At 33.4% G+C, this 72,089-nt stretch overlaps 4 protein-coding genes, 2 long non-coding RNA genes, 1 other non-coding gene and 1 pseudogene across 13 annotated transcripts in view; 6 read left to right on the top strand and 2 right to left on the bottom strand.

Moving 5' to 3' along the window:
• Positions 1-2,488, top strand: part of LOC108831346 (serine/threonine-protein kinase GRIK2) — a 3,167-nt gene extending 679 nt beyond the window's left edge. Inside the window, exons 3-13 of the mRNA XM_018604894.2 lie at positions 1-349; positions 458-532; positions 610-654; positions 822-896; positions 974-1,061; positions 1,164-1,288; positions 1,372-1,467; positions 1,548-1,614; positions 1,718-1,839; positions 1,933-2,011; positions 2,104-2,488. The exon at positions 1-349 is cut by the window's left edge and continues 25 nt beyond it. Of these exons, the coding sequence (XP_018460396.1) occupies positions 41-349; positions 458-532; positions 610-654; positions 822-896; positions 974-1,061; positions 1,164-1,288; positions 1,372-1,467; positions 1,548-1,614; positions 1,718-1,839; positions 1,933-2,011; positions 2,104-2,261 (1,239 nt within the window). The 5' untranslated portion in view covers positions 1-40 and the 3' untranslated portion in view covers positions 2,262-2,488. The remainder of the gene's footprint in view (positions 350-457; positions 533-609; positions 655-821; positions 897-973; positions 1,062-1,163; positions 1,289-1,371; positions 1,468-1,547; positions 1,615-1,717; positions 1,840-1,932; positions 2,012-2,103) is intronic.
• Positions 2,489-9,153: 6,665 nt separating this feature from the next.
• Positions 9,154-12,180, top strand: LOC108831352 (uncharacterized). Of its 6 annotated transcripts, none has more exons than XM_018604903.2 (9): positions 9,154-9,576; positions 9,692-9,756; positions 10,036-10,518; positions 10,604-10,763; positions 10,840-11,122; positions 11,222-11,294; positions 11,400-11,490; positions 11,586-11,665; positions 11,751-12,180. In XM_018604903.2, the coding sequence occupies exons 2-9, from the start codon at positions 9,694-9,696 to the stop codon at positions 11,943-11,945; spliced, it is 1,428 nt and encodes a 475-aa protein (XP_018460405.1). In that variant the 5' UTR covers positions 9,154-9,576; positions 9,692-9,693; the 3' UTR covers positions 11,946-12,180. The 6 variants fall into 6 exon arrangements, with proteins under 6 accessions (XP_018460405.1, XP_018460404.1, XP_018460402.1 ...); XM_018604902.2 differs by having other exon boundaries at positions 10,033-10,518; XM_018604900.2 differs by having other exon boundaries at positions 9,158-9,576; positions 10,598-10,763.
• On the bottom strand, positions 12,153-15,170 carry LOC108831351 (protein disulfide isomerase-like 1-4). Its single transcript, XM_018604897.2, has 11 exons — positions 14,527-15,170; positions 13,983-14,278; positions 13,766-13,884; positions 13,612-13,692; positions 13,432-13,518; positions 13,269-13,343; positions 13,135-13,203; positions 12,978-13,058; positions 12,747-12,881; positions 12,604-12,660; positions 12,153-12,509 (listed from the first exon to the last, which is right to left on the bottom strand). Exons 1-11 carry the CDS (start codon positions 15,105-15,107, stop codon positions 12,330-12,332), a joined length of 1,761 nt encoding a protein of 586 aa, XP_018460399.1. The 5' UTR covers positions 15,108-15,170; the 3' UTR covers positions 12,153-12,329.
• Positions 15,171-18,898: 3,728 nt separating this feature from the next.
• On the top strand, positions 18,899-20,499 carry LOC130499835 (uncharacterized). 2 transcript variants are annotated; one of them, XR_008938699.1, is made up of 4 exons: positions 18,899-19,244; positions 19,549-19,616; positions 19,742-20,016; positions 20,103-20,499. It is a non-coding gene; the product is annotated as an uncharacterized LOC130499835 (long non-coding RNA). The 2 variants fall into 2 exon arrangements; XR_008938698.1 differs by having other exon boundaries at positions 18,909-19,244; positions 19,559-19,616.
• Positions 20,500-21,584: 1,085 nt separating this feature from the next.
• LOC130508750 (uncharacterized) lies at positions 21,585-22,715 on the top strand. The gene is made up of 2 exons (XR_008942921.1): positions 21,585-22,353; positions 22,448-22,715. It is a non-coding gene; the product is annotated as an uncharacterized LOC130508750 (long non-coding RNA).
• Positions 22,716-23,897: 1,182 nt separating this feature from the next.
• Positions 23,898-25,602, bottom strand: LOC108843011 (probable aquaporin PIP2-4; annotated as a pseudogene).
• A 15,019-nt stretch (positions 25,603-40,621) lies between these two features.
• On the top strand, positions 40,622-40,728 carry LOC130508946 (small nucleolar RNA R71). Its single transcript, XR_008943129.1, has one exon. It is a non-coding gene; the product is annotated as a small nucleolar RNA R71 (small nucleolar RNA).
• A 16,231-nt stretch (positions 40,729-56,959) lies between these two features.
• Positions 56,960-57,811, top strand: LOC108819181 (protein S40-4). The gene has a single exon (XM_018592179.2). It carries the CDS (start codon positions 57,061-57,063, stop codon positions 57,562-57,564), a length of 504 nt encoding a protein of 167 aa, XP_018447681.2. The 5' UTR covers positions 56,960-57,060; the 3' UTR covers positions 57,565-57,811.
• Positions 57,812-72,089: the final 14,278 nt, after the last annotated feature.

The raw sequence follows: 72,089 nt of genomic DNA, 5'->3' as shown, positions 1-72,089 counted from the left end.
ATTTTCAGTTAGTTTAATTGTTTTGTTTCTTTGGGGAGAAATGTTTCGTGATAGTCTTTGGTTTTCCCGTACCATTGGTTGCTTTGGATGCTTTGGTTCTACTTCGACTAGAACCCCACAATCCCCTGAGCGTCCTCCACTCAAACCTGATACACCTTCATCTACTACTGATGAGGCTACTAGCAGTTCCAGAAGCGATGATGATGATCAAGAAGAAGAAGAAGAAGAAGTGGTAGAGCAGAAGAGCCGCTCTAAACGATCTGACGAAATTTTGAAGTTTAGATTGGATCATGGATTGATCTGCAGGCAGGTTCCTGTGAAAGTAACTAATCAACTTATCCGTGGAGAGGTAATGATGTAATGTTTACTTGTTTTGCCTCCAATCTCCCTCTCGTTCTACTTACTGCTTTGGTGTGTCTCTATGTCGGAATTTATTTTTGTTGTTCTGATTTTTCAGGATGAAGATGGCAACAAGATGATCAATGAGTATGTTCGCGAGTGTAAAATTGGATCTGGTAGCTATGGCAAAGTGGTAAGTCAGTGTGAAACTCATTTACGATACTATCAATTAGCATCCCCATGACATTTGTTCATTGGCATTTATAACAGGTTTTATATCGAAGCTCTGTTGATGGCCAACCTTATGCTATCAAGGTAAGCTATTGTTTTCCTTCCCTCATTAATCCCTCTCTTTTTTGGTTTAGTTGATGTTATTCATTTGAAATATTATCCTAAAAATATATTGAAGATTATGTAAGTTAGTTTGTTTAATTGATTACTGAATAGGGCTTAAAGATCTCTGACATATTTTGAATATCTAGGCGTTTCACAAGTCGCAGTTATTAAGGCTAAGGGTTGCACCTTCAGAGACTGCTATGAATGATGTTCTTCGTGAGGTATGGTATCATCATCCCTCTTCTGCACTGGTTTCATTGTACAGAAGTTGTCAACTTATCTTCACCACTGTCATCAGGTCATGATTATGAAAATTTTGGAGCATCCTAACATTGTTAATCTCATTGAGGTGATAGACGATCCTGAAACTGATCACTTTTACATGGGTAACTCATTTTCCTCCTCTCTTTTCTGCTGTTTTGATACTTACTCTCTGTGGGAAAGAGCCTCTTGTTTCATAATGTTTTGTCTTTCTGGTTTTAACCTAGTTCTCGAATACATTGATGGAAAATGGGTTTATGACGGTTCTGGACCGCCCGGTGCTCTCGGGGAGAAAACCGCTAGAAAGTATCTGCGGGATATAGTTGCTGGCCTCATGTACCTTCATGCTCATGTATATGATCTTCTTTGTTATGTGTCTTTCTCTGACCTCATGGTTCATTACCTAATACTGTCTTGGTTTGTAAAAAAAAACAGAATGTGATTCACGGGGACATCAAACCTGACAATCTGATGGTTACTAGTAGCGGTACAGTGAAAATAGGAGACTTCAGTGTCAGCCAAGTGTTCAAGGTAATCATCACTTCTTCTTCTTGAATATGTATCTTATGACCACCTGAGCGTTGGCAACTCAATTGGTTGTGTTTTTACAGGATGATGATGATCAGCTGCGTCGATCTCCTGGGACTCCAGTGTTCACTGCTCCAGAATGTTGTTTAGGTCAGCTTCCTTCTCTACTATATTTAAAGCTTGGTCCTAGCTCATTAGCTGTATAGAAAATAAGGGAATATATTTTTGCTTTTTTTTTGGATTCTGGAAACAGTATCAGGTATAACCTATAGTGGCAGAGCTGCTGATACATGGGCAGTGGGAGTTACTTTGTATTATATGATACTGGGACAATATCCGTTTCTTGCTGATACTCTTCAGGACACCTACGACAAGGTAAGGGTTTTGGTTTTGAACAATGCGTTTTCCGTGGGGCTCAAGAAAGCTCTTTGAACAACCTTAAACCTCAGACTATTTATCTCTTAACAGATTGTTAACAACCCTTTGATACTTCCGGATGGATTGAATCCTCTTTTAAGAGACTTGATGGAAGGTCTCCTTTGCAAAAGTGAGTTGCATGTTTTTCATCATTTTGATGTTAGAGTAAACTCTCGTCTGAGTTGATGGACTAATGGTGGAATTCACCTGTTATTGTTGCAGATCCGAGCGAGAGAATGACACTGAAGAAGGTGTCGGAGCATCCTTGGTTCCTTGGAGAAGACGGGCATGTTGTTGAGTATTTTTGTTGCTGCAAACGCAAGTCTGCCTTAAAAGTTGAACATGAAGAAGTTAATGGGATGTTGAAGTCTCAGACCTAGCTAAAAACTCTGGAAGCTTTTTGATCGTTTTAAAAAATGTACAAGGTTGAAGAATATTAGAATATAGATGCAGGAAAACGTTAACATCAGGCTATATAGCATCTCCTTAACAGTACAAGTTTGCAAATTTTCTGTCATTGCTTATTCCTTTTCTTTGATAGTTGTCATGTTATTATCTGTTGTTTTGTAAGTTTTCGAATAAATATGACTGAAAATACTTTTTAATTTTTTATGGCTTTCTTTACTTTTTTTTTATGGCTCTCTTTACTTGTTCGTGGATGAGGTTAAAAACTTAAAATATAAGTTCAAAATACTTCTCAAGCTTCAACTCATAACAATCCTCAAGTAAAGTATCCTTGTTTAATCGGTGGAAGAACATTCAAATGGAGAAAAGAAGGATATACTGGTGATGGGTATCTATTACTTCACAAAGAATTCTATTGTTGTGAATAGTGAAATATATAGTTTGTGTTTCTGTAGTTATATGAATCATGATAATGAAAATATGTGATTTACGTTGCATGTTTATTTAGAAATAGTGTCAACCTATTTTCCGTATAAATATATAAAAATTGCTAACGACAAAAGAAAACATATGAACTACCTCTCAAATTCACAAATGTTGTAGCTTCGTGATGCATAGAACTTGGGAATTTTAATCAAAGCCCGCGGGTGATGCATAGAGCTTGATATTTTTTTTTTGTCAAATATCATAAATTTTAACTTGTTACAATTTTTTTTAAATAATCTAAAATAGTTTTTGATATTTTGTATGTCAAATAAAAAATAGAAACTAAAGTTATATATTTTCTAGATATTTTTTAACATAAAATATATACATATCAAAAATATTTATTTTTATGTTTTATAAAAATATTAAAAAATACTTAACTTTTAATTTTAGTTTCTATATATTTACTTTCATAGCTAATATATTAATTACTATATAATAAAATAATTTATTTATTAATCTGTGGTTCATCCGTAGTCGATCAGATGATCCGGTGATCCGAAAAGTCATCCGGTTCAGTGTTCGGATCAGGTTTAAAAATATTGATTTGCGAATTATACGGATCAAATTTCGGTCCGTGGGTCCGGGCAGATTGACCTGCAAACCCATCCTCAATCCGAACCCAGCCCTAGTGATGCATATGTTTAGGTTTAGCCCATAGAAAAGAAAATGGGCTTTTGCTTGGTTGTGTAGCCTGTGGACGTAGGATCTTGTATAATTTCAGTTTCATCGTCTCAAGTCTACACGAACGTTGTAGATATTTTAACCGGCAGTATAATTGTATAAATATAGTTTAGTATACATTTTGAGATTTTATACCATATATAGTTTTATACATCTAAAAACTAGTTACTCAGGTCAGTAGAAGTACAAGAGCCGAAAGTATGATGTAGATCCGCCTGTCCTCACCTATTATTTTCTATATATGTCCGAACTTCTTAGTAGCCCGGCCCAAAGATAAGATAACGACGTATTGGATCTAATGAATTTGATTTTCGTGTTTACATATATGCATGACTTGTATTTGCAATTTGGCTCCTTTTGCAAACGTCAGAAAGTTTATAAACGAGCTTGTACATGCTAGTAATTATAATACAGGACATGGGGTTTACGTATGCAGTGCCGTGCGAAGAGATATGGAGACCTAAGGCAAGTTTCCAAAATAAACTTATGTACAACTGGATCTACATGTTGAACAAAGTTTCTAGGAGGAGAACTTTTCTCTCTCTTCCCTAACTTTTCTCTCTCGAGCATTTAAAGGCGACTCTGCTATTTCCTCCGACCGACGGCGCGTGCGCGCGCGTTAGAGCGCTCCGTGACCGGACGGCTCGGCGGGACCCTCCTCTCCTTCCCTCTCGTCTTCTCTTTGCTTCTCTGCGTTTCTTCCCACTCTCTCTGCTTTGCTTCAACTTCTAGATCTGGTGGTGCGTCGGCTTCATTCTTCGCTGCAGAGAGGCTCTGTCTCCGGCGTAGATCAACCGGGTTCCGGAGGTTTGGCGCGAGTCGAGTGGTGGTTCTGTCGGAGAAGTCGGCTTTTAGGGTTTCACAAGTGGAGCTTTTTCCCTGTAGAGATGGTGGCGTGTGGAGGCGTTGTTTGGCTCACTCCTCCGACTTTCGTGTGTCTTTGGCTCCGTTTGGTTGGTGGGTGAGTGGTGTTGGAAGAAGACTGGTCTGTTTCATCCTTGGTGTCTCGGAGGAGCGCGGTCTTCTCTTCTCTCGCCGTGTATGCTCTGGAGATTGCTCTATCTCAGAGGCGAGTTAAAACCTCTTGCAGCTGGCGTGTGTTGGGGCTCGGGGTTGGCTCGTGGGGCGCTACTTGGCTGCGATGTCGGAGGTAGTCGTCTATGGCTTCTTCGAGGCGGCTCTGTCTCCCCCGTTCATCCTTTCTTCTCTTCCGGCTCTCTGATTTCAGTAGTGCGATTGGAGCTTTGTCGACTAGCTCAATCGTGCTGTGTTCTATGTTGAGAAGTCTTGCTGGTTCCGTACCACCGAGTTCAGCTTTTTTACGTCAAGGCTTTCCTCACTTCGGTTCTCGGAGAAGGCGTCTGGCGAAGAGTACTGAGCTCTCTCCGGTCTGAGAAAGTTAAGCTCTTCGGTGGTCCAGTCGACTCGGCGACACATCCCGATGCTGTGTGCTTTTGCACATAGTAGTGTTGTTTAGTATTGTCTTGCAGGTCTTGGAGCACTACTGGGTCATTAGCGGCGACCATCTTGTATCCGATTTCTTGCATTTTGGCTTCAGGCTGACGTTCTTTGTGACTGTTTCGCTTGGAGTCTATGGGAGGTGTAGGCGATTGTTCAGGTGGCATTGGAGCGATTTTCACAGGTTTTGTTCTAATCCCATCGTCTATAGTTCCCGCGCGTTTACCGGCAGAGTGGCGATTACAGGTTCTGAGGCGTTCACTAGATGCTAGCTACTCCGGAGATTACACGGATATTCCCGGCATCCTAGGAAACTAGGAGAACCTCACATAGATGTGGTTTAGTCAAAGGTTGAGAACGGCATCTGGTATCTTAGGAATTTCGAGAACGGGTTAGTGGAACGTGCCGGGTTAAGTGGGTGGGCGAAACGATCTTTGTAATTGAATGTTTCTGAGATGTTTTGTTCTAATCAGCCTTGTAATCACACTTTGAATTCCCGTTTAACGGGCAGATTAATATAATTTTCATTTAAAAAAAAAAAAAAAAAAAAAAAAAAAAAAAACTTATGTACAACTATATTTTCTAATACAATATATCATCTTAACAACTATATCTGTACGTATGGGTGAATATCAAATCTTACGTATTGTCATCATGGAATTTTTGCTAAATCAAAGTGAACCAAATCTTCTTTTTTTCTCTATAAATTAAGAAGCTTTAAATTAGTTGATAGAAGATCATTTTACCATTTTTCAAAAAAAAAAAAGATCATTTTACCAAATAAATTATAGGCGAAGGTCAGCAAAAATTTATTGATAATGTTAAACACTACTACTCATCTTATTCTTAGAACTCTAGCGAAGAACCAAAATACTAGAGCATAGTCTAGCAAAATTACTTTTGAATTTAATAAAATTTTGTCAAGAGATTTAATCTTTAAGAATGTATATTTAAGATTTCCTAAAGAAACGACAAAATAATCGTGTGGCTGCGTCAGAAAAACTTCCCACTAAGGTCATTGTAATACAGGTTTACTAAGTCTACTTATTCTAAACAATCTTCTAGTTGATTCTTTCTCCCCCCAACAATGTGGGTCTTCTAGCTTGTTGCTCACATTTATTTACATGGTCTATACACAGACACATGTACCCATAAACTTTGTATTATATATATGGTCAATTCATGATTACTAGCCTGCCATAAGAGCAAAACTCTAAACCCTATCTGTTCATAAACCGGAAATTTGGAAAAGCTTATCCAGATCAACAATTCTACGGAAGTATTAATAATAAAATTTGGATAATACTGTATTATCTGACCTTTTTATGAACTCACCTAACCTGCTCATATTAAAAAAAAAAATTGTATCAAAGGTTATGCTGGAATAACTTCCAATCTAGGGTTAAGATTTTTTTTTTTTTTTTAAGTTTCACTGACTGACAAATAGAACTTCAAATATATTTATACCAAATGTTAGATCAAATAAGTATCTGTGTGAACATTAGATCAACTAACTATAGAAAACGTATGGCTTTCGAATTAGTGGATGGTCAATACCTATAGATTCTAACTTCTAATACATGCTAAAAGAAGCTTATTATGATACATGTAAACATTCATATATACAATCATTACAAAAAGAAACATAATCTTGTAGTGCTATACATATAAATATGTAGAGAGAGCGAGAGAGTGCTTTCCTACGAATATGCTTTAGTCTTTCGTGTGTCGGCCAATTCTGGTATTTTGGATAACTTTATCTTTCAGGTAATAGGTAGGTAATTTGGCCATTCAAATATTAAAACATTTAAACCCAAATATATTCTTTGTTTTCTGAACTGTATGTTTTTAACACAATTTTCCGAATTGTATGTAAATGTTATTTCACCAAGTTAAAAGAAATAAAGATACTTGACATCTGCCAAACTACTCCACTTCTTATGAACAACTCACACACATGTATTGACACAATAACAATACTAATATAAACCATGTAACTAACTATATGCTCTAGCCCCTATTTTCGACTTTCATTTTTCTTTTTTCTGGTATGTCCTATCGCAAATTACTCATTCCGTTCCTAAAAGATAGTTTTTCTAATGTTTTCACACATATTAAGAAAACGCATTAAATCACTATAATAAACTTATTGTTTTCCGTGATTTTCAATTTTCAACAACTTTTGGCCAATAGTAATCAAATAAAATCAATTAATTTTCTTAAAGTTTACAATATTTTCATAGAAAACATAAAACAACCATTTTTTAGAATTAATTTTTTTTCCAGAACAACTATCTTTTAGGAACGGAGAGAGTATTATTTTGTTGATCGTAATTATTAGAGCAGCGAAAATTTGATTTACACACATAGGGAGACACAAATCTTCAATAAAGAACGTATAAAACTTCGGCTTAACATCTCCGATCAAGATTGGCTGTTTTGAAATCAAGTCAAAAAGTAGCTTTATTCATATAAGTGATTACTCCTACAATGTTTAGAAAAGCTGAGATTTCTTCTTCGTAAGAAGGAAAACATTTAAAATAAAGTCACTTTAATCTTGGGCGCTATTCCAACTCGAATTCAAATATAATATTATAAATAACTTTTTATCTTTCATATTAAAACCAGCATTTATAAAGATGTGTAGAAACACACAAATTAATTACATGACTAACTTTTTAAGATTCCGAATGTTTGTGGTTCTTAGCTCTTTTTAACTAATAATTAACATATAATATATGAATTCTTTAAAAAGAAACATATAGTATATGAATTTTAACTTATATATATGACGTGATGACACTGATAATGTTATCATATACTACTGATCTTCTTTTTAAAGTATGAGGGTTAGCTTATAAACAAATAAAACATAGAAAGTGGCAAATCACATCATATTACCATATTCATAGTTGTCGTATAGAATAATTTTTAATAAGATAATTACGCCACCTAAATAAGCACAAACTTCTTCACTAGTCATGATCGTGATATAGGAAACTTGGGTCACATCAAAAGCATAATCAAAATGATATAATTAAAATAAGAAAGAAAAAGCCACTACAACACTCCACATGCCATACTTCACACAAAATGTAACTAAGACAACGATTTTTAAAACTCTGGATTGGTAAAACATTGATTAATCGCGGAATCGTGGAAAAATAGTTAATTATAAAATAATTATTAAGCTGCAGAATTTTTTTTTTAGATTACAGAATGGTTGAATACATATTATATTAATTAAAATATTTTCACTTTTTAACAAAAACACAAATAATTAAAATAATTTTACCAAATGCAAAAATAACTAAAATTTATTAAGAATACTTTACTTTTTATCATAAATATTTAGTTTTATGTTAGTACATTTTTAATAATAAATTGTCATTTCATAATATCACAAAATAAAATATAGTATGATTTTATTTACAACATAACTTTTATCTTTGAAAAATTGTTGTTTTTTGTTTAAAGTTTTAAAATAATATTATCATATGATAATGTGAAAGTGCTGATTTTGTAAATCTAACAAAATTCATTTTTCCCTAAATAATTTTTTCTTTATATTTTTGTCATCAAAAATATAAATTTAGCGTTTTTTATTTCATTCGGTAAATTTTATTGATTGGTAAAAAATTTGCAGATCAGTTTACAATACCATTTTGCTATTCGAAAAATTACCAACCATAAACTAAATCTTATTGATGAGTCGTGTGGCACTGCAACAACACAGTAGCACACAATAGTTCTTTTTTGTGAGATAGGTACGCAACAACACAGTAGCACACAATAGTTCTTTTTTTTTGTGAGATAGGTAGACGATAAAGATTTTCTTTTTTCTTCCAAAAGATTTGTATATATTTGTAGATTTCTACCGGCTTCTTTAGTTAGGATTGTGTGGGTATCCTAAAAATTGTTGATGTAATAAATTAATATATGAGGATGATCATAGATTCATTTGACCCTGAATTATTATTAAATACTTATTTAAAAACCGGTTTTTAATCATTTTCTTTCTTAAAGTTAAGAACTGGTTTTTAAATTTAGCTAAGAATCTCCATTAATCATGCTCTAACGTAGCATCTAAACACTGGTAGTTGCATTTTTCATGCATAAATACACTGCTAAATATATTTGTTCTTTCTATATTATCACATACTAGATGGTAGGATCACATTTTATAACATTCATAAGCCCAACACTCGTGACTTACCCAGAAACCAATTTGAGAATTTACATCGAAATGGCAAAAACAAAACAGAACTTACCTTAGGAAGAAAAATGTATGAAAATGAAAAGTGGGCAAGAGAAACAGCGTTCTCTCTCTCTACATAACATGAGAATCATGCTTTTCTCTCTCTCCTTCCTCATTTCCCACTATCTCTAGTCTTGCCCATGATTATAAGCACCAATCTCGAGAAGATAAAAAAAAAACAGCTCCCTCTCTCTCTCTCTTTCTTGTTTCAAAGTCTCTTCCTTTTTGGGCGTGTCTTCAGGAAAATTTGGATTTTTCTGTTTTAGGGACGTTTCTTTGTTTCTTGTACTTGTGGGTTTTGTTTCTACTTGCTGCTGGTTGTCACGCTTTTTCTTCTAACTAACTGTGAAAGCTTGTGACGACCGTATTATTATTAAAGTCTCTGTTTTGTTCTATTGTTTAAGGTTTCTCTTCCTCTCTCTCTCACTTGTGCTTTTGTTTTGTTGGACAATTGTTTTTGAGTTCTGTAAGTATATTAAAAGGTCGTCTGAATTCAATCTCTCTGGTTGTTTGTTATAGTGATGGCTACTGAGGAGAAGCCTCTTGATTCAAGCCATGGTGATTCTGCCACTTCTTCAAATAAGGTACATATAGACAGACACACAACATATGTACGTATGCAAGTATGAAATCTTGGTTTCAGTGAGTTTATCTTTGAGTGAATTAGATATGTCTATAAGAGGAGAATTGTGGTTCTTGAATTGAAAAAGATGAGAGCATTATTTGTTCTAGTTGCTTGATATGTATAAAAATTAATACTCTTGGAGCATATCAAATTGTTATGGGAACCTTAGTGTCTGATTTGTTGTTTTATGTTCTCATAAAACTCTTTAGTTACTTTCATCTTTGTTCTTAATAAGAAGTCAGAAGGATCATCTGCTATAACAGAAGAGACTTCTACAAATGTTCAACAATGGAGGAGAAAGAACCTATCTTTGCAGATACCCACCAGAGCAACTGGTCTCTCCCCTGAAGACTCAGTTGTAATCAAAATGCCTCCAACTCCTAGTCCAACTCCAAGGAGAGTGAACTTCTCTTTGACTTCAACTTCTCCTGGTCCTGCTTCTGCTACTGCCCATCCACGAGGAAAATCTTCTCTGAAGAATCTGATCCCAAAAGTTGGGTTCAAACCAAAAACCTCTCATACCGATATCGAAAAGGGACAAGGGGATGTCTCTTCTCCTTCTGAATTGCAGGAGAAGGCTTCAATATCCAGGTCATTATCACTATCAAAGCTGTTTACGCCTAGGATCAAGAGAACTTCATCTCTTCCTGTGACTCCCATTGTTCTTTCAAAGTCAGAGTCAGCTCACGGAGGAAGCAGTGCTACTCCTCAAACTCCACGTGTAAGCAAGCTTTCTTTTGTATGGTGTCAGTCAGAGTTATCTTACAACCGCTTAGGTAACTTAGTACTTGGTGTTGCAGTTGCAGAGGCAAGGGAGGGTGCGGATAGCTAGATCTCTCTCTGTGCCTGTTAATGACAAGGAAGCAAGCTTAAAGAGAATGGATTCTTTCTTCAGAGTGATTCCTACTACTCCTCGCGTAAAAGAAGGAGACGTTTGCTCAAATGCATCAGGGGCTGGTAATACTGGTAAGTCAATGGTTCTATCAGTTTGATAATTATATGTTTAATTCACTGTAAATCAATCTTAATGTACACTGAACAGAAACATGTGATGCTGATGGTGAAGACATACCTGAGGATGAAGCAGTTTGTAGGATTTGTTTGGTAGAGCTTTGCGAAGGAGGAGAAACTTTGAAAATGGAGTGTAGTTGCAAAGGAGAACTTGCTCTTGCACACAAAGACTGTGCTCTTAAATGGTTCACCATAAAGGGTAACAAAACCTGTGAGGTGTGTAAACAAGAAGTCAAGAACTTACCTGTGACACTCTTACGGATCCAAAGCATTCGAAATTCTGGTGTTCATCAGCTTGATGTCAATGGGTACAGGTAAAAAGAAAATACTCTTATATCTATCCTTCTTGTACAAAAGTTTCTGCAAGAAGTTAGAACTTTAAACAATTCCAAACTTTCTTTATTTCTCTACAGAGTTTGGCAAGAGGTCCCTGTTCTAGTAATCATCAGCATGCTCGCTTACTTCTGCTTCCTCGAGCAGCTCCTGGTAATCCATCTCTACTATTCATGTAACCAACAGGAATCATCAGGATTTAGATACATATATATGTAGAGATATACTACAGACTGACAGTAAGTTTCATATTTGCAGGTTGAGAAAATGGGTACGAGTGCAATAGCGATATCACTGCCATTTTCTTGTATTCTTGGTCTTCTTGCATCCATGACCGCATCAACCATGGGTATGTACTCCTCTTTTTGAAAAATATTTTTTACTGTGCTTTCTCCTATTATCTGTTATGTGTTTTTTTGGTTATGGATTAAATTCTTTGTGCAGTGATGAGAAGATTTGTCTGGATTTACGCATCAGTCCAGTTTGCTTTGGTGGTTCTCTTCGCCCATATATTTTACTCCGTGGTTAGTACTCTCTTTCAACGCATCTCTTCTATAGACTCAAATTTGTTGCTGTTGTTGTTAAGATGTATCTCTTGGTTTGAAACAGGTGGAGTTGCAACCAGTTCTGTCGGTTCTTCTGTCAACATTTGCTGGATTTGGTGTCTGCATATGCGGAAGTTCAGTGATGGTTGAGTTTGCGAGATGGAAACGTAGATGGCAAGCCAGAATCCTAGAGCAGCAGCTGAACCATTCTCAAACGCTGGATTCAACAACCTCTCAGCATCATCCAAATGCCTCGTAGAGGCAAAAAGTGGAAAGATGAATCTTTATTTATACAGTAGTTGGGTTAATGCTGTGTATGGTTTGTATAAAAAAGAAAAGTGGAAAGACTGTTCTTGTCTTCCTTTCTTTACATACAACGATTGTATTATTGTATGTTTGCAACTTTCCCAATCACTACAAATGAAAGGTTTGCAGTAGTACTAGGTTTATAGTCTACACGACAAGATGTTTATTAAGTTGGTTCTGTTACCATACTTCAGTGTGTGACAGTTCTACAAGCTGGCCTTTGAAACCAGATTCAAGTGTTGAAATTGTCTTTAACTCGAACTAAATATAACTTGATCATACAATATAACTTAAGGAGATGTATTTCTATAACTTATACCCTTTTCTTAGCTTGGGATCACAATTCATCCTTGGAATCACTTTTGGTACTCTCTGTGGTGGTCTCAGTAGTTTCTACTTTTGGCGTGGACTCAGCAGCTTTAGTTGATTCAGGTTTCTCAAGTTTGAACGGAATCGTTGCGTGTTTCCTCATAAACTTGTAAAATGCAACCACAGTGCGGTCTGCATCTACCGTTATCTGCTCCACACACACAAACAAAAGGAAAACAAGTCTCTGTTTTAGAGAGAATTTAAGAAGACAAGACCGTTGCAAGCCAAGAAGCAGAACTTACCGGTTCCGAGGTCTTGTTTCCTGCAGGGAAGAAGAGAATTGTAGGGAATCCTTCAGCCTGCAAAGAGTTTTATGTCAAAACCCACAGAAAAAAACAATCAACTCTTCAAGGCTTTAATACATTCATTAAAGATGTTTTCTTACCTTTGCCTTGGGGTGTTCATTGGTTGTTCCATCCATCTTAGCTATAACAAGAGAATCAATGCTTCTTAAATGTTTGGCAAGCTTGTTATAGATTGGCTCAAGGGCTTCGCAATGCCCACACCATGGTGCATAGACCTTAGTTTTTTCATGTTAAACAACAAAGAATATGAGAAAACATGAATCTCACCATTCCATATCAGTTTATTAACGGAGTAAGGTACAGAATAGTACCTCGAGAAGAACATCCTTAGACTCGTCCAGGACAATTTCGTCAAAGTTATCTCCAACCACGATTTTCACATCTCCATCATTCTGTAGACACACCAAAAAAAGTTAAGTCCAGTGTTACATGAATGATAAAGAAAGACAGCCTTCTTTCTTTCTTTACATTTTCAGGAATGGGGTCTGACTTATAGAAAGGCTTTAGCTTGTCGCTCAAGAACTCTTCCCCAAATGTCTGCAAAAAAAAGTTGACATTTTAAACAAACAATCTAGCCAGTAAAGAAAACTCCAAAGAAGTACCTTAATTTCATCTGACTTGATTTCGCCATAAAAGTAGTGTTTTTTAGGATCTTCATTTCCTGTGAAGGCCACAAGCTATAGACACACCAACAAAAGGATGTATAAAATGTCAAATTTGCATCTCTTTCAAACCTATAAGAAACCGAAAAAAAAAAATACTTACTTTCGGACTATTGTTAGACGCACCAAAGTAGTCGGCAACTGGCTGCCCATACTCCTCGTTATCCACATCCACATATACAAAGATGAGCTGTTCCAAGAAACAAAGATCGTATATTTATACACTTGTCTTTGATGTGAAACAAAGCATAAAATATCGAAATAAATCGGAGTTACTATCTACCTTTCCTTTAAAGGCTTTTGCTGCTTCTGCAAACTCTAGAAGAACCTTTTCAGATTCATTTTTGGTTGCAAACAACAACAACTGCAAAGAGAAGAACATATACGTTCATGTTAGTAACTTCAATAAAGCCAAGACACTATAAAAGTAGACGCACCTGCTTCTTGATTGCACTCTCAAAAATCTCTTGGGCGCTCTCTGGGGTGAAGACAGTGACCAAAGGAAGCTTGTTGGCGGACACAAAACTAACTAGAGCAGACTTCACAAACTCCCCATCTGCAGATTCATAATTAAGACAAAAGAATAATAAGCAAAATCAAAACCAAAACAACACTGCTAAATCAAAATGGTAAAATAAAGATTAGAAAACCAACCAAAATGGCTAATCTTCTCCTCTTCTCTCTTAACTAAGACAAGAGCAGGCCGCTTAGACTCAGGATCAATATGAAACATCTTGGCCACATCAGGGTTAACCGTTTGATAGAAGTTCACATCGTCTTCAGCTTTGGAAGCAGCAGCAAGCTGATCGTGCTCAACGCCAACCAAAGAGTTCAAGTAACCCAAGACGACTTTGTTCCCAGAAGTCAACACTTTCTCCGCATCATCCAACGTCGTCAAGTTATACACGCTAGGACCTATCTTCTTCTTCACCCACGTCACTATTGTCTCTCTACATCACAAAAAGCAGTAAACTTTTTCAAAAACCCTAACTTCTAATACAAAAATCACACTAAAGATTTGAACTTTCAACACAAATCAAACTAAAGATTCAAACTTTCAAATCAAACCACACTAAAGATTCAAACTTTCAAATCAAATCACACAAAAGATTCAGACTTTCAACACAAATCACACTAAAGATTCGAACTTTCAGTAGAAACGACACGAAAGATTGAAACTTTTAGTGTTCACACTTACTTGGTTCTGCCTCCAGTGTAAGGCTTGTGCTCGCCATCTACAAAGAAGAGAATAGTGGGGAAGCCCTGAACGCTATACTGATGAGCGAGCTCGTTCTCCTCGGTGGCATCGATTTTAGCCAAAACGACGCCGTTCCCTTTAAGCTCCGTTGCTGCTGCGGCGTACTCGGGGGCAAGAGACTGGCAGTAACCACACCAGGGAGCGTAGAACTCGACCATGACGTACTCGTTGTTCTCGATCACGTCTGTGAAGTTACGCTCCTTGATCACCACCACGTCTTTCTCGTCGACTTCCGGCGCCGGGAGGGGGTCGGAGTCTGGGTTGTTTCCTAGATCGGAGAAGTCTTCTCCGTCTTCTTCCTCGTCGTCGTCGTAGGGCTCGGGATCTTCTTCTTCTCCGTTGAACTCGTCGGTGAGTGGCTTAGCGGGAGATTCGGCTCCTTCTTTGGGGTCTTCGAGGAAGCTGAGATCCTCCTCGTCGTCGTCTACGTCGGAGGAAGAGGCGGCGAGGGAAGGAGAGACGGCGGAGAAGATTAGAAGAGCGGTGAGAGAGAGGAGGAGGAGGAAAACGCGGGAGGCCATTTTTAGTCTGATCACACTGAGACAAAGGTTGAGATCTAACGACTTGACTTAACAAGACGAAGCTGGTTGGTTATAGTTACAGTACATGGAAACGTTGTCGTTTTTGCTTTGATTTTTTTTTTGAGTTTATTACGGCAAGTACTTATTTCGTTTGACTTGAAATACGACCACATTTAATGGGCTCTTACCAGAATTTAGTAACTGAATTCTAACTGAATCAAGTTTTTTCTTTTTCCTCACAAGCAACTAAATTTTTATTCAAGTGCATTGATTACATTTAGACATTTAGTTATGGATTGTTTATTTTTTGATTAATTTGAGTAAGCGGATCTATAGAAGGTCTAGATTAGTTTTTGAGTGGAGATGCATTTTAGAGATAAACTTTTTCTATTCAAATGAGATCGAAAACATGATTTTATATAGATTAATTTTTGGGTTCACCCCTTAGAATGAACATATAGGTTCACCAACCAATAAAAATTCGTTCTTTATATTCAGTATTTAGAAAAAAAATTGTCAAATTATATTGTTTTAAAAATAAAAAATAAATAAAAAATAATAGTATGTTGCAAAAAAACGAGTTTTTAAAAAAATACCATCAATAAAACACTAAATCCTAAATCATAAACCCTAAACCTTTGGTAAACTTTAAACCGTTGACTAAGTCCTAAAGCTTTGAATTTTTTAGAAAATATATTTTTAACACAGTCAGCAAAACACTAAATCCTAAACCCTAAATGCTTGAAGGTAAAACTCTAAACCCTTGGATAAATCCTAAATCTTATGATTTAAGATTTATCCAAAAGTTTGAGGTTTACCCAATTATTTAGAGTTTACGTATGGTTTAGGGTTTAGGATATATGATTTAGGGTTTATGACTTAATGTTTTACTGTCGGTATTAAAAAGGACCTTTTTAAAAAAAATTGTTTGCAACTACTATTACTTTTTGTTTGTTTTTGTCTTTTAGTTTTAAATATAATATAATTTGACAATATTGTATTTTTTTTAATTACTGGATTTGAAATAATGAATTCATATTGGCTGGTGAACTTACAGGTAGCTGAACCCAAGAATTTTTCTGAAAGATATACTTAGGGTCCGATTGGTTTAAACGCATGCGGTTGTGGTTGCAGATGCAGGAGTTTGCAAATGCGGATGGCTGCAGTTTCAACTGTTATTTAGCGATTTATATGCTGATACAATGTTTGAAAATTGTTGTATTTACGGGATATTTGTGACTGGTTGATTATAAGATGTTGCAAGTGCTTTAATATTAAATTACCAATATAAATATATTATATCATTATAAAAATATAAAAACATACTATTATGATAAAATATAATATGATTAATAATAATAATATTTTTATTTATTTAATTTTTTAGTTAGTTGAAAATTATAATTTTCATATTTTTTTGAAGATTTATATTAAAACTTTCAAAAGCATATTTTGTTTCGCTTTATATATGTATATCATTATATATGTATGTATATTACTTTTTTAAAGAATTCTAATGAATAGGTAGTTTAAAGTTCTTATGAAACAAATTATAACATTGTTTGTGAATTTTAATTAATATATAAAGTGTGTATATATTTTTTTATAATATTTCCATTTTAATTTGTAATTTTAAAATTTAATATATTTTTAAAAAATAATTATATATTTTTTATCCAACCGCAACCGTAAACGCTAGCTGAAGCCAGCTTTTGATTTTAAGATATTCGGAGCGGTTTGAAGTAATTTGTATTGGTTTGTAGCGATTTGTATGATTGTTTTGAAACGCTATTAATCGTTAATAATCACAAAAGCTTTGTTTGCGAATGGTAGCGGAGAAACAAGACAGACCCTTAGTCATATATGTTCCGTGTCGTTAGATTGCTTCGAATCCGTTACATTACACGCTTAGGTCGTTTAGCTTCTTTTAATCCGTCTATCACTAAACCACACGTAAAACTGTTTTTTCGTCTAAAGATTATTCTATTCAGTATTGTTTATCAAAGACAATAGCATAATAGATGATATTGTACATCGTATTCAGTGGTGGAGCCCCATACAACAAGATGGGGGAAATGAACCCAACAAGATTTAACTAATTAGTGTAACTTTTTAAAACCTAATCTATATGATGTCCTCATTTATATATTTTTGTTTAATGTATATGCCCCAAATAAAACTATTTTCTGCCTCCACCACAATTTGTATTATAAGAAAGCCAAAACAAGTTTTAGAGAAAATAATCTAATTCGACAAAAATTCTGATATGACATTATGATTACAAAAGAAATCAATGATGAAGTCCTGGCCGAATTTGGTTGGATGATGACAATATATTGATATTAAGCTGATCTTATTTTGTGTTTGTTAACAATCAAAGTGTTTTTCCACATCACAACATCACTTGTGTTCTCTACATGAGAAAAATTCTCTAAATAAAGATAAATCTTTTTTTGTTAAAACTATTTGGAAAGAAATTCCTTCTAAAATGTTTCTCTAAAAACCGTTGAACAAATGCAATAACTATTACCACGAAACAAAAAAAAATGAATATATTTATGATAACAAAAACCAGCAAAAAACGAAAAATATCTCCATAAATAAAAAATAAAAATTAGAATAATATAATAACAGAAAACAAAAAAAAAACACTATTAAAAAGAAATTTCAGCACTGGTGCTAAAAAAAGCACCAGCACAGGATCACAAAATTCTCTCTTTATCCTCATCCCTCGTATAAGATTTTATAATCAACATCATTCTCATTTATTGTGTTGGTTGATAAAACTTTACTTCCTTGTGTATGTGCTTCTACTTTAGAGGGTTTTGAAGGGTGAAGATGAAAACGACCGCCAAGATGATCTTGATGAAAGAAATTGTAAGCTTCTGGAGAGAGAGCATATATATGGGTTTGAATAAGGTGGACCATGAACAAGTTACAAGTCTGCTAGCTTCCTGCAATAGAAACAAATATAAGCAAAGAGTAAGGTATGTCATGTTTTTCTTCTCTGTGATATTTGTTATTGTTTTATTTTGTTTAGTTTGTGTGTGTGTTTGTGGGTTTTATACGATTGGTTTAATACAGTGCAGTCCCAAAATTTGACGTGGCCTAAAGCACAATGAAAATTATGTGACCTTTTATATAAATAGTACTAATGGATAATAATAATACAAATAATACAAAAGTGCTTTAAATCATTGAATATGGATGAATCTGTAATACAAATTTAAGTTACAAAAAAAGAAAAATCGGTAATACAAATATGACCCTAAAATTTGTTATATATATCTTGTGGTCTAAAGCATGTGCGTTACTTGTCGTATAACAAGGACGGGCCTGGACCGCCTGGTTTAATAGATAGAGATAGTTTATAGTTGTGCTTGAAGTGCAAACTAGATTAAGACCCGCCCTAAAGGGCGGAAATTGATTTGTCAAATTTCAATTAATAATATATGGTATATATAATATGTGTATATAATATTATATATATTTTGTGTAACATTTATATATATTTTATTAAATATATATAGAATTTAATAGTGTTATAATTTGTGTTGTATTTGTTATTAGTTTGTATTTAATATTCTTTCATTTTTACTATAATAATTTGCCTTATCACACTTTTTAACTTTTAACTCACTACAGGAAATATGGGTATTAATAGCATCGTATCATAGCGGTTTTGACATTTCTGCTATTGTATACCAAAACAGGCTTTTATAATAGCGTTTTTAAAATGTAAAGCTATGTTTGTAATCGCGGGAAAATAAAATAATTCAGGCGCGTTAATTTGGTAAGTGGAGGCGCTTTACCATTGCAAATTAAAAAAAATAAATGCTATCTTATCTGAAAAATATATTAAAAATAATTCAGCCACGTTTCTTTTATTTCTGTTTCTTCTCTGTAGTCTGCTTGACTTCCTCAAATTCTCAGATTCATCACCACTCCTTTTGTCACCATCGCTCGTTATCCCACCACCACCAGCTCGTCACCACCATCACCATATCTCTCATCCGCTTCGATGGTTCAGGTCGGCGGGGAAGATGCTTTGATGGTTCAGGTCGCTGGAGATGTCTCGTTCTCTGAGTATGAGCCTCCCTCTTGGCAGAGCCAAAGTTTCTCCGGACTGATTTCAGGGTAAAGATTGAATCTTTGAGTTGCTCTTTAATCTTTGATAGCAATCTCGTGCCGTATTGAACGCGGCGAGTGATGGGTTTATAGAATTATTATCATCGACTAAAGTTGGATCCTTTCATAGAGAGTCTGATTGACATTGGTGGATGCATTTTAATAGGTCGTTGATTGATGGATTATTGGAAACAACTAATCTGGTTTATCTAACAGTTTGATTGTCGAACATATTCTGTTTCTGATAATTCATTGGGCATTTGTAATGAATTTTTCTTGAATTTGTGAGCCTAATCGTGCGCTTCCCTTACAGGTTTCATAAGGGGTTGTTGGATCATGTAGCTTCTTAGTTATGACCTCTAGCACAACATGAGATCGAAGGTATCTGTTTTATTCTTTTTAGTTTGTCTTTGCTCTATTCTTGATACAAGACTGGCTTAGTTATTTTTTTTTGTTCTCCACTATCATTGAATGAAAACTCTCGCTTATCTTCTGTTCTGTCTCAGGGTATCACAGGACACAATTGTTGCTTGAGTAGAAGCCCGTGATTGTTAGTTACATTAACTGGAAAACAATGGAAACAGAGAATTAATTGACAAAGGCTATAGAGCCCAAAGTACCCACACATCAGTGCAACTCCAAGGAACAAGTCTGACCATTTTAAAATGTGCTTCCTGTTTAGCTCGTCACTTTCTTCTTTGTGCTTGCTTCTAGTGTTGCTGTATTGGCAGTGCGTTAGTCTCAAAGCAACTTTCCATTAGAGGAAGACCACAAAGACGTGGTTAGTTTTTCTACTCCTTTCTCCTTCCACCTGCACTCATGTCAACTGTTCTTACTGTTGTTAACTTTGTGGGAATATCTCTGTAGAGCCTCGGTTAAGATTTTCTAGACTGGTTGAATTTTGCGGTGTTTTGGAATGCTTGGAGCCTGAGTTCCCAAGAGCATTGGCACGTGTTGAACTTGCTATTTGAGAGGCTTATTCTGGACAAAATCAAATCAACAGGATCTTCAGACTTGAGTTCTTACTATTCTGTTGTCCAGGTATTGGTTCAAATGTATTGGCATGAAGACTGTCCTGAAAAAGAGCCTCCTTGCCATGGGTTCTATGCAGACTTCACTATGGCAACAAGAATAACAATACCAGATTTCATCACCAGTTTATCCGTTCTATTTTGCAATGAGTTCATGTGTTTCATGTATTGATTTTGTGTGTTTTGTATCTTTTTGGAAAAGCATATGTATATTATGATTTACTTGTATTTTATTTGAGTAAATTATATTTATTAATCTTATTGCAATATATACTATAATTTTTTATCATTTCTATTTATAAATTTATGGATATATAATTTTAACAAAGTGACTAGTTAAACTTATTTTTAACCCCTAATCCCTAAATATATTTTAACCCCTAAACCCTAAATATAATCCTAAAATCTAACTATTAAACTTTATACAAAAAAAATTCAATATAAATATACTAATGCAACCCGAATCCATCCAATACCCTAAATCTAATACCCTAAACCCTAAAATTCAAAATAAAATGATATTTAAATGCTAAATAAAATCTCTTAATAACTTTTTATTTAGATTTTAAAGCCAGAATTTAAAATTAAACTTTAAATCTAATTTTTTAAAAATCCATTCAAAATCTTAAATGTAAACCTTAGATCCTCCATCAAACTCTATACCCTAACTCCTATATTCAAACATAAACCATTGATCCACTAAATATAAATTTCCAATATAAATTTTAAAAATTTAACAAACATCAAATCTAAATCTTAATGACAAACTTTTATATACAATTCTAACTCTTATACTGTCAAAACTCTCGACCTCTAAATCATAATGAATTAAATATTAAATCTACACCTAATATCTAATACCTTATACTCCAAACCTAAATTCTACATACAAAATCATAAATCCAATCTTTACAAACTTATAATAAAAACTTCAGATTTAGATTCCATGTATATTCTGAAACTCAAATCACATATTTAATCCTAAATCAAAACCCTAATCCCTAAACCACACATCTCATCTTAATATACATCATAAAACATTAAATCTTAATTTTAAATAAATTATAATTACGTAAATAAATTAATATTTTGAATACAAAATTTAAATTTCAAATATTAAATTATGATATAAAAGTATTTAAATCTTAGATGATTTTTGACAGCTATAAATAAATAAAAAGACAGTTTGTATTATGTTTTTTTGGAACCATTGATTAATTTGAATCAAAGGCCCAAAATCACTCTTGTATCTATCCTCACCCTTTTTTTCTATTGGTTGTTGTTGTTTATGGCATGGATCACCATCTCCACGCTTGATTTGATGATATCGAATCAAACGCTCCAGATTAATTGTTCTTTTATTCTTTTTATTTTATTTTTCTCTGCGATCTACGGAGCCAGAGAAGAGAGAGAGGGAGAGAGAGAGAGAGAGAGAGAGAGATGGAGTTCGTAGAGAAAGGAGAAGAACCGGCGGCGCTCATCACCACCACCGCCATCGTTCGTTACAACCACCAGCATCGCCATCTCTCCCGTCCCCCATTGCTTGTAACCACCACCATCGCTTCTCAGATCCGTCTTCACCAGAGTCGCCACCACCACCGTCACGCTCATCATAACCACAACTGATCAGTTCTCTGTCTCTCATTCCCTCTGTGTTTATTTTATTTTGTTCTTGTTACAGGAAGCTTGTTCTAAGAAATTGCTCAATGATAGGCTGAAGTGAAGTTTATGCTTTATATGATTTGATTTGAAGTTTAAATTCGTTTTTTTTTTAATTATGTGTGTTGCAGAAGTCCAAGAGGGATGAGTATGCCAAAACTGTCTCCAAACGTTTGCAAGATATTGTTTAAGCTTGTCTGATTTGTTTGTTTAGAGTGTTTGCTCAAATTACTCAACTTTCTTATGGTTGTTGCTGGACTTGGCATGATCGTTTATGGTATCTACTTGTTTGTCAAGTACAAGAGAGCACCCGATGATAACTCTCTTAAATTCAACGGCGACGGCCAGAGTTACATCTCTTTCGGGAGGCCCATGCTTAGGGCAGTCTCTCTCTCTTCCAATGTCTTTGACAATCTCCCCAAAGTTTGGTATCTTTGTCCCTCCCTACCGAGTTTATTTTTTTTGTCACTTGTTTGTATCTGACTAATCTCTGGTTCTGTTTTTTATCACCTAATATTGCAGGTTTATCTACTTGTTCATTGGGTGGCTCTGTTTGTTATCTCTGGTGGAAGCTTGATGAAGGTGCTCAGACTTTGAGGAAGGTGGAAGCTTGATGGAGGTGCTCGATGCCATTCAAAGGAGATATCTTGCTTGTGTTTGAAGTGTCGATAGTGGATAATGTTGTATGCACTTGTGTGTGATGATTTGTATGAAAGTGATAATGTGGTGTTATGGGATTTAAATAATTATATTGCTTTTTTGAATTTTTATTTAAATTATTTTTATTTCATATTTTCGAATTAATTATTAAAAAAATCAATTCACTAATTATTATTAATTGATTTCGGATAATTAAAAAACTAATTAATAACACGAAATATTTGCTATCTTTGCTACTGAGAAAAATCAAATTATCAGGTTCTAATAACATTTGTTAAACGTTATTATAAATATTGACAATTGCGAACACAAAAACGCTATTGTTATAAACTTAATAATAGCACAACCGAAAACCGCTATTAAAAGGGTCGGACTTTTTATAACGGGTGATGTCAGAGCGTCCAAGGAAACGCTATTGAAAATTAATCATAGCGATTTTCGTCCGCTATTACTACCCACATTTCCTGTAGTGACTTATACACATAGTCTCGTAAAATGTAATATATAAAAAACATATTTAAAAAATCTACTGACCATATGCCACCATTATTTGGTTGTTTGAACAAAAAAAAATCATGTTCTTGCAGAACTGTGTATGTTGTGATATGACGTAGGTGAAGAGTAAATATATGGAAGTAAAGTTAGTGATACGAACATGAGCCTATGTTGGTCTATGCTACAATTATTTGGTTTTTGGAAGATCAATGAGCATAAGCATACACGGTCTTTGTATATTTACGTTGTAAATTATGTCTGGAATGATATGAAACTCGTTGATTTAAAAGTGGTTCAGTTTTATATAATCTAATTATATTAAGAAATTAACCAAAAATATTATAAAAGTGTTACTGGTTAGGTTTAACTAATCTATGTTGGTTAAGATTTGGTTTAATTTAAGTTGGTAGGTTGCATTGTATAGGAGGCATGATATATTCTAGCAACAACTATGAAAGAGTCCAAAATTTAAATGAGAACTTCAAATAGTAGATAATCCCTAAATTAATAGATTAGATTTGTATGGTTGTACAATGAATAACAAAAGAAAAAAGGTCTTTTCGAATGAGTGAAGAGAAGTCACGAAACCATTTTGGTTGATGCAGTTATTTTTATTTGTTTGTTGATTTTCACTCGTTTGGTGAATTACCCTCTTAATCATTTTGATTGACATTATTTATATTTGGTCTATAAATCAAATAAGTTATAAAGTTGTGACGCTCTTCTTGTGTTTGTATACTTTATTGTAAACATACGTCACATTTATTGATTCCCAAGAAACTAGAATCAAAATAAAATTAACGTTAACTCTACTCAAAGAAAAAGGGAAATTCAGTTTTATCTTTAAGTAACATTAATTAAAACCACGTTTGCAACCAATGGGAAAATTCCAAGAATTTTAAAAAACATAACATGGAAATAAAAAAAAAGATACAGGTAGCTTACGCTTAATACATATAATCATCATCATTTGATAGATAAATTTGTGGCTTAATTCAAACAATTAAAACTAAGCAGAGCTCCTAAAGGAGCCAAGAGATTTAATTCCAGCTGCTCTTAGAACAAACTGATGGTATAACGCAGCAGCAGCTGCTCCGATCATCGGCCCCACCCAAAATATCCACTGCTCAAATTATCAAAATAATTATATAGTTAAACATCGTTAGTTTCATTTCATATATATATATATATATATATATATATATATATATATATTAACTAATATAAAAATATGTGCATATAAAAATTAACGACGTACTTGGTCGTCCCAGGCCTTTTCTTTGTTGTAGATAACCGCGGCTCCGAAGCTACGGGCTGGGTTGATTCAGTTCCGGTGATGGGAATGGTGGCTAAGTGAACCATGAAGACGGCAAAACCAATGGGAAGTGGCGCCAAAACAGGAATGTGAGAGTCACGTGCACTTCTCTTGGGGTCGGTGGCCGAGAAGACGGTGTAGACAAGGACAAATGTCCCGATGATCTCGGCACCTAGTCCGGTACCTTTGTTGTAGCCATCAGCAAGCTGGTTGGCTCCACCTCCATATCTAATGTTATTAACAATTTTATAGTTAATAAAAATCGTAGCCATACATTATATCAAATTGATATCTAGACTGTTTGGTTCACTGATGCCTAGACTGCTAGACAACATAATGATTGATCACTCGAGTGATGAGACATGATGGTACCTGGTGTAGTAAGAACTTTGGAAGGCTTTGACCAGACCGCAACCGCAGATGGCCCCAAGACACTGAGCTACAATGTATAACACTGTCCTCACCAATGACACTTTTCTAGCTAAGAACAGTCCGAACGTCACAGCTGGATTTATATGACCACCTGTAAAATAACAACAACAACAACAAATTGATTAATTATCAACATAAATTGTAAGGTTGTATCTTAATTTAGATAAGCCGAACCAAAGTTATTAATACCGAACTTAGCTAAACTAAACTAATTCTAACTGAATATGAGAAATAAATGTGATATACGAAAGTTGATATTTATTCGACGAAGAGATCTATCTGTATAAAATTATATGTTACTATGATTTATTTGTTTTGATCTATTCGTCTTATAAACTATACTATATTATCTTTCTTGTTATGTGAAAGTCTATGTCCTGACTCGAACGTTAGTATACGTACCTGAGATACCGGCGGTACAGTAAACGAGAACAAAGATCATTCCACCGAACGCCCACGCAATCCCCAATATCCCAACGCCGCCACAGTCAACTCCTCCGGCGTTTGCGTCGGTCTGAGCTTTGTAGCCGATGACGGTGAGGATTGAGACGTAAAGGAAGAGAAGTGTTGCCACGAACTCAGCTATGACCGCTCTATAAAGCGACCACTTCCCAAGCTCCTCCATGTCAAACAATGGGGCCGGAGGTGGATCTTGGTAGTCCCTTGCCGCTCTGCCCTCTTGCACCTCCAAGTCCTTCGCCATGGCCAAAGATGATGATGAGAGGGAGAGAAAAAGATAAATGAGTTTTAGTGTTTGGTGTAGCACTTGGGTTTAATTGTGCGTATATATACACAGACTCTGCGAAGGTTCGGTTTAAGTATATTATAAGACATATCATTTCGTGGTTATTTAATCATGTGTACAGTTATATATATATAAGAAATATTTATGGAAGGAATCATATCAAATCCGTATATGCCTCAAATGAGCTGGTGATTTTGTGGGAAACATCTCAAATTTTGCTATTACGTTTGTAAATGTTATGAAGGAGTGATTTGCCTAACTTACAATCAGTATTGGCCCTGTTCTTTTATCAACCGGCAGTGCCGAGAAAAGTAATATTAACAGATAACAAAATAAACATGGAAAGAAATAAAAACTATCGATCGCCGGTGCTATCCAAGGCGTCTCTGATGGACGCCAGTATTTTCAGCGTCATCTTCTGTGTGTAATATATCTATCGCTTCTTAATCTAGCGGCACTTGATAAATCATTTCCGTTTTGCTCTACAATCAGTGTTGTTAATAAAAGAACAGGGTTAACTTCGTGAGTTTTGATATTGGTTTATCAACAGTCGTGGTAGCATTTCATGGCTCAATCTCCTATTTGAATATCATATAACAAAAACCAATGTTTTTAAAAACCATTTTAAAACTTGGATAATCTTATAACAGGACTTCAGTATCATTTTTATTAGCAATTGTTGAATTTAATTTTTTCCATTTGCAATCAACTTATCACCTCTTTGTATAATGAAATCTCCCTAGAGCATTGGTTCTTTAGTGGTTTCCATAGAGGTCTAGGTTTGACAGTAAATTATTATAATTTGTATAAAGCTATAATGATCCACTGATACAATCATAATGACCAACTAGATTTTGATCCGCGTTTCGAAAGCGCGGATATTATTTTTACTAATATAAAATATATTATTAGTTTGTAATCATTGAATGTATTTATCTTAATAAAACTTTCTTTATAATAAATTTAACACATATAGTGTCTTTTGGTAAACTATGTGTTACTCTCAATTTGTTTTATTCTCTCTCCAATCAACATATTTATTTGGCCTGTTGTTAAAATAAATGATTATAGACTTTGATCCGCGCGCCTGCGCAGATGTATATTTTGAAAAATATATTAATATTTGTTTTCATGTAATTATTAGAGTTTGGCAAAATGAATCTAAGAAACATGATCGATATTGATCCGAACATATAATACCAAACCCGAACATAAATTGATTAAATATTCAAAATTTTCAACGTTTTGTTATTTAGAGAACCGAATCTGATCTGAATCGAAGTATTCGGGTATCCCAATTTATCTAAAAATATATTTATATACTTAAATATATTAATTATTTTAGATTTAACGTATATAATACATCAAGAATGATACTCTTAAATTGGTTTAAATACATGAAAATATATATAGATAGTCAAAAGTAAATATATGAAATAGTTAAAGTATACTCAAATCATAAAAAATACTTCAAATAATTATTTATTCCGTATCCAAAATTTTAAATCAAGCCGATTAATATGTAAACTTAGTATTCTTACATATGTTATTCAAATTTATAGGTAATATATTATTTTATTTATAGATTTTGAGAAATTTAAAATATATCTATCTTATTTAAAAATAATTTAAATGGGTTATCCAAACTCGAACCAAACCCGCAAAGATCCAAATCGAACTCAAACCAAAATTTAGAAAAATCCTAATAGGGCTGAAATATTTGACCCCGAAAACTCGAAACACAAACCGATAGAACAAACCCGTATGGGTACCCAAAAATCCATCCTTAGTCATTATTATATATTGTATATTGTCATCATATAATTAATCCTATTTTATATGTACCATCATATAAGTAATCATATAATTAATAGTATTTTATACGTACCATCATATAAATAATTACATGTATTATATTTTTAAAACTTAATATGAAATATAAAAAACCATAATTTGAGTTGATATTTCAAATTGGGTTTTGAATTGTATTTTTCGTATATATATTGCCAATATTATTTTATAATGGGCTTAATAACACAAGTCCATTACTTTTTTTGCTTAATATTACTATCCTTGTTTTCAAACAAAATTAATTTTTCTCTTAAAAGACTACAATCCATGTTTCCAAACACTCCAAATTTTTTTAATAGTTATATTCAAATCTCCAAACACTTCGATTTTGTACTTGAGTTTTAATAAGATATATATAAAAAACCATAATTTGAGTTGGTATTTCAAATTGGGTTTTGAATTGTATTTTTCTTAAATTTGCAGAAAAGATGGATTTTTACCTATTTTGAATAGAATATTTAGAATATCATTAAATTTAAGTAGGTAAGAAAGCGTATGTTTTTATTTATTAATTTTTATTTTTAATAAAATAAAAAAGAATGCACATGTATATATATATATATATATATATATATATATGTCTCTTTTTCTTCTTTTATTGTGGTACAGTTCTATTTGGAACAGCACATGCTGTGATATATTGCCAATATTTTTTTATAATGGGCTTAATAACACAAGTCCATTACTTTTTTTGCTTAATATTACTATCCTTTTTTCAAAACAAAATTATTTTTTCTTTTAAAAGATTACAATCCATGTTTTCAAACAGTCCAAATTTTTTTAATAGTCATATTCAAATCTCTAAACATTTCGATTTTGTACTTGAGTTTTAATAAGATAGATATATAAAACCATAATTTGAGTTGGTATTTCAAATTGGGTTTTGAATTGTATTTTTCTTATATATATTGACAATATTTTATAATGGGCTTAATAACACAAGTCCATTACTTTTTTGCTTAGTATTACTATCCTTGTTTACAAACAAAATTAATTTTTCTTTTAAAAGACTATAATCCATGTTTGCGAACACTCCAAAATTTTTAATAGTCATATTCAAATCTCCAAACACTTCGATTTTGTACTTGAGTTTTAATAAGATAGATGTACTTCAGTTTTAATAATATACATTTTTTAATTTTTTTTAAAATGCTATCTATGTTTACAAACAATATAGAAGTATAGTGCTATTCTTGTTTCCAAACAAATCTAAAATGTACTTCAGTTTTAATAATATAGATACATCCTGATCGGCCACGAATAAAATGTTAAGGTAGAAACAATTTCATTCATATATTAGTGAAATTAAAATATATTAATCGTATTGTAACCGTACCCATGTTTTTTTTTTAAAACGGTGAGGTGTGGTTATATTTGAAGGTGAAAGATATAGTTATATACTTGACACTTGACAGTAGGGATGTTAAAATGGGTTCAAACCCGCGGGTTCTTAATGGGTTTTAGAAAAAATAAATGCCCATTTAGACCCATTTAGCTAGTCGGGTTTCAAATGGGTAACCCTTTTAAGACCCATTTATTAAATGGGTTTTCACTAAAATAAATGGAGACCCATTTAACCCGTTTATGTTCTTTTTTTGTAATTTAACATAAAATTAGATTTGTGGTTTATGCGGAAATTTTTTGATTTTGATGTTTTGACGTAAATTTTTTGATTCTACAGTTTTGGCAGAAAAATTCGATTTTGTGGTTTTGGCGAGAAAACTCGATTTGTGATTTTTGCGGGAAAACTCGATTTTACGATTTTGGCGGGAAAACTCGATTTTACGATTTTGGTGGGAAAACTCGATTTTTGTGGTTTTGCCGGAAAAACTCGATTTTGGCGGGAAAATTCGATTTTACAGTTTTGGCGGGAAAATTCGATTAGTGTTTCTGATACGAAAACTCGATTTGTGTTTTTGGCGGGAAAACTCTATTTTGTGGTTTTGGCGGGAAAACTCGATTTGTATTTCTGATAGTAAAACTCGATTTTACGGTTTTTAGCGGGAAAAATCGGTTTTACGGTTTTGGTGGAAAAACTCGATTTGTGGTTTTTGTGGGAAAACTCGATTTTACGATTTTGGTGGGAAAACTCAATTTTACGATTTTGACGGGAAAACTTAATTTTGTGGTTTTGGCGAGAACTCGATTTAACAGTTTTGGCGGGAAAACTCGATTTATGTTTTTTGATAGGAAAACTCGATTTGTATTTCTGATCTAAATGGGTCTAAATGAGTTTAAATGGGTACATGTAAATTTCGTGGGTTCTAAATGGGTAACCCTAATAGGTCTAAACCTATATGGGTCTAAACTTATATGGGTTCTAAATGGGGTTGGTGTTAAATGGGGCGGGTCTAAACGGGTTGGGTTTACCCATATTAACATCTCTACTTGACAGCCACGATTTTTTGACATATAATTAAGGATAGTTTTAACATATTGTTTTGCAGTTTAATGGGCCACGATTTTTTGATTAATAACTTATACTTGCTTCCAAACAAATTTCATTAAAAATCCTATCCTTGTATCCAAACATCTCCATTTTGTACTACAACTTTAATAATATAGATGCACACTATACCAAAACTAACCATAGAAGTTAGAATAACAAAAAACTGGCTAAGAATATCAGACAACCAGCATTTGCTGGAAACATTTTGATGAAACCAACAATACATCCGAAAGTTACTTAAGTAGCCACTGAACAGAAGCAGACAAAGTTTGAAAAAACAAAGAATAATGACGTTGAATTACATAAACGCTGGATTACCACGAGGACACCATTGCCGAAGAAAGAATACCTTTGATAATGACAAGTTGTTACATAAACATTGTGGTGTTAGAAAAAAAAAGTTATATAACCATTGTTATTATTATTACTAACTCGAAAATTGCAGTTGATAGTAGCTGCAATGTTTTACAATATTATCTCAAATTAGTTTTAGTGAAACTTATTGAATAATCTTGAACTGCAAAACATAAAGCAGATAGACAGCCAAAACTAACTATAAAATTAAACATCTAAACAGATTTTTATCTTGCATAAGATAAAGAAACCTCTACTGAAAACTTCAAAGCAAGTAACATTTTGTATATTATGCGTACATTTTCCTAATAACATACGGGTGAGAGACTCAGCGATGTCTTAAAAAAAATTGATTAGTGGAAGTTAAAATTGTTTTAAGCCGTCCTAACTAACCTTCGATTAGACATATTCTTGTGTTTACACCAACTAAGACCTTTAAAAAAAAACTAAGACCTTTATTTTTTTTTTTTCAATTGTTGTTGCAATGTCAAATTTCATTCCTTATTTATTTTTTATTTATCCATATATTCTGTTAAACTAGTCTAACATGTTTACTCAATGAATATTATCTAGAAATAATTGAATTAACATCTACCAAGATCATCAAACTATATATTATGGCTAGTGTCATTAATTAATTACGTGGCCAACTACGATGACTTGGATGTATGGATATTAAACTCAAACATAATTTAAGATCTATTTATATATGCACGTTTTTGTGCTTACATAGAAATCATTCGGGAAATGTCAACGTCCTCACAGCTTAAATTTACAAGTTATACTAATCTTGTATTCCTATAGGCTATATTACACTAATTTGGAAAGAGCTATCTTAGCATATATTTACTATATACTGTAAAGGATATATAAATAGGAATCTTGTATTTCGTATACATGTATATTCTCACATAAAAATATGAGGATATGGGCTCATTGCTTTCGGCTCATTTGAATGCCCAGGAGAGGGTCTATCCGTGGGCTGTACCTCCACCCGGGGGTTAGGCTTGTGTCATCATTGATCCGGGTTTAACCTCTTGTTTACAAAAAAAAAATATGAGGAAATAGGGAAAAAATGAATATTGTAAAGGTTATGTAATAAGCAAATGAAAAGATGCCCTATTTCGGGAATTGCACTTGTAGCGTACAAGCATTTTCTGCATTTAACGTTTTGTTCGGTGAACAAACAAAAGTCTCATCCGATCCACGCTGGCACGTTTAAAAGTTGATGCCGAAATATAAAGGTTTCGTGTTTAAAATGTTAAGAAAAACAAAACAAAACAAAAAACAATTATGGACGCTCCCACGTGTTGTTGAGAGATTCGTAGTATTATAATTTGTCACTTGTTTGCAAAAGCTTTCTATTTCATTATTGAATAATGGTTTTCGATTCAGATTTTGAATAAATATAAAAGAAGTTAGTACTTTAAGTTTTTTTCTTTCCTTAGTTTTCTAGTTTCAGATCAAGGGAAATTTAAAAACCTTGGACTATTTTTCCTAGTTTGGTTTTAGTCGGCCGTTTCACTTAAATAGAGCTGATTTCCTCAATCATTTTCTTTCCTGATTTGGTTTAAAAATGCCCTAAGCAAACTTAACATGTATGCGCTTTTATAAAAATGTATTTAAATTTCTGATAATTTTAGCTTACTCAAAACTTATTTTCCAAGATTTGGTTATTTAAAAAAAATTGAAATTTTTTAAAAATAACCAAAATATTTTTAGTTGGTGAATTAATACAAAATTGATATTAATCGATATATTTTTCTAATATTAAAAGTCTGAAAATATCATATTAATTAATTAAACTTAAAAATTTAATCATAAATAGATTTTTTTTTTGTAACTATCATAAAATAGATTTCAGATGTCAAAATGATCAAAATTAATTTCATTAAAGTAGTAAATTAAAATTCTACCTTTGCCTACATATATATTAAAAATTTAAAAACAATTAAAAATTGCATATTTATTAAATATGTATAATATCTTTGGAATGACCGATGGAATGAAACTATCATAACATGTCGTAATTTTGGTTTTAGGTTAATTACGAGTCGGTTCTAAACTTTTTAGTATTAAAAGAAATCGTCAACTATAATAGAAACTAATGTAAATTTTAAATGTAAATTAATAAATAAAACCTCAATTTAACACACCAATTTTTTCTGAAATTTAACACACCAATTGTCAAAGCTGGATTTAAAATTGAGGAAAACGTAAAACAAAATAATAAGAATGAGATCCCGTAGTTTCAGAGAAAAAAAAGAATGAGATCCCGTGACAATTATGCGGACAACGTTGAACCCTTTTTTTATAATGACAACGTTGAACCTGTTATTATATGGTTTTCAAATGAATATTAAATTTATTTCATTCAAAAACCCTGTTACATCTAGTGCATCACTGTTTAAAGAATTAAATTAGAGTTACCTCTGCCAGACAATTTCTTCTGTACATCGGAACATCCGAACATTATCTCCCATTGATTTTCTCCTAATAATCAATTAGTGTTGGACTTACATGCTTGATGCATGCACATATTATATATTTAACTATATATATATATATATATATATATATATATATATATGTTCTATTATTTAAATCCAACTGTACCAAAATAAAATACCAAGGGTAGAGTATGTCAACGTTAGTAAGCTTGATACCAACATCCAATAAATTATACTTTTTTGGATGCAAATATTTGATATTTTGTCTATTTCACACATATTAAAAACAATAAACATATTATTATGTTTATGAATTTTTGGTTTTACAAATAAAGTTTCATCACTTATATATATTTTTACATGTATTTATTGTTTTAGTTTTAAACACAAATGCATTTACTATATAATTAAGCATAAAATTTTGAATAAAATTACAAAATCTAAAACATCAATATTTCGTATCCAGAATGAGTATAAGAACGATCAGAACCACACTTAAAATTTAATAGGAACCTATATAGGTGATGATTGATTGGGATGTACTTTTAAAACCGTAAATAGTCTATATAATTTTTGGGAAAAATTAGCTTTAGAATTGGGCGAATTTGCAAAATAATTAAATTTGAGAAATAAATTAAATGTAAAATATTGATTTTGACATAATGTATTATCTAATAATTTTGCTTCATCTAGACTGATTTTATCTCTAGTTTATACAAATTGCCGGTAACTTCAAGATGTAGAGATGAGGTCGAGGAAATCAAGTATGGCAATAATACCGCAAAATGTTACCATCTGAGGAAGATAACAGAGTAACCACGAAAATTTCACTGGTTCTATTTCATACCACCAAAATAGTATATAATATCAACTCTATCTCAACTCTCAAATCTAGATACTAAAATTTATCCCAACATCATTCTAACTCGTAAATATTAAACTTTAAACCTTAATCAGTAAACCTAAACCTAAATAGAATGTACCAAAATAAATATCATAATATTAGTGAACATTTTAATGGTTCTATTATGTATCCCAAGAATAGTATAGGATACCAAGTTTATCTCAACCCTTAAATATTGATACTAAACATTTTTTCAATCCCGTTTTAACCATTAAATATTAAACCCTAAATCTTAATAGCATAAAACAAATAAATAGCATAATATATATTGGTGAAATTATGAAATGTCTATAATTACATAAAAGAAGGTTAATGTTGATCACAACCATATAGTGGAGGACCCACATGAAAGGTGTGAGTTCAATTGACACCATAAAAACTAATAAAATTTGTGATTTGTAAGCTAAAACATTAATGAATCACAACCCACAAACCCCAGTTCGATCCCCCCTAATGCACCTTTGACCCCAATGAAAACTTTTGCTGGGACCGACACTGCAACCATATCTACTCACTTTCTAAATACTAAATCTTAAATCCTAATCACAAACCCTAAACTAAAATATCAAAATCTAAAAAAGTACATAATACTACCATATGCTTATTCATATAGTATGCAATTTATGTTAGTATAAGATAATACGGAAACTATATTAGTATTAGAGTAAACATATATTATACAAAATCGATGAATTAGAACATTGTATACAAATTAAAACACAAATGAACTAAAACATAATATATAGAATAGTACAAGTTGATCAAATAATCAAAAAATTATGAACCTAACATAAATTCTAAATCCAAATATAAACCTTAAACTCAAATATAATGGAAAAAATTAAATAGTATAACATATATTGGTAAAATTATGAAATGTTTATGATTGAATGGAATAAGTTAATGATGATTGCAATCTCAACTCCCACAATCCAAATACTAAACCTAAACCTTAATCACTAATCCCTAAGCACTAAACTCTAAACCAAAATATAAAGCATAAACCTAAATATCAAAATCTAAAAATAGTACATAATATTAAGTAATATTAAACTATACAATATAGATCATTCACTGCAATAATCTACTTTTAAAAGTAAAATATACTCATATAAATAAAATTATATAATTTTTTTGTGAAGTTTATATTTATATGTGTGGAGTTAATTAAATATGTGACATGCAATTTTTAATAATATTTTTATTCTACATTTGTCAAAGAGAATAGAACAAAACAAATAGTATAATCAAATTATTGAAATGGTGTAGAAATATTATACTACATATATCTCAAATTATCAAATAATATATTGCTTAAACTTTATAGTTAAAAAGATCGTCGACAACAACCAACATTTGGTTCTTCTCAGGACTCAATGGTTTAAATCCCAGCTCATGTAAGTGAACCCCTCTATCTTGAAAATTTTACCTGAAAAGTAAGAAAACAATGAGATGGTTAGACAGTCTCACATGTATAGTTCAGAAGAGCCGAAATAACACTAGATTTCCATATGAATAAAACATATTATTCTATGCACGCCAGATTACTACACTATAAATATATATATGTGTGTGTATGTGTGCTTGTGATGCTAGGAGTTTTCAAGGCTCCCTAACCAAATGTTGTAGTGTAAAAGATTGTCGAACCAATTCTAAGTGATTCTAATGCAAAGGGAATGCAAGTTTATACTTAATCTAAGCGCAACCAATTGAGTGAAGTGAAGTGAACTAAGAACTAGAGTAGAAATGCAATAACAAAATGATCTTTGTTTCTCAATATGAAGCAAGAAGACTCATGGGATTAGGGAATTGACATTGGGTGATCAAGTTTCAATCTAAAGGTGGCAGCTTTTCAATCAATCTATCAACCTTAAGCCTAGACACAATTCTAAACAAACTCTATCTCTAAATGAATGTTCATTTGCTAAGGCAACTCAAGCATCAAATCTCTTTGGTTGAATGTTACAAAAACAATCATGGAGAACAAGTCTACTAGCCATCTTAACACCTTTAACAACAAATCTCTTTGGCAAAGTATGTTAAAAGCTTATGAGAGTTGGTTCAGGCATTTCATCAAACACCTTGTGGGTGGGAAATGCCTAAAGCTCAACTTTTGAGAGGCTAACTCAAAAGATGCATTGAGAACACTCTACTAGCAAGGAACAAGAGAGATCTATACTAAAACACCTTAGATCTAGCTTAATCACCCTTGGTCTCCCTAATCCATGAATCCAAAAGGAGTCTACTCACTAATCTTCATGATTAACCTTAAACCCATGGTTGATTTAAGAGAAATCATGTTGAGAAGCAAGTTTAATCCAACAATTACAAAGAAATAAGAAGAAAAGAGACTAAAGATTCAATCTTTCTTCAAGGTTTCAATGTGTTCTTAAGAGAAAACAAGATAATCCCATCATTAGGGTCTAAAGAGTATTTATAGTAGCCTAAAAACGAGCTGGGTCGACCCAACAAACCTGGGTTGACCCAAAATAATTTGGGTAAAAGTTGGTAAAAACAGATGTGAATATTTTTTCTAAGTGTCACAGCTGGTTTTTTGACGCGTCCAATAAGCCGCTGGAGGTGCAAAAAGCCGCTGTGACATCACAGCTGGTTTTTGACGCGTCGTCACTTGGCCACTGCGAGAAGTTGAAGTTGGGCAGGGAGGTGTGTTTTTCTCCAGCGGTTTGGTGAAACCGCTGCACCAAAAGCCGCTCCAACACTTAGAATTTTCAGCAGAACTTCTGCACCGGCTTCTCGTCATGACGCCAGGCCGCTGGGTGACGCTAGGCCGCTGGGTGCTGTGCATCGGCTTCTTGGCAAGGTCGTAAGGCCGCTGTGTGGTCACTTATGCCGCTGGGACGCTTGGTGATCTTGAAAATCACTAATCTTGCTCCCATTCTACCTCCAAATGCTCCAAAGTTACCATTTGATATCTTCATCACCTGATATAGACAAATACAATGCAATGCAACCTAAACAAGTCTAAATGCTATTCTAAATTATCAAAATGCAAGATAAAAGAATGACAAAATCTATTAAAAACACAAGATATCAACTCCCCCAAACTTGTCCTTTACTTGTCCACAAGTAAACTTTCAAGAACTTATTTGGAGAAGAGGTTTGAAGGTGGGAGCTCATAGCCAAAAGACACCAAAAACACTCAACTTGACATCCTAAAGAAATATAGCAAATAGCATGAGCAACTCTCTTATTACACTCTAGCTTCTCTAGGCCTATCAAGATACTCTTATGCCTTTACACAAGATGCAATACTCATCAACCAAAAAGTCTTCCTACCAGCTCTCACATTGATTCACACACATATACACAAGGTGGATTCTCACAAATGAGCACATGATCTCAATCATTTGGCTAGGTAAACAAATGGTCTAAAGTGAATGAAGAGAAGAGTTCAAATGCATCATTCTAAAGTGGTTATCACTCAAGAACAAGGAGCTTGATCATTATGCAAAATTTATCTAAGATTAGAAGCAACTCATGCATACATGGATCCATTCTCATCATTCTACCCTTTTCCTAAGTGATTACAAGTTCTACCCCCATTCACTTCATTCCACAACCCAAATAGCAACTCATTTTCATGTCTAACCCAATGAACAAATTTCTCTTTTTCTTTTCTTTTTACTTAGCCAACAAGGGACAATCTTTGCTCAATGCTTAGCTCTTACTTCTCTTTTCCCTTCCCCACTATCTTATTGATTCTTCTTATCATTTTTTTTTCTTTTCTTTTCTTTTCTTTCCTTTTTTTTTTTTAGGGGAAAGGAGTCAAAGACCACAATCTAGAGCTTTCTTTTCTTTTTATTCTAAGGTCCCTAAGGCTTTTCTTATCAATCTACACTCTTTTGTTCATCTTTCTCAACTTTCTCACTATCCAAACCCAAGATACAAGCTTATAAAGGACATAAACCCAACCATCATCCTAGAAGCTAGCTCAAATCATGATCCTATGCTAGCAAGCGATGAGAACAAATCCATGTCGCCTCCAATACTCTCAAGATTTTGCACATGACAAGCTATCAGAAAAGGCCTCACTCATGCAAATCAATGTTGGCTTCAAAGAAAGGTAAGGATTCAAGGGTGAGGGAGTACCATTTGGGTTAACAAAGAGTGGTACAATGGAAAAAGATAACCCAAATGTGTATGAGAACCATGATCAAGTATGCTAATGCCCATAAGTGAGAGAAATTAAGTTCACTCAAGCTTAAGTTCAGTTCGGAGCTGGTTTTCAGAACAATGTCAATGGCAAGCAAGCATACAAGTTTCAAGAAGAGTTTTCAAGGCTCGAAGCGTGCAAGGTTTTAAAGAGATGCTTAAGCTACTTGATATGCTTAACTAGGGTGTCAAATTCAGTGCAAACAAGTGTTCTTTACAAGGTATCAATAGCTTCTCCATATGCAAGTGAATGCAACCTATATGATCTAGACTCAATCCTAAGAATGCAAGTGATGCAACTACATGATTTTATATGCACTTTTCAAAATTTTTAATTTTTATGGTTTTTCTATGCATATATGAATGCACAATGCAATGCATGAGACTCACAATCAACAAATCAAACACCTCCCCCAAACTTAAATCACACAGTCTCTGTGTGAGTAAGAGAGAAGGAGATACCGAAAATATGATAAAGGCAATGGTATGTACAAAGAAGGGTCGGAGTGATACCTCAAGTGGAGAGTGAAGTGTGGTAATGGGTGTCTAGAGCTTGAGCTTTGAGCTGGCCTTAAACTTCTGCCACACTTATTGAAAACATAAAGAAATGAAATTTCAAATTTATATACAAGGATAACCATGGGACTTCCTCCCAAGTGAGCTTGTTTTGAGTCACTAGCTTGACTACCTTTTCTCTTGTACTAGTGAGAAGGAGGATCCTTCCCACCTTCAAGAGTGATGGTGAGGACGTGGGAAAGGAGTTCTTGAAGCTTGGTTGGATCATCTTGGAGTTGAGGTGTGATGATGGCCTTTGCACTTGAGAATGGCTTAGACCTTCCCTTGCACTTGATCTTGTACTCAATGGCTCCATCCTTGAGCTTCATTGGCTGGAGAGTGAGAGTGTGAGGAATCTTATCAAGAGCTGGAGGATGAGGTTCTTTCACTATCTTCTTCTTGTCATGAGCAGCCTTTGTGGCACTACTCACCTCCTCCTTTTTAGCACTTTCCAAGTGCTCATCACACAGCTTTTTAGAGGACTCTCCAACAAGATCTTCTTGCTCAGGTACAACCACTTTAGTTTGGGTCTTCTCAATGGATGGTTCTTCACAAGTGATTGTTCCACAATACCCAACATCCATTGGAGATTGGATTGGGTAAGAGACAGCCTTGTTCACATTGAGGAGTGTGACCTTCTTGTTTGGGAAATCAATACATGCTCCAACTGTTGTGAGAAATGGAGTGCCAAGGATCAAAGGAACTCTCTTCTCAGTTGCCATCTTCAGAACAGTGAGGTCTATATGAATTGTGCATGCTCCAATCTTCAAAGGGAAATCCTTGATGAGGCCAATGGGGGTTGTAGAAGATGAATCCCCAAACATAAGAGAAGATGTGTTTGGCTCCATGCTCTCAATACCAAGACTTTTCACCATTTCCAATGAGATCACATTCACACTTGCACCAGAATCAACCAAAGCATCATTCATAGTGATCTTACCAAGGGAGCAAGACAATGTGAACTTCCCTTGAGACTCTAGCTTAGGGAGAGAATTTGGAGGGACTGGTGGATCAATCTTCAAAATGGAGATGTTTAAAAGCTCGGCCACTTCTGCTTGGTGTTCTAGAATGTCCTTGATGAGCATCATTTGGACATGATCTTCACGCATACCAGAGATTTCTGGGAGCCTGACCCCAACATCACTAAGATCTTTCCTGAACTTGGAGATAACCTTCTTCTGAGCTTTGGTGAGGACCCTTTGTGGAAATGGGAGTGGGACCTCATATGGTGGTAGCTTAACCTCAGGAGCTTCTTCCAGCTTGGCATCTTTCAACTTGTGGTCAGCTCTCCTCTCAACCGGTTTCTCAGCTCTAGGCTCAGCTCTCTGCAGATTCTTTGCTTCAACCTTCCTTTCAGCTTGTACCTGAACCCTTTCCATAACTTTATCCACCATCTGTGCGTCAGCTGTTGCTACAACCAATTTTTCAACTTTCCCAAACACTAGCTTCTCAATCTCATCTACCTCTTTCTCATAATCACTCAGCTCAATCTCTGAAGAAGTAGTAGAGATGATAACATTGCAAGACTCCTTGGGATTCTTTTCTGGTTTTCCTGGTAGAGATCCCATTGAGCTCTTGGAAGATGATGGCATAGAGGCGACCTGACTCTCCAAAGTTTTGAAGCGAGATGCAAGTTGTAAGAACTTGTTGTTGAGGTCAGAGTAGTTCCCATCAATCTTTGTGTGTATGTTCTTGAACTCATAAACCATTGTCTTCTCATTTCTGGCTTGAAATTCCAAGAGTTTCTTGAACATAGAATCCACACTTGAATCTGAAGCTGGAGCTTGAGAAGAACTGCCTTGAGCTTGAGTAGACTGATTACTTTGGTTGCTGAAACCAGGAGGGTAGCTTTGCGTGGCCTAGTATCCTCCTTGCTGATTGTTGTAGTGAGGTCTTTGCTGGTAGTTGTTTTGCTGAAAGTTGGGCTCCTTTCTGTACCATGTACCATTGTTGTTGATGAAGCAAAGCTCTTCTTGCCCTTCCAAACCATCAACTTCATTCACCTTAGGAGGAACCTCTTGACTAGGATCACCAACAAAGCTAACCTGCTCCTTCTTGAATTGGTTTGAAAGAACCAAGTCCAACTTGTCTTGCAAAGACTTGATATCTTTCCTTGTCTGCTGGTCATCCCCTCTGTTGGCTCTATCATACTCCTCATTGTAGACTGAGTCACTCTTTGCCATGTTCTCCACCAGCTCCTCTGCATCCTGCTCAGTTCTGCCCAAGAAAAAACCATTACTAGCAGTGTCAAGCCTGTTTCTGCAAGATGGGAGAACTCCTCTGTAGAAAGTGCTAAGCAAGCTCTCCTTGCTGAAACCATGATGAGGACACTGAGCTTGGTAGTCCTTGAATCTATCCCATGCCTCATTGAAGCTCTCTAGATTCTTCTGCTGGAAACCAGAGATCTCATTCCTTATCTTAGCTGTCCTTGAGGTAGAGAAGAATTTCTCCAAGAAGGCTTTCTTACATCCCTCCCAAGTGGTGATAGTGTCACTTGGGACAGACCTCTCCCACTGATGTGCCTTGTCTCCCAAAGAGAAGGGAAACAGCTTCAGCTTGAATGCATCTTCAGAGACACCATTTGTCTTGGACAAACTACAATACTGATCAAACTTGTACAAGTGATCAATAGGATCTTCAGCTGCCAGGCCATGAAACTTGTTGTGCTCAATGGTGTTGAGTAGCCCTGACTTGATCTCGAAGTTGTTGTTCTCCACAGGTGGTGCTCTGATTCCCAACCTATGACCATGAATGTGAGGGCGATCATAGGTTCCAATGGCGCGAGCTTGGCGTTGTGGGTGTTGTGGTCGAAGGTTGGCAGCTCCTTGACCATTTCCCTCTTGGGCAGCTCCCAAAGGGATATCTCTATCTTGATTCTGGTTCTGATGGTGAGCCATATCAAAACCCAATCTATTGAAATGAGCCTGTTGCTCCTCTTCTCTCCTTCTTCTTGTATTCTCTCTTTCCAAAGCCCGGATGTCTGGTACTAGAGGAGTGAGGTTTGTAGTCCTTCTACTTCTCAAGTTCATACACCTGAAATGCAAAAAGAGGAAGAAGCAGAGCTAATATCACAATAACAATAAAAATGACTTAGTCTCAAGCAAATGACTAAATCCCAATGTCAAAATCACAATAGAACTTGGCAACGGCGCCAATTTGATGCTAGGAGTTTTCAAGGCTCCCTAACCAAATGTTGTAGTGTAAAAGATTGTCGAACCAATTCTAAGTGATTCTAATGCAAAGGGAATGCAAGTCTATACTTAATCTAAGCGCAACCAATTGAGTGAAGTGAAGTGAACTAAGAACTAGAGTAGAAATGCAATAACGAAATGATCTTTGTTTCTCAATATGAAGCAAGAGGACTCATGGGATTAGGGAATTGACATTGGGTGATCAAGTTTCAATCTAAAGGTGGCAGCTTTTCAATCAATCTATCAACCTTAAGCCTAGACACAATTCTAAACAAACTCTATCTCTAAATGAATGTTCATTTGCTAAGGCAACTCAAGCATCAAATCTCTTTGGTTGAATGTTACAAAAGCAATCATGGAGAACAAGTCTACTAGCCATCTTAACACCTTTAACAACAAATCTCTTTGGCAAAGTATGTTAAAAGCTTATGAGAGTTGGTTCAGGCATTTCATCAAACACCTTGTGGGTGGGAAATGCCTAAAGCTCAACTTTTGAGAGGCTAACTCAAAAGATGCATTGAGAACACTCTACTAGCAAGGAACAAGAGAGATCTATACTAAAACACCTTAGATTTAGCTTAATCACCCTTGGTCTCCCTAATCCATGAATCCAAAAGGAGTATACTCACTAATCTTCATGATTAACCTTAAACCCATGGTTGATTTAAGAGAAATCATGTTGAGAAGCAAGTTTAATCCAACAATTACAAAGAAATAAGAAGAAAAGAGACTAAAGATTCAATCTTTCTTCAAGGTTTCAATGTGTTCTTAAGAGAAAACAAGATAATCCCATCATTAGGGTCTAAAGAGTATTTATAGTAGCCTAAAAACGAGCTGGGTCGACCCAACAAACCTGGGTTGACCCAAGATAATTTGGATAAAAGTTGGTAAAAACATATGTGAATATTTTTTCTAAGTGTCACAGCTGGTTTTTGACGCGTCCAATAAGCCGCTGGAGGTGCAAAAAGCCGCTGTGACATCACAGCTGGTTTTTGACGCGTCGTCACTTGGCCACTGCGAGAAGTTGAAGTTGGGCAGGGAGGTGTGTTTTTCTCCAGCGGTTTGGTGAAACCGCTGCACCAAAAGCCGCTCCAACACTTAGAATTTTCAGCAGAACTTCTGCACCGGCTTCTCGTCATGACGCCAGGCCGCTGGGTGACGCTAGGCCGCTGGGTGCTGTGCATCGGCTTCTTGGAAAGGTCGTAAGGCCGCTGTGTGGTCACTTATGCCGCTGGGACGCTTGGTGATCTTGAAAATCACTAATCTTGCTCCCATTCTACCTCCAAATGCTCCAAAGTTACCATTTGATATCTTCATCACCTGATATAGACAAATACAATGCAATGCAACCTAAACAAGTCTAAATGTTATTCTAAATGATCAAAATGCAAGATAAAAGAATGACAAAATCTATTAAAAACACAAGATATCAGCTTGACAAACAACAATTTATCCCTTCCAAGTGGAGTCACTACAAGAAAACACAATTCTAATGAGGAAAAGTAACGAGGAAAAATATTATTCGTCGCCTGTACGAGTAATTTACGAGGAAACAAATATTAAACGTAATTTCATCGTAAAAATAATGATGATAAAGTTTTGTCGTAAAAATACGTAATCTAACGTAGTCGTTACAAGGAAATCAGGCTACAATATGTCACTTTTAAATTTCATTATTATGTTCCTTATTGTATTACTCATCTTCTACATGAAGACATTACACTAGCATACCATTAATGAAAGTTGCAGTTATAAAAAAAAAGATTTCGTCGTAAAGAAGACGTAAAATTAGCATGTTTACGACTAAATATTTTACGTCTTTTTAGCGACGAAATAACGAGTATACCATACATATGAGTATAGTAGAAAGCAGGCGACAAGTAATTATAGAATATGTGTAAAAGCCAAAACAGATTTCTAAAGAATCTTACAGGAGATTATTGAAGTGGAACACTCAAGGTTATTGAAGCTGAAATGCCTCCTCTTCAAATGTGACTGGTTCGACTCCGTTGTCAACAGAGGTGTTCGGTTTAACAAATTTGGGTAGACGAATGTTCAACAAATTCGAGTCTTTCATATTAGCTTCACAAACAGACCAAGGTAACTTACTTCCATATCCTCGGATGAGAGAATCAGGAATAAATTGGTTAGTTATTATCAAAGTCCTACCTCGTGGACGAATAATAGGTTTAGTAGAACCACCTTTGCAAGAAGAACACATCAATGAAATCGAGGAACCTGAACAACAAAATAATGACATCCTTCCCATTGATCCGCACAATCGTGAGTACGAAGATCTTTCTGACGATGCCTCAGACAAAACTGTTGAAGAAAAGTTTAATGAAAATGATGACGTTTCCAGTGATGACGAGAATGCCAGTGATGAAGAGAATGCCAATGATATATCCAAATAATTATGTAATTTTTTAAAATATGATTTACATTCAGACTTAATGCATGTGTTTCGTTTGTTTAATTATAAAAATTAAATTAATAATTTGATTTTAGGTAAGGCAATTGGAGGTTTGGAAAGAAGAGATTGAGATTATAATTTAAGGAACTTGGAATTTGGGGTTTTGGGTTTTGGGGATTTAGATATTATCCTCGTGAAAAATACGGAACTAAGATTCCGTCGTAAATTCTTCGTGGGCCAAAAAATGCGCCCGGTTAATTCTTCGTAAACTATTTCGCCGTAAATTTCTAGTGGGCTAAAAACACGGGCCTGGTTAATTCCTCGTAAAATATTTTGTCGTAATCTCCTCGTGGGACAAAAATACGGGTCTGGTTAATTCCTCATAAACTATTTCATCGTAAATTCCTCGTGGGCCAAAAAAGTGGGCCTGGTTAATTCCTCGTAAAGTAAAAGACAAGGGCTTTGTTAATTCCTCGTTAAGCTACGAGTACTTTACGACAAAAAGTGGAAATGAAAACACAGCTCTTGTTAATTCCTCGTAACTTTATGAGGTGTCTACGACGAAATCTAATTCCTAATATACACCTGAACCATTTCACTTCTTCATTTCGTAGTCACTTCCTCTCTTCCTCTAAGCAAGGTACTCCTCTCTACTTCCTCTCTAGTTTAGCTTAGGTGGTTAGTTTAGGGTAATTAAGGTTGATTAGGTGGTTAGTTTAGAGAATTTTTAGATAGGTTATGGAATTAGTTGATAATATAGGATGATGATTTTAAAATGTTAATTAGTAATATATTTATATGTTTTCTTTTATACTGGTTAATAATATAATTAAAAAAAAATTTCAGTTAAACACGACATCTTCTGATTTAGGCGCGACGCGTTCTAATATAGGCGTGATGCAAGCTCGTATGGATTCACTCCAGGGTTTTGTGGACGTTCTAGCGGCTGAAAATCCGAAATTGGAGAGCATTTTGGAGGAGGGACGAACACATTTTAGCGTTCCACAACCACAACGCACACAGAAGGACGAGGAAGAATTAGAGAGAAGGAGTCAAGACTTCTTTCAGGAGGCGTTCCGGAACAACAATCCATAGCTACTTTTTCTTTCTTTTCGTTGTATTATAAATTTGAAACTTAAGTCTTTATAAAATATTTTCGTATTGATCCATCTATTATTTAAAATTTTGATAATTTTTAAATTAATTTTGAAAATATATTTGATTATAATTTTTAATGTACAAAATAATGAATTAAAGTAAATTTGTAGCTAAGTTACGTGGACAGCGACGTAAATTCCTTATTAAGTTTTACTAGGAATTTACTTTGAAAGCCACGCAGATTCGTCGTGAAGTTTACGTGTCTTTCACGACAAAATTTAGCGTCTATTTTATGAGGAAATGTTTGCGTGGATTACACGACGAAAGTCAGCGCCTACTTTACGAAGATATCTTATGTGGCTTTTACGACGAAATCTTAAACTCTATTTTACGACAAAAAAATTCCTCATAACTTTACGACGAATTAGCGAACGTTTAACGACGAATTGTCATTCGTGGTTATTTCGTCATAAAAGCTATGTCGCGACGAACTAACCACGAAAACTGTGGTCGTTATGTTTGCGCTTTCTTGTAGTGAGTGCATTATATGTACAAATATATCCATGAACGATTTCTACACTATTCATAGTTAAAGTTGTAATATTATGATATTGTATGTGTAGACTATTTTATTTACAAATAGATCCACACAAATATACATCAGTATGCATTTACAAATCTATTCTATTTATGTACAAACTCATATAGACTAACATAAAAATGGAAAAGATACAACATTTTCATATAAACATAAACTCACAAACTTGTGGTTACCTTAATATTCTAAAACCTATTGCGACATGCAATGACATATGGATGCATATTCAGAAAATCCAAGCAAACAAACCAACTAACCTCTGTGAAGTTTCATCGGATACTACATGTTGTCGAAATCAAATAAGAACTAGTACCTTCCACACGCCGTCAAAAATTGTACAGTCTTCTTTGTAATGTTTTTCATAGTTCTTAATAGCATAATAAACTCGACAAAAAATGATTAAATGGGTTTACGGTAAACAATTCCCATTAACTAAATTTGGGTTCATAATAAGTTTAAGCTCAATTTAAATATAACAGTAATCACTAACTTTTGTTAGTTAATTAAAAAATTAAGTAGTTTACTTTTATTTTAGAAAACAAAAAGTTTAGAATACCACTTTAAATTATGTCTTTGTCTCTTCAATTTTAAGTTAATTTTGTATTCTTTTAAATCTTCTATATTTTATGACATTTATATTTAATGAAATTTAAAAATTACCTAAATTTTAAGATTGTTTTTAAATATAGAATTTGAATATTTTTAAATTAAAATTTTATAAAATATAAAATTATTTATTTTAATTTATCAAATAAATAATATACTCGTTTGGAATTTCTTATTTACTAAGTGATGATATTGATTAAGTTAATTTATCGCATGATTTTGATTAAAAATTATTACAATATAGTTTTAATATTCGAAAATGAGATAAAACAAAAAATCTTACTAAATTTTTTTACCTTTGCAATTTTGAATGTGGATTTATAGAGAATCATAATTCTAATATGAAAAATACATTTGTAATTTTTATACTTTATATATATTTGATATTTTTTTGACCCCGGTAAAAATAAGTTTTGGCTCTGCCACTGCATTCATGTCCAGCAAGTTTACAAAGAACATCTGCAAATGAGCATTGCCCATGATATCATATCAAACTACCAACCACATTCTCACTACAGTCTATACTGTTCTAAATTTTATGACGAATTCAACAATATCGTTACTTGAATGATCTATCATTACTCAAGGAGAAGGTAAAATGAAACAATCTGATCTTCACTATATACAACACTTTCGACAAAGACATCAAACCTTAGTTATAACTTCTATTCAATTCACTATAAGATACATGCCAAACTCAAAAAGATTATTAGTCACCTCATATTCAACCATGCTAACAAAAACCTCATGATGTATTCAATAACTAACACAAATCTTTATCATCCCAAACCTTCAGAAATTTAAAACCAAAGTTGATGATAGATTAAAGATTCTAAACTTTATCCCAAGAGGAGATTCAAATTCAAAAACGTATCCTCTTTCGAATCTTAATACAACGATTAAGATAACTCAAAATAAACTTTTGTCACGCGTGTGTAACATCAATGTGACCATAGACAATCTCCTCCTGAAGCTCCTTAGGATCTCTACCATCAACCGTACACCCAACAGAGACACAAGTAACCAAAATCTCCTCACCGTCCCGCTCAACTCCTTAACAATAGATTTCGGCCTCATTCACAATCTTGGCTGTCTCGATGACGTCATCAAACGAAATGTTCCCGTTATGTTTAATGTTCTTCACCTTCTTACGGTCTCTCTCGGGCTCTTTTAGCGCCTAGATCACGAGAGCAGCAGCTGAAGGAACGACGGTGACTTTAATTAAAACAACTAATTTACATACCGGTTTGATTTCTAAACCGAAATCAAAACTAGAACGTCCCTGGTTATATCAAAACAAAAGTTCAAGCGAACTCATGAGATTGGTTCATTTCGTATTTTCTGTTTCAGTTGGGTTGGGTTCTCGGTATGTTTGTGACATTTGCATTTGGGAGAAGAGTTTATTAAACGCACAACTTTAATGGGCCTGGTTTTTCAAAAAAAAAAAAGTTGATGGATTCTTGTATATGATTGAAAACGGCCTCAGTAGGTATGATAACAACCTTTGTGGCTGGTAGAGTTGGGGATAGACCACTCATTAGTCCAGGAACATACGCTAACAACCTATGAAACGTCTAGACTACAGGTGAGAAGACATAATACGTGGGACTGTTGCTAGAGAAGTTGTTGCACTCATGGAGTATAAAGGCTTGTCTTGGCCCAAAGCGATGGCTTACGTAGTTGACCAATCCGAACCCATAGTAACCTATAGACTCGTTGTTGTCTCCGCCAATGGGAAAGTAACTATGCCGTTTAACTCCTCCGGAATATTCATGGTCTGGATCATTCAAGATGATTACTCTGCGCTTGGAATTTGGCATAACAACTAAAATCACTAGACGGGCAAGTGGCTCTCTGTTTTTTTTTTCTCTTTTTGTTTGTGTTTATAGCTTTGAATGTCACATTCCCGTGATTTGCATTGAGTCTTAAATATTGTGTTCTTATAGTATTTCATTTAGTATTGTTCATCTAGTTTGAAAGGAAAATTAATCAGGTGAATGTAAATCTGGTCTGAGATGAGTTTTTTCATTCTTATAAAAAGAATAATTATAGTAATTCATTAAGTACAGCTTTATTAATAACCTACTATAATTTTAATCTCAGCTAACTTACTTTCCAAAATAATATAATAGATCGGATGATTAAGAGAGAGGAAATATAACTAAATGTTTACTACTAATTTTATCATGTTCTTTGAGATTGGTTTCGGTTGGCCTTTAGTGCATTTAGTATCTTGTTAAATTTCATTCCAATGGATAACCTGAATGTGTCTTTTTTTCATATGCATTATATTATGCTATATATACTATGGAAATGCAAATGCATACCTAAGTGAAAACTAAAAATGAAAACCTTATTAAGAACCACGTATACACTGAGAAATGGGAAGCTGAAAGCCTGATGCAGCCAACGATACAGCCATAGTGTTCACGATATCTATAATAATTGTATACATATTTATGTACGATCTATTTGCATTATATCAGCTAAATGTAATCTTGATCATCTTTAATGGAAAACTCAATGCAATAAGAATACACAAAGTTTAAGCAAAAAAAAAAGAATATTGAATACATAAAAGAATACATTAACTCTACCTAAAAAAAGCAAAACGATCTTATATGTTATTGGTCAATTTAATAACATGTCCCGATTTATATGTAAGCGATTAGACTGGATGTTCTTATCAGTATTACGATAAGGAATATGCTATATGATATGCTTCCGGTACTTTGCACTGTGTTGAATTTTTCAAAGAGAAATGGGTCTATATACATAAATTTATACCAGTATTGAAAGCTGGGAAAATTGATCAAAGTTCAAAAGATGTGAGTAAGACAACGCCAAAGACGTATATGTATACCCATACAAGAGATAAAGCATTTTCTGAACAATATTTTTTGGGATACATTAATGAGTTTCGCTGATGTATTCATCTCAAATACAATTACATAATAATCCATAATCTTCAGACCGCCTCTTAAACTTAGACTCAGTATAATATATTTACTCATAAACCGGCGTACAAATTATTGTATTAAAACAACATGACCTATATCTAACTATATATTTCATTTATTTAAATAACTATTTTATCAAATTAAATTAATACTAAACACTAATATGATTATAAAAAATTAGGATAAAAATATTTTTTAAAAAATAAAACAAAAATATATTCGCCCTTTGAAAAGTCGGATTAAAATCTAGTATTTTTTAAAAACTTAAACTTTACATGATCATAAAATGTTCAAATTTATTATTATCAAATCGTAGGTTATTAGATATGTTTCTGTTTCTTTTTTTATAATTAATTTCTGTTTTATTCTTAGCCTAAAACATCATAAATACCATTTTTTTTTTTTGTAGAAATCATAAATACCATTTTCATTAATAGTTTCTTTAACACAATGGTACTCTGATAGTATCCTAAAGAGATTCATTATGTTATTAGCTAAAATTGCAACAAATATGTTGCAAATTTCTTTGCACATTTCTTACAAATTTCTTTGCATAATCTTATGTGTGACATCGATGATCTTTCATAGACCAACTGAGTATATAAAACGGTATCTAACAACTGAGCACTTAAAAAGACTACACTAAACAAAATATAAAATAGGCCAATGATTCACCACTAACTTATAAACTTGTATAAACCATATTCTCACTTTTCCCTGAGCCTTGTGACTGGCTGCATCTTGTTTAAAAACGATTTCGAGTAATAATTCATTTATTATCTTATAGTTTCACATCGTAACTTTATTAAAAGGATAACATGATTGTACGAAGCATTTATTTTATTATTTCTCGAAATAAAGTTACTTTATCATCATCATCATCATCATCATCATCACCATCACCATCACCATCACAGTCACAGAGCAGAGCAGTATGTTAACTTTACCTTTTTCTAATCATTATTATAATTAGGCTAATAATTTAAAGATGTACCCACAATGTCGACACCCAAATTTTATAGATAATGCATTTATCCGCTTCTTTAGTGATTAAACAACATTTCGAGTTGATTGAAATCGTCTCTAATCTGAATTACTGTCTCCAGTTAACTTCAAAGGACAAATAAAACAATCCCCATCCATCAAAACATCCTCAAATATTCATTATACGTTGTAGAAAAAACAAACCTCATTATCTAAGACACATCAAATATGAACCATTTGAGAATTACGTTTTAGAATTACGACTTCATCAGTTTTGTTCTAACCATCTTTTGAGTTCAATTGTTTCATACATGGAAAGTGTTAACATTTTGCTCAAAAATATATACATTGAAATTGACACCTCAAATAATGTCGACCATATGATTTTTAAGTTAACACTAATCTATAGCTTTCTTTAATGTGGCAGATGTGGATAGACACAGAAACCTAAAGAGGAAACATAAAATAAAAAGTTTTATTCGAAAAACGACTTAAATAAGCAAAGTGGGACCTACAAAAGTTCAACGTTCAACGAATATTGTGAAACTAATCCCCTTATTATTAATCCAGAAGCATTTTAACAATTTAACCTTTAAAAAGTAAATTAATTTCGATGTTGCCATTATGCCTATGTGTCATCTTCACAATCCTCCTCAGCCATCATTTAAAATTATCCTTAATTTACTAGAGTAATTACATATAATGCCATTGGTCCTATTATGTTTGTTATATTCTCATTTCCAACATATTATTTGGCTCTTTCTTTATATTATTTGACACATATGCATTGCAAACAGGTTATAAAAATGAGTTGTCGAGTCCAAAGACACATATGCATTTCGAGTTTTTTATTACATTTTTCCTTTGCATCTGTACGGATCATATTTTTTTGTATGCTAATTATCACATGCTTTGCTGATTTTGCTATCATATATGTGTAAATAACTTATACATTCTTTTATATATTCTTGAACTTATACATTCTTTTATATATATTTTTTATTCTTACTGACATTCTTTTATATATTCTTGAACTTATACATTCTTTATATATTCTTAAACTTATACATTCTTATATATATTTTTTTTTATCCTTACTAACATTCTTTTATATATTCTTGAACTTATACATTATTTTATATATTCTTGAACTTATACATTCTTTTATATATTCTTGAACTTATACATTCTTTTATATATATTTTTTATCTTTACTGATATTCTTTTATATATTCTTGAACTTATATATTAATTTTTTTTATATATTCTTGAACTTATACATTTTTTTATATATTCTTGAACTTATACATTCTTTTGTATATATATATATATATATATATGTATGCTTACTTGCAATATGAAATATGTAAAAAATGCATATATGTATACATATACTTATACATTCTTTTATATATTCTTTTAATTATACATTCTTTTATATATGTGTGCTCTTTTTTTCAACATTTCGAAAATAGAAACCACATATTCTTGGAATATGGGAAGCATACAAAATTAGGAACCAAATTTATAGTGATTTGGGGGTGATTGATATTATTTGAGCAAAATATCTATAATTTCGAGGATAATTTTATCAATCTTGACCTTGATATTTATGCATTTCCTAAATTATGAAAAGATGATCTACAATAAATATAAACTTGCTAAAATTTTGGTCAAGATATGAAATATGAAATATCTAAAAATGCATATATGTATACATCTACTTATACATTCTTTTATATATTCTTTTAATTATACATTTTTTATATATGTGTGCTCTTTTTTCAACATTTCGCATTTCGAAAATAGGAATCACATACAACATTATTGCATGTTTTGAAACATGGGAAGCATATAAAATTAGGAACCAAATTTATAGTGATTTGGGGGTGATTGATATTATTTGAGCCAAATATCTATAATTTCGAGGATAATTTTATCAATCTTGACCATGATATTTATGCATTTCCTAAATTATGAAAAGATGATCTATAATAAATATAAACTTGCTAAAATTTTGGTCGTTAATAATGGAAATTGGTCAAATATATTAATTAGAATTTGTTGGATAGCTGTGTTGCTCACCAAAATTATGACTGTGTATGACACGTGTATTTATGTTTATAATCGCATACACTCATTGCTATTTGGTATGGCTTCGGTATATAAGTGGACCATTATTTTTTCAAAGAGATGTAGTGACAACTAACTATTTTAGCACAAGACCGGAAGATATACTTTAAAGTCTAATGTATATTATTTTACTAATAATGTTAACCCCTATATATTATTACTCATACCATTTTGACAATTTTCACATATAGAATATGTAATGTTCCCTAATTTTTTTTTCTTTTTTTTATAAAAAATGTTCTTTAATTTTTTTTTTGAACATTTTCACCCTGCGCAAGGCGCAGGTCATATCCTAGTCTATCTTATTAAAACATAAACATTGTGTTGGACCTAACATTTATTTTATAAGTTTTTAAATTAAATACACCTTTATACTTTATAGTTAAACATATATTAAATCACTAATGTTCCTTTCTTTATACTACTATCCATGTTTCCAAACAATATACTTATTTCTTTATACTACTATCAACGTTTCCAAACAATATACTTAATTTTTATACTACTATCAATGTTTCCAAACAATATATTTTTATACAACTATCAATGTTTCTAAATAATACAATAATTAATCTTAATTATTTTATATCTATCATTTTCTCTTTAAATTTTTGTAGAAACGTCATAATTTCATAAATTGCAAAATAGTGAACTTTAAAATTTCGATTATAAGATTACAAATTATGAAACTATTACAATTTAAATCCAATTAGATTACATGTCGGTCATCCATCAGTTCAATCGGTTAGTCTCGGGTTTTAGTGATTTTTTAATATAAATATTTTAGAAACATAAATTGAATTGTCAGATCTCCGGATTAACCGGTATAATCACAATCAGGTTGAATTTAAAAATACTGATTTAAATGCAAAAATATTTTAAATACACACTCTTTAAAAATTACCAAAATATTTGTTAAATTATTAGTGAAAATTTTCATCGTAAAATATTCCGCGCTTCAAAAACGCGGATCAAAATCTAGTAGTAGTAGTTAAAAGAGAAGCCCACTCGCAAGTATTTTTCAAACACCGAGATGACCTCAAAGAGATGAGAAAATATCGAGATATTATATTTATCAAACTGTTACGAGTCTGTCGCGCGTGTGGGGACATCGAGAAAGAGAGAGAGAAGAAAACGAAAGGACTTTAAATAAAAAACGTGAATTTCCAGCTGGTTAGATATAAACGCGTTAGATCCAAGTAGTGAGTGGGTCCTACTCTCACGTGGCGTCCATCCACTCTAAACGGCACCACGTGTAAGGAATCGGTATTTTAAGACACGTGTTTTGATCGTAGAGACTATGCTTTGTCTCTCTCTTTGTCTTTGGAACTGGGGACGGGAGAAAGAGAATCCAGCCCCACACGAGTCACGACAAAAACTTGACCAAGTTATGATTTTATGAAAAATGATAGTAATACTATTTCATGAGTTTGACGAATTTAAAATAATAAAATGTTATATAGTATGAAGAGTGATTTTTTTTCTTTTAAATTAGTGTGAAGAGTGTTTAAAAAAATATGAAGAGATTCTACACTTTCTTATTGTAATAAACTTTTAAACCACATCTTATAAATAAACATAAAATAATCATTTTAAATAAAAAGGATTTTTGTATAAAGGTAGTTCACATCTTATGGTAATTTCTTTATTTTGCTTAAATAAGTCTTCTTTTTTTTTTTCTTTTGTAAAACCTAAATAAGTCTTCTTTGTTTTCTTGATACTACCTAATATCCCCCTAGTTTTGTTTTATTTTAGCATAAGAAACACCAGATTTGTACCGGCATTTATAAAGAAATGCAAACTAGCTTAGAGAATATATATTCGTATAAATATTCATATAAAATCAACAAAAATAGATCTTCTTCCTTTTATCAGCAAAAAGGTTGTAGCAGAACATTTTCTCGTGATAACCATCGGCGTAACGGGCTTTCTCATTAATTTAAGTTACAGGTTTAGATAGTACTAATTTAACAATTTTACCCAAAATAAAAATTATAAGCTTAGCAGAATTAGTAACCTAGTTTACAGTGTTTTATTAGTGTGAACTCTGGAGTCTGCTGTTCGTATCAGACCGTCAGACTCTATAGAATATGAGGAAATAGAGCGAAGCGATCATAATCAAAACCTGATAGTCCAGTCCACATACTTTAGTAGTTTAATACTAACTGAGAAACTATTTATAAGGAGTATAATTTAAAAAACTAATGACACAAGAGTACACACGAGTAGAGAAGCTTTGTGCAGATTGTTTTCATTGGATACAGGATGTATAAAATAAGATATTATTAAAAAAAAATTCAAATGTGGAAGGCTAAACTGACGAGTGATGATGTAATCCTCGACGGTTCTGGTTCTCCGCGCCGCTAACACCGACCAACCTCGTAAGTTTCCAACACGGTCGAGGGCCTCAAGGTTTATAATATAATAATATATTATATTATTATATGCGTTTATATACCACATAATATTCTCTGTCCACGCGTCTTTTTATCAATTAACACCGTTATTTTATCCTTTTATTGTGGAGGCTTTTTGTGGTCTCTTTTGTTTTCTTCACAAAATTGCAAAGGGTGTTAATCCTTTTTAACTATTGCAAGAGATGAATATATTTATTTTTATATTTTTTTGGTAAAATTTATGTGTATAATTGAAAACACACAAAAAGAAAGAGATTTATATACAACATATAAATAATTATTATTTATTTCCTTAGTTATGTGAAATTTAGTATATTATATTATTTTGGATATACCTCTATATCCATAAGAATATACTGGTTTATTTACTCATAAGTAAAAAGAATATTTGTACTCTATACACACAGGTTTTCCCATATTTGCATCCCCTACCCAAATTCCCCCCAAAATTTTCCCTTCCAATTCTACCATTTTTCCCCCAACCAATAGTATCTAGCTCTTTTGTGTGTTTTGAACAAATTTGCTCTATAGAATTTTAAATCAAGTACCAAATATAAATTAACTTAATCCCTATATACTAAAGCGCAAGTCGCCTAACGAATAAAATTATGACAAGTGGAAATTGTTTTAAAATTTAAATTAAAAAATGGAAATACAAATAACTTTTTAAAGAAAACCGTTTATCTTTTCAAATAACTGAACTCTATTGTATTTTCCATAAAAATAAAATAAAAGTCTATAATATCTCTCCCACTACTTCATGATCTTAAAATCTATAAACCGTTAGCTTTTTTTTTTATAAGACTTTGACTCACGAATCACCATTCTATAGATTCTTCTCAACATGCAGTCACTCCATTGAATTCTAGGAGTACGAGAGTTTGATGAAATTCCAATTTCTAACGAGACAAGTAAATGATTTCTAAGGTTTGTATCAACACTGTCAATAATGGAGTTCTATGTCTAGGTTGACATAGCCTCTGGCCAAAAACATCTTTCGAAGTGGCAGATGAAAGTTAAATCCAGGTTAGTGATACTAAATAGTATGTTAAGTTGATTTTTTCTTTCCCTTTTCTCTTTTGTATGTTGGAAAAAACTATACATTTATGCAATATTATGATGAAAAGATAAACGTCATAAATGTGTTAAAAAATGTAAATGTCATAAATTAGGTCACTACCGTTTTAAAAACTAACTAGAGTAATTTTCGATATGCTTGATAATGTTTTTTGGTTGCAGTGGTGATAATTTGAGAAAGGAAAGTAGGAAGGTCACCTTAAGGATTTATAAGACCTCCTAACAAATTTCAGAAGCAACACAAGAGAAGAAAAAAATGTGGTGATAACTAGAATGAAAAAAAAAGTGGGATGTAAATGGTAGATGAAACGTGAAGGATTCTCATGTCTACTTTCTAGATGAAGGACCTTATCTCAGGTTAGTTTTTTTTTTTTTGCGATCTCAGGTTTAGTTTTTCTTATTTTATATATGTTTTAAATTGTATAGAAATATTATTTTTGTTTACTTTAGTAATAGCATACACATTTGTTTTTATTTTTTTTTATGTAATGTTACCTAATTTTGCAATATACAACCAGAAATGAAGAAAGATAAATACACATAGAAAAGAACTAGAAACTACAAGAGATAACGTCAGTTATTCTACAAAAGTATAATTAACATCTTTTTTTTGTTTTGTTACAAGAGCCTGAAATTCATATCATATAGTAATATATTTTTGGTTTGGGAAAAAGAGAAATCAATATTTTACTTTTATATTTTGGGTATATACTGAAGTGTTGTAAATAACGGTAAATTTTTATATTTTTAAAATTATCACTAATAACCTTCTAAATAATATTTTTTTTTGTTGTAAATTTTACACATATTTTATATTTAAAAAATACAATACCCGTGCATAGCACGGGAAAATACTAGTATTAAGTAAATACCAAAGAAACTACAGTTTTTTAAAAAATCGCCTATTAGTATTTTTTAGCAATAAAATATTTTCTAGATGAGGAAAAAGAAAAGCAAAACCAAAATGGAGAGAATATGCCAATACGACACATGTAATATTCTCCTCACACGAAAGGGTAAACAATCCTTTACGCTCGTGGCATTTTTCGACACTTCATTTAATTTCATCTAAAAACCAGGGGTTATTATGTAGTTTCACACTGACGGAAACTACAAGTTAAAGAGAGAGAAGGTAACCTTATCCATTTCATCCAAACCCAAAACCTGTATAAAACCAAAGACCCCCCTCACATCTATTTCCTTCTCACACCAAAACTAAAACTCAAAAAACTTAAATATTAAAATTTAATTAAAACATCTTCTTCTTCTAATTCAATGGCCACCGGCAAAAGCTACTACCCTCGGCCAAGCTATCGCTTCCTCGGCACCGATCAGTCCTACTACACCTCCGCCGATTCATCTCTCGAGTTCGACGAATCCGATCTCTACTCCTCCGCCGGCGGCTCCGTCCACTCCGTCTCCCCTCGCAAAAAAATCTCCGCGTCCGGCAGATCCGGGAAAAAACCGTCGAATCGGCCGTCCTCGTGCGCCGCCGCGACGTCGCTCCCGATAAATGTGCCGGACTGGTCGAAGATTCTCCGCGTGGAGCGTCGCGATGATCATCATCGGAGAAGGATCGAGGACGACGACGACGGTGATTCGGACGACGGAGGTGACTGGCTGGACGCTAGCGGCGGGAGATTGCCGCCGCACGAGTTTCTGGCGAGGACGAGGATGGCGTCGTTGTCGGTGCACGAGGGGGTTGGGAGGACGTTGAAGGGGAGAGATCTGAGTAGGGTCAGAAATGCAATTTTTGAGAAGATTGGGTTCCAGGATTAAATATATCTCGGAGGTCCCTCTATTTTTGGTTTACTTTTAAAAAAAATCATTTTCTCTGGTTTATTAGTAACCGTGCGAGAGAGAGAGAGAGAGAGAGCATATAATATTTATAGAAATGCCCTCGGTTTATCGTATGTTCTAGAATCTTACCTATGTAATTTTTTTAAGATTGAGATATTATCACATTTTGCGTATTGAGTAATAGATATATAATCTTTCCGGGAGAAAATAAAACTTCTTTATCGTTTTTTTAACGAGTGAGCAGTTGATTTTATGCTAAAATAAACTGTAAAATCAAGGTTTTGGAAATTTCAATTTATGAAATTAAGATTTAGGGTAGAACATGGATAAAGAAAGAAACTGGGGGGAGAAGTATAAAGTGGTGTATTTGGTGTTTGGTGTTTGATGTTGTTGGTGGTGGGGTAAAGAAAAAGCAGAGGTTACGAAAACATGATAGTGACATTGTTGCTTAAGAATTATTCTCTTAATTTTTATTAGTTTATAATATTATAACTTTTAAATTATGGTTTCTTATCAAAGTGACATAAAAGCAAAGTGATTATTATAAAAGTTTCTTATCAAACTAAGATTGTTTTTTCTTTTCTTTTCAAGATTGGATTGTTAAATTAAGCAAACGAATACGTGAATGGTTTTCGTGTTATTAAGGACATGTAATTCATGTGATTTTCAAGATTATGCTTTCCGAAATGTAGAATTTGTCATTATCCAAACACGAATTAAAAACAAAATTAATTTGGGAATTTATTTTTTATTTTACAGTTATTAATAGGTTTTTTTGCAAGTAAAAGGTTTGTAATTACATTCTATATGTGAAACTAAAACAGTAAAAAGTTATGTTCATGAATCTGTTCCAACTAATACAATCATCTTATCCTCAACTTAATTTTGAAACATATCCCTATCTTTTTTCTTACAAAAATAGATATAGAGGTTCATGAATCTATTCTATTAAAACAGTAAAGTAACATGACTTATAGATATAAGTTTGTTTCAATTATTCTAATACAATTATTGAAACATTTTATTAATCATTAAAAAAATATTTTAACACATGATTACAAAAAAACACTGATATAATTAAAATTAGAAAACGATATGTGCATCTGCATGGATATTAGTTTTTACATTTTATGCATCAATATTTAATTTTTATAGTGTTATATATTTTAGATGTGTTGTAATATAATTAATTATATTAAAAAACAGGATTGAATCAGGTAATATGATTATTTTTTGTACAAATATCTGAGAACTCATTTTAGATATATTGTTTATTTAAATATTTTAAGATTTCTATATATCAGAACCAAACTCATCCGAATCCACACAGACCCAACTCAAAATTCACATGTAGATTTATAATATTCAAGAGAAGCCTAATTTCAAAAAAAAAATTAATACTGAAAGAAACTTGTACATAAATGGATAGACAATTTTTATGCCTAAATGATTTTATAAACTAATTTATAGACTAATAAAAAGGAATTTTTCTATGTGTGTTGGCTAAATTAAATGAAATAGAAAGAGTCTTTTTATTTAGTAAAGTAATTGTATGGAGCGGAAAATTAAATGACAATAAATGTAATCCATTTTTATTATCTTGATTTAAGTTATTATTTTATTCACAAAATATGTGTTTTGAATTATGTTTTTTGATAGGTAAGTTTCCACTGATTAAAACTAAAATAAAAAATATTTTAATAAAACAAACTAAACCGAACGTTTAACCATATGCAAAACCTAGTTATTTTACATTTTTGATCTTATAATCGGCACACAGTTAATATTGATTAACTGATAAATAAAAATCTTCAATATTATTTTTATGGTAATATAATTAATGATGTGAATTATTGTTAAGATATTTTAATTAATGAAATTGTTAAACTATGAGAAATATGAAAATACAATTTAATATAATATTGCTATCGATGTTTCCAAACAATTTTCATTTATACTATTATCTATGTTTCTAAACAAATTAAAATGTATTTCAATTTTAATAATATGAGTTATACAAATATAAAATTTAAGTTTTAAAAAATGTAAAACAAAAATATACCCGTAGTCGTTTGAAGTTTGGGTCCAAATCGCAAATAAAAGGTACCATTGACCATTGTATAATTGCAACATAAATGTGAAATGGGGACGTAAATCTTAATGGCCCAAAAATGTCAATACAATGACTACGGAAGTTCTCAAGTGGGGTGTCGTATTCTGATCAAACGCCAACCGTTTTGGCCCGGATGTGGGCCATATTCAATATGAGGACACAAACATATTTATCAACATAATAAAATATTTCAGTGAATTTAGGAAAACTATAAAAAACGAGTGTGATCGGGTGAACTACCGAACCGAAGTTTTTGATTAGCCGAGTGGCTAGTAAGTGTTTAGTGTATAGTCACCGCTAATTCAAAATTCTTAGAGTTTAAACTAGAAGTAAACTGTCTTGATTTGTAAATGACATATATAGAAATATTAAAATCCTTCAAGTTAGATGAACTGTCCACATCTGTTATTGTCACTAATCATCATTTTGTCTATTTAATTCAAGATAGTATGACACACTTATTACTAGACTAATATGATTGTGGATATATACACGTACTTCCACCACAAGGTCAAATGGCCCACGAATATAAAAAGCCCAAGTCTCTTATAAATTTTAGCAGATATAGATCCTTATTAAATTTATGTTTTTTTAATCTTTGCGGGCTTATTTATGTCGAACTGTAACTATTATTGTTTTGAAATTATCATATGATCATCTGGTGATACACAAATGCAATCAGCATGCAATCTTGAAGTTAACCAGACCATTATCTTATAGAAAACTATTGCGGATTGATCTTCACATCAGATAACATTAGCAACAGCTAAATTACAATCTTTACTTTGTTTAGCTTTAAGAAAACGATTTTACAGACACCATAAAAGAGATGGAACTGTATATATAGCTTAAATATGTCCTAAATATACAGTATCTATACTATTAAAAGAGAAACATTCTGAAAAAATCTACTTATGAAAAGTCATTGGACCTATTCACTACAATTTATTTAGATTCAATATTTAATCTCTAATCATAGCATATCCTAAATAAAATACAATTAGTTATAAATGTAACAAATCGTTTAGGCCCACTAACCTACATATTAGGAAAGTTCAGTTAATTACAATATCTACACAATTATATTCACAAATAAAATCTTCAAAAATTGCCAAAGAAAAAAACGAATTTATGAATAAAATCATATGCAATTCACGTTCATATGCAATTCGCATATGAGTCAAAATAACATATTTACTTTAATATTTTACTCAGCAATTATATTCTAATATATTATTATTCCAAGTCTCAAAACCATAACTAACAGCATAACATATTTATTAATAAGATCAAATTCATGATATTTTATACAAAAATAACAATTTAAATACAGTCCAATTCAAATATATTTAAAGAAATTATTTTATCACCAAACGTTAAAATTCTTATGTAGTAACATTATTCACTATTTCTTATACTCAATAATGGATCTATAATATTTAGAAATTAATTATCAAAATGAACTAAGTTATATCATATACCGTGTCATCTTACAAATATAGTTTTAAATGCTTACAAAATCAAATTTGATAAAGAAGAGCAACCATTATGTTTAAAACTAAATTATGTATCATGTTAAATTAATTTTTATAAGGACTTTATGATAAAAAAATGTTATCTAAGATAAATGTACATTTTTTAATAACAATACATATCTACACTATTGAATTAGCGAAAAATCTATCAAATACATCTTACGTCTTACTAACTTAACAAATATGACTTATAAAATTCACATAAAATATAATAAAAAGGGAAAATATGGGCATTTGAGTCCTCAAATCGGGCAAGGATCGGTTCCTTGCTGGTCCAGATCTTTTAGATCCTAAACATTTGAATCTAAGTAATAATTAAAAAATTTAATTTAGATTTAGATCGGTTATTTTTGATTAAAAATCGGTTGGGTTATATAATTCAAACACATGTTAAATACATGTAATTTTTGGGTATATAACAGGTTCAGATTAGTTCAAGTATTTAAAACCCAAAAAAGACTAGAAATATCTGAAAACCCAAAATATATAAAACACGAAAAAACTCAAAAACAAAATAAAACCCAAAAAAATCCAAATATCCAAAAACCTTAAATTCTACTTGAAATCTGACTGAAGAACCGGAAATGCCCTAAAGTTTATCCGAATACTTCAAATATATTTTTAAAATTTTGATATTTTACCTAAAATCCAAATCAAAACCCAAAAAAACTCAAACACAAAACTTAAAAAATATCTTTAATACCAAAAACTTATCCAAAATAACTAAATATACAATTCAAGTATTTTGGATACTAATCGGTCTCAGAAAGACATGGACTCAAACAGAGACCTACGGATCCAAAAATATATGATAAATTCTTGGGTTCACCCCTAGAGTGAACCTTTAGGTTCACCCAACCAATAGAATTTCGTTATTTCATATTCAGTATCTTTTAAAAAAGGAAACAAAATATTGTCAAATTATATTAATATTTTTAAACTAAAAAATAAAAATTAATATTAATTGCAAACAAAAATACGTTTTAGAAAAATATATTTTTAATACCGTCAACCAAACACTAAACCCTAAACCCTAAATCCTAAACCATAAACTCTTGGGTAAACCCTAAACCCTTGGGTAAATCCTAAACCCTTGGTAAATCTTAAACCCTTGGTAGATCCAAAATGGTTGGATAAATTCTAAATCATACGGTTTAGGATTTATCCAAGGGTTTATGATTTACCCAAGGGTTTAGGGTTTAGTATTTAGGGATTAGGGTTTAGTGTTTTGCTGATTGTGTTAAAAATATTTTTTTAAAAAAATCCAAAGATTTAACCAAGGGTTTACCATGGATTTAAGGTTTATGATTTAGGATTTAGAGTTTAAGGTTTAGTGTTTTGCTGACGGTATTTTAAATATAATTATTTTTTTTGCGATTACTATTATTTTATATTTATTTTTTATTTTAAAAACATAATAAAACTTGACAATATTTTGTTTCCTTTTTTAAAAGATATTGAATATGAAATAACGAAATCCTATTGGTTGGGTGAACCTAAAGGTTCACTCTAGGGGTGAACCCAAGTATTTCTCAAAATATATCCAATAGATAATTTTTCCTAGATCAGAACCTGAACTGAGTTTGCATTTTTGAGTCGTTTGGTTTTTCGGTTTCTGGTAAAATACCTATGCCTACAAAAGAGTTACATAAGAGTGTGCATACAAATTTTAATTAAACTAATTTAAAAATTATAAAATTTTATGCAAATTCTCTTATACAATATAATATAACTTTGTAAAATAATATATACCTATTTATAATTGAAAAACCCCCGCGCTTTTGAAACGCGGATCAATATCTAGTATAGCTTTAAAGGGCATCATTTTCAGTCCAAATATTATATATATACGGTATGTATTTTTAGCTGGATAGGCCGTATTTTACAATTACAGTCATAATAAAAGAATTTTATTACGATATACATAAGATTTAGATTAGCCTTATCTAATAGTTTCTCCTTATCTAAGTTATATTATGTTTCCTAGTCTTGATAGGATTACGATCTCTGATGTGTATATAAGAAAGACCTTCTGGTCATGAATGAATATAGAAAAACGATTTACGATTACAGAACTTCTCATGGTATCAGAGCTACGACACTAAAACCTCGATATTTTTTTTCCGACCTAGAATCAGACTGATTCTTCCGATCTTCGACCTCAACTCACTCAACAATGGCAGAAACTCTTGCAATTGTTCAGAAACCTCGACGAACGATCTCTCCGTATGATCTATCGGCTAGTGATAACCCTGGAGCTGTTATCTCTCAACCTCTACTCAACGGACGAAACTACGACGAATGGGCACAAAACTTACGTGTTGCTTTAAGTGCACGCAAGAAGTTTGGCTTCATTGATGGCACCATACCGAAACCGACCACCGACTCCACCGATCACGAAGACTGGATGGCTAATAACCACCTACTTGTCACATGGATCAAGCTTACCATAGAACCAAAGCTACGTTCTAATATCTCTCATAAAGAGTACGCCAAGGATCTATGGGATCATATCAAACGACGATTTGCTCTCAAAAGCGGAGCTCGTTACCAACAACTTCGAGCCTCTCTCGCGAACTGTCGTCAAGCAGGATCTTCTGTAGAAGACTACTTTGGACGTCTGACTAAGATTTGGGACTCTATGGCTGAATGTTTTACAATTACGACATGCAAGTGTGGCAAGTGCGATTGCAATTTGATGGAAGCTCAAGACAAAGAACGTGATATTGTTCGAGTTCACGACTTTCTATATGGTCTTGACGACGCAATTCATGGTGCCGTACGATCACAGATTTGTGCTCAGATTCCAATCCCAGATCTTGACACCGTCTATCAAACCATCGTCCAAAACGAAACAGTTCAACAGAATTCGCAGAAAGAACCACAGGCAGTGCTCAGCTTTGCGGCTCAAACTCCAGCACAGTCGTCTTCTTCTTCGAATAACCGACAAACGAACCAGAGCTATGATAGCTCCCGACAATCAAACTCAAACTCCGGCGGTTCTCGACCTCGTTACACCAATCCCGACGCTAATGTCACCTGCACCGCTTGTGGTCGTCTTGGTCATAGAGCAGCAGGATGTTTTCGCGTCATTGGTTATCCCGAATGGTGGGGAACACGACCACGAACCAGAAACAACTATCAAGGGGGACAGAACAACACAACAACTACAGAGTCACCAACCACTACACAAGTAAACTCCTCTCAGATAGTTGCTTCACCAACACAGATCAGAGCAAATTCTACTCTGACCGAAACTGATCGCCAAGGACTTGCAGGCATAACTGACGCTCAGTGGCACACACTAGTTACACTTATGAATTCTCAAAAGACACGACCTGATACACGCCTCAGCGGTAAGAATGATAAATCTTTTTGGATCTTGGATACAGGGGCTACACATCATATGACCGGCCGACTTGATCTTCTAGAAAATATCCGACAAGTAACACCAGTCTCTGTGACATTACCAGCCGGCGCCAATGTTTTATCCACCCAGCAGGGCACGATAAAACTAACATCCCATATACACTTGCAAAACGTGTATTATGTGGATGGGTTTCACACAAATCTTATTTCTTTCGGCCAATTGTTAACTGATCAATCACTTGTTGGTCAAGTTACTGACAGACTTGTGGTTTTACAGGACCGCATCACGAGGACGCTGATTGGAGCGGGTGAACGTGAGAGTGAAGGATTGTACCACTTCCGGGGGATTGAGACTGTGACTGCGTTTCAGACAACTACAACCGACGAAGGAGTTCTCTGGCATCGTCGTCTCGGTCATCCATCAGCTCGCGTTGTGGGATTACTACCAAATATTAGTCTTAAATCTAGAGATAAACTATGCTTCTCCAATTGTGATGTGTGTTTTCGATCTAAACAAACAAGAAACCCGTTTCCAGATAGTTATAATAAAGCTTCTACTTCTTTTGAGTTAATTCACTGTGACCTTTGGGGCCCTTATCGCACTGCTGCATTCTGTGGATCACGATACTTCCTGACCATAGTAGACGACTACTCTCGTGCAGTATGGCTTTATCTTCTCCCTGACAAAACCGAAGTATCCAACAGACTACAAGAGTTTATAGCCCTTGTTAAACGACAGTTTAACTGCGACATCAAGACCATACGCAGCGACAATGGAACTGAATTCATGTGTCTCACAAAATATTTTCGCCAGCAAGGAATAATACATGAAACCTCGTGTGTTGCTACACCGCAACAGAATGGACGCGTCGAGAGAAAACACAGACACATCCTTAACGTCGCTCGGGCTCTTCGTTTTCAAGCTGCCTTGCCAATCGAATTCTGGGCAGAATGTGCTTTGACAGCTTGTTATCTAATAAACAGAACACCGACTAAACTACTCAATGACAAGACGCCTTTCGAGTTGCTGTTCGGCCGAGCACCAGTTCTAGATCAAATACGAGTATTCGGTTGTTTAGCCTACGCTCATAACCTGAATCACCAAGGTGATAAGTTTGCTTCACGTAGCAGGAAGTGCGTCTTCTTAGGATATCCTTATGGCAAGAAGGGTTGGCGTTTATACGATATTGACACAGAAGAGGTCTTTAATTCTCGCGACGTTATGTTTCAGGAAGACACGTTCCCTTATCCTAAGATCACGACTAATCCCGAACCCCAACCTCATAACTTGAACCCGACCACCACACATATCGATGATGATGATGATACTATGGATCTACCGACAACTCATGAACCTCCTCCTATCATAACAACGGCAGAAAATACAGAACCACTAGGCAGAGGACTTAGACTAAAGAAACCACCAGCGAAACTTGCAGACTACGTTACTGATAAAACCGGCACAGTCTCAACCAGTACAGTCTCGATCAACACAGTCACAATCACCACTCTCACAACCACCGCTCCGACTTCGTCCTCAGGTACGGCCCACCCACTCTCTGACTATCATATATATGATCGCTTTTCTCAGGGCCATCGCAGTTATCTAGTGGCTCTCTCTATCGCTACTGAACCACGTTCATATCGCGAGGCTATGCTTGATAAAGCTTGGAGAGAAGCTATGCGCCAAGAGATTGAAGCTTTGGAACTTAACGAAACATGGGATATACAAGAACTACCACCGGGAAAGATAGCTCTTGGATGTAAGTGGGTATTTCGAATCAAACTTAAAGCTGACGGCACGCTTGAAAGATATAAAGCACGTCTTGTGGTACTCGGGAACAACCAAGTTGAAGGCATCGACTATGGAGAAACTTTCGCACCAGTTGCCAAGATGACTACGGTTCGAATCTTTCTTGACATAGCGGCTAAGCAGGACTATGAAGTCCATCAAATGGACGTACATAACGCTTTCCTCCACGGCGATTTGGATGAAGAAGTTTATGTAAAATTGCCTCCAGGATTTCGATCAGACTCCGATAATCGCGTTTGTCGCCTCCGAAAATCTCTCTATGGTCTTAAACAGGCCCCGCGTTGTTGGTTCGCAAAATTAACAAAAGCACTACGAGCGTTTGGTTTTGTTCAATCTCGAAGTGACTACTCCTTATTTGTCTACAACAAAAACGGCAACACTTTACGAGTCTTGGTCTATGTTGACGACTTAATTATTGCAGGAAACTCGTCCTCTTCGATTGCAGATTTCAAAACATATTTGTCAACTTGTTTTCACATGAAGGATCTTGGCGTTTTGAAATATTTTTTGGGGATCGAGGTTGCTCGTAATGCTGACGGTTTCTATCTCTGTCAACGGAAATATTGCTTAGACATTATCACTGAAGTAGGCATGCTTGGATGCAAACCTGCAGGTTTTCCACTTGATCAACGACATCAACTTGACGACGAAGTTGGCCCTCTTTTACCTGATCCTGGACGCTACAGACGCCTCGTTGGTCGTTTGGTTTATCTAGCTTCCACACGACCTGACCTTGGTTTCTCTATTCATGTTCTGACACAATATATGGTAATTAGATACCTCAAAGGAACCATTGGCCAGGGTATTTTGCTTCGTGCGGCTTCTCCGATCCATGTCACTGGATGGTCCGACTCCGACTGGGCTGGATGCTCTGCATCTAGACGATCTGTTACAGGCTGGCTAGTTCAGATTGGCACCTCTATTGTCTCTTGGAAATCTCAGAAACAGGACACTGTCTCCTTGTCCTCGACAGAAGCAGAATATAGAGCTATGACTGAAGTTCTCAAAGAGCTTCTATGGATCAAAGGACTACTTCTCGATTTCGGCATCAACCACACGACCCCTATGACACTTCGTTGCGACAATCAATCTGCGATTTATCTAAGCTCAAATCCGGTCTTTCACGAAAGAACAAAACATGTTGAGGCTGAGTGTCATTTCATTCGCGACTACATCATCAAAGGCACGATCTCCACCAAACACGTTTCTTCTAAAGAACAACTGGCGGACATACTGACAAAAGCTCTAGGAAGAAAAGAGTTTGACATTTTTCTCTACAAGTTGGGCATCCGAGATCTCTACGCTCCAACTTGAGGGAGGGTATTACGATATACATAAGATTTAGATTAGCCTTATCTAATAGTTTCTCCTTATCTAAGTTATATTATGTTTCCTAGTCTTGATAGGATTACGATCTCTGATGTGTATATAAGAAAGACCTTCTGGTCATGAATGAATATAGAAAAACGATTTACGATTACAGAACTTCTCAAATTTAGTTTCACCTCAAGGCCATGAAGAAACTACTATGACCCATGTTCACTGAGGTTTTGAAAACTATAATTCTTTATTAAAACTTTAAGTAAGTTTTATTTTTAACAATTTGAGAATTATTTCTAGGACAATTATCTCAAATATTATTTTTAAAATTTTTATCACAAAATAACACTCAAAAGATAAAATGGCCAAAATAACATTTTTTTTTGTTTTGAAAATTTTATTTTTATTTTTTATTTTTAAAAATTTGAACACATTCCTAAAACCTCACCGCTTAACTTTAAACACTAAATTTTAGATTAATTAATCTAAGAGTTATAAATGCATATTTATCTTTCAATAAAACTTGTTTTTGTCATTTTCTTCTTTGTGATGTTATTTTTGTACAAAAACTTGGTTTAATGCTATCCTGAATTTTTTTCTTATTTATATTATTTCTATAATATATAATTTCTAAATAATTTGAGAACCAAAGTCCATATTTCATTAGGTCGTGCTTAAAGCGAACTACTTAAATATAACGTTGATCCGTAGAGTAATGCTTGTGTCAGCAATCTGGTAGAGGATGTAAAATAATATTTGATTAGTGCTCTAATTACACTAAATACTAAAGTAGTTGATACATCAAAGGTAGGCACACCGCCTCTCCATATTACCAAGTGTTTTTTTTCTTCTTCTTTTCTTACAAACAATTTTTTGAAAACCTGAACTAGATACTAACTCGATATATCTACTAGTTAATTGGTTGAATCAATTTACCCGGTCAAATTTCTATTTTTTCATAACACGTATATGATATGTAGACTAATATTCATAAAGACCAAATGTTATACTTAAATTCTGGTCCTGTGGGGAGCAGAATGAAACCACTGTCTAGGGTCCTTTTTTCCAACATAAATTTTATTAAAAAATCAGGCCCCCCAATTTCTTTATTTATTATAGTTAGGCCCCCAATTTTTCTATTCTTTTACAGATAAGTTTTTTGGAGCTTTAGGTCTCCTAAATATAAAGACCGCCCCTACTTACAGAGGCTTACAATTAAAGTTTTAGATTTTTGAATATGAAAAAAATGAGAGTAATAGAAGAGTCATAAAATATTCTTTTACATTTTTAAAGAAAATATAATTAAATAGAAAACTAATTAAACAGTGATAGGCATAAATTGATTATCAAATGTTAAATTTTAATAGCAACTGAAAACACATTAATTATATACTAAGTTTCAGAACCAAATTTAAAATTATTCTGGGTCACTAGCTTACCTGTTCTTAACCAATTTAACTGTTTTCCTTTAATCCAAATTTAAATCAAACTGTACTCGATTTCTCCAGTGAGAATGGTCGAATCGGTTGGACAAACCGGTCTATCCCGGTTTTCAACACACTGGTTACAAAGTGGCAGGTAATATACATATATATCAAAGAGAAGCTTTTCACCTTTTATAATCCTCAAGGGTCGAATATATGTTCGGATACTTCTGTGATTATATGTATTGGGGCATGTAATTAAATACTTTCGTGCTAAAATCTTTACGAAATATGACATTGTTTTCAATTGCTTATATAGCCTTTTTTTTTGCAACGAACTGATTTATAAATCTAAACAGAGTCAATACAAAATAGCAGAAAGATTGTGGGGAGCAAATTTAACCAGAGAATCAGCAGCTGAATTGTTTTCTCGGTTAACATAAGAAGCAGAAAAAGAAACAAAAGCAGTGGATAGAAACTCGATATCCATAAGAACTCTGAAAAGCTCCACCGAATATATCTTCGAGTTTATAGCTCTTGCGAGCTCCTGAGAGTCGATTTTAAACCAGACGTTGTAGAATGATTTCGCTTAGCATCCTGCAGTGCCTCCCTCAAAGCCAGCGCTTCCGCCATGAGGGGTGATGAAACATGATAGGCTGTCCTTGATCCTTCCAAGACATGACATAGGTCCTGAGTCGCAAACAGCTATCCTAGACCTGCTCGTTGTGACGCCATCCATGCCGCATCCGTGTTACAAAAGAGAACATCAGGGGAAGGAGGCGCTGCGTCTGGTAGCGTAATAGACTGGTGCTTCTATAGCCTATGCTTTCTTTTTCTTTCTTTTGGTCAAAAGCCTATAAGGCGTTCAAGTTTTATGTATATGTATATTTACAAAATATCAAAGATCTTTTGTGTGTGCGTGTTTTCTATTTTTAAAGCAATTGTAATTTATAAACATGTAATGTAAATGTTAAGGTACGTCTAGAAAATCAGTGAATTTTTAAGTTATTTGCTTGATAAGATTTTGTCGCTTGTTGGTACTATGTTCATAATCATATGTAAACCTAAGTGATGATATAGGTTTTTTTTCCTTGGGAAGATTATATCTGATTCAAACAAAAAAAAGTACACAAGTTCTTACAACCAAAGCCGGTGAGATATAGACCATCTCCCAGAGTCAAATCCAGCGGACAAGAGAATAATTCCTGCAAGCTAAAGCTGGCGGGACAACAACATATCTCCAGAAACAAACTAAAGACTAATAGCTAAGTTTTAACAAAAGACGGAACAGATCCAAGTATAACATATGCTGAATTGTTGAGAATGAACTGGAATGAGAAGGATCAGAAGGAGAAACAACTTCAACCCACTTATGGAACCATGAGTATGAACACTTTCCACAACCACTAAAGACGCACTAATCTGACGCCTTCGACGATCTGATGTGAAAAGGCCGGGAAGTTCGAATCCTTTAGACCGAGCCAGAATATATCTCCACATAAATCAACCCGTTGCTACAACAACGAATGGTAAGCTTTCCTTCAGATCCCGACATCAACACCATAAGCATGAACCAAATAGGTACAAAAATTGCAGACGAATAGAACCAAATAGGTATAAGTGATGATATATGTATTGTGTTCAGTCTCAATCATGGGAGTTTTTTTCTATTATATGTGGATTTTATAGTATAAGTAATTAGGCCTGAGACTTAATATCTAAGATCTGTTATCAGTGTTCAGTGGTCAGTCAACTACATTGATTAGCTAAATCTTAAGCAATACTCTTGGAGTTGTCGTTATCAATGTTAATCGACGAGGAGTGGACCAATCCTCTGTATTCTCCTAGATGGAGATTTACATATGAATTATTGTTTGTTTGCTTTTTCGTGAATCCTTAGTGAATATACTTTCCCTAAATCAATCAATTGTAAAGCGGAAACGCCAAATACAAACGAGGAAGAGCCTTCAGTTTTGTATTTACTTTTCATGTAAATTCAAACGCAAAAACTGCGTACAACAATCAAGACTGGCCGTACCATGAGAAAGCATATTATCTGTGAAAAAAAAAAAAAAGCAATGATCAAAGAAGGAGAGGGGCACACAAACCATCACGTAAAAAACTGATAATCATTCAGTTTGTTAACAAAAAGGAATTTAGTTGAAAGACAAAAGGAATATATAATGAAGGCCTAGATCTGATGATGGGTCCCAATTAGGTCGGGTCTCTACAAGTACAGATGGCACATTATAGGACAGACTGGGCCCATATGATTGGATCTCTTATTGGCCCAAAGCATTTGGGTTAACGGAACATGTCCCATTTTGCAAATTATTCTCTTTATCCTGCAAAGCAATGGGCTCATCAGATCTGTAAATAAGTCATCACTCTCATCGCAATTTAGTGTACCAATATATGGCGGGAAATGATACCTAACATTTACCTAACAAAGTTGTTTACTCTATTAAGCTCGTATACACTTCTGTTTTTATGCAAGCAAGATAGTTATAATAACTAAAGCTGTTGTAAGCAGAATTGTATTTGTTGAAACTTGAAAAAAATAAAAATAAAGATGATATTCGAAATCTTTGATTTGCGTGATATGATATATCTTTGGTTGTTTAAAGTTTTAGATAATCAATGTTTTAAAACATTTGGTCTATTGTTTCTGTCTTAACTTTTTGATTAGTGAAAGAAAAAATTCCAGCCACTAAAAGATGATAATTTCCTAGATGAAAAAATCAATAAACTTAGAAAAAAAAACTAGTTTGACCCAAAAGAAAGAGAAAAAAATAATTTTTGCTTAGAGAACTTAATTCATTAATCGAATTATTTTTTTGTTTAAGTATAGACACTTTAGGTAGATATATACATATATAGAGACTTTTTGTAAGAAAGTGACATTAAAAAAACTTAACTGTTCATTTCTT

This window comes from Raphanus sativus, chromosome 2, assembly GCF_000801105.2.
Source record: "Raphanus sativus cultivar WK10039 chromosome 2, ASM80110v3, whole genome shotgun sequence".
Taxonomy (NCBI): Eukaryota; Viridiplantae; Streptophyta; class Magnoliopsida; order Brassicales; family Brassicaceae; genus Raphanus; species Raphanus sativus.
Note: the sequence above shows the minus strand (reverse complement) of the source record. Positions and strands in the feature narration are given on the sequence as shown.

Excerpts from the sequence above, each read along its gene's own strand:
- LOC108831352 (XM_018604898.2), top strand. The coding sequence starts at position 9,694 with ATGGCTACTGAGGAGAAGCCTCTTGATTCAAGCCATGGTGATTCTGCC. Across the intron at positions 11,123-11,221 it reads CTTGATGTCAATGGGTACAG|AGTTTGGCAAGAGGTCCCTG; the intron begins GTAAAAAGAAAA and ends ATTTCTCTACAG. Across the intron at positions 11,295-11,399 it reads GCTTCCTCGAGCAGCTCCTG|GTTGAGAAAATGGGTACGAG; the intron begins GTAATCCATCTC and ends TCATATTTGCAG.
- LOC108831351 (XM_018604897.2), bottom strand. The coding sequence starts at position 15,107 with ATGGCCTCCCGCGTTTTCCTCCTCCTCCTCTCTCTCACCGCTCTTCTA. Across the intron at positions 13,059-13,134 it reads CAGACCCCATTCCTGAAAAT|AATGATGGAGATGTGAAAAT; the intron begins GTAAAGAAAGAA and ends GTGTGTCTACAG. Across the intron at positions 12,661-12,746 it reads ATGAACACCCCAAGGCAAAG|GCTGAAGGATTCCCTACAAT; the intron begins GTAAGAAAACAT and ends AACTCTTTGCAG.
- LOC108819181 (XM_018592179.2), top strand. The coding sequence starts at position 57,061 with ATGGCCACCGGCAAAAGCTACTACCCTCGGCCAAGCTATCGCTTCCTC.